Source organism: Arvicola amphibius, chromosome 6 (assembly GCF_903992535.2).
Source record: "Arvicola amphibius chromosome 6, mArvAmp1.2, whole genome shotgun sequence".
NCBI lineage: Eukaryota > Metazoa > Chordata > Mammalia > Rodentia > Cricetidae > Arvicola > Arvicola amphibius.
Window position 1 is genome coordinate 151,368,435 of NC_052052.2, and position 60,765 is coordinate 151,429,199.

Genomic DNA, 60,765 nt, shown 5'->3' on the forward strand with positions numbered 1-60,765 from the left:
GCTGAGCTGTGCCCCAGCCCAGGCAGTGATGGTTAAACTGGTGCTGGGATGTAGCAGTTGGTCAACTGCTGACCGAGCACAAACAAGGCCCTGGGTTCGATTGCCAGTCTCATATAAACCAGGTGTGGTGGCACAAGCCTGTAATGCAAGCATTTGGGAAGCAGAGGCAGGAAGATCGGAAGGCCAAGACACAGTGAATATGAGGCCAGGTTGGACTTGATACCTTCTCTCAATAAATAAAGCAAAATGAAACAAAATAAGATACAACAAACTGGGTCATGCATGTAAATGTCTTTAATCACAGCACTCAGGAGGCTGAGACGGGAGGATTATGAGTTCAAGACCAGCCTGAGCCATGTACATTCTAGACTAGCCTGAAGTTGTTAGTGAGAGCCTATCTCAAATTAGCTTAATTAAGCATGGATACGCTGAGGATGTAGTTGAGTGGCAAAGAGCCACTTTGCACGTACAAGACCATGGATCCATTCCCAATACAACAAACGGTTGGAGAGCTAAATTTAGGGGTTAGTCAGTGCGTAAGTAGTAGATGGGAAAAAAGGACAGGGAAAATTTCAGAACAGCACATGCCGAGGTCTCTAGGCAAGAAAGTGCTTGTCTCCAGAGGAAGCAGAATGCACTTCCAGATAAAGAGAGGCTCATGGGAGTCAAGTCCCTCAGGATGTAATAGCCAAGACCAAAGCGGTCATGGCCAAGTTTAGATTCCAGGAATCCTTGTAAAAGTCTAAAGGAGTGGGCTGGAGAGATGGCTCAGCGGTTAAGAGCACTGACTGCTCTTCCAGAGGTCCTGAGTTCAATTCCCAGCAACCACATGGTGGCTCACAGCCGTCTGTAATGAGGTCTGGCGCCCTCTTCTGGCCTACAAGAAATGTTGTATACATAATAAATAAATAAATCTTTAAAAAAAAAAAGTCTAAAGGAGTGGCATAAGAACTGGCACCCAAAGCTCTCCTCTGACCTTTACACATGTGCCATGGAACACACATGCCATCACGCATGTACAGAATTAACTATAAACAAATTTTTAGAAGACGAAAGCAGGTTCAAGGCCAGCGTGAACTACAAAGTGAGTTCCAGGACAGCCAGAGCTGTACAAGAAACCTTGTCTTGGATAAACAAAAGATGAAGAAGAGGAGGAGGAGGATGAGAAGAAGAGGCAGTGAGCCACAGGAACTTTAAATTCAGGCGACAGGCACACTTGAAGAACGTGGTTCAGGCTGCATGACCAGAATCCTAAATGTCTCATGATGGATGTAACTGTCTTCTTGGCCAAGCAACCACCATCTCAGGGAGTTCAACTGACCTCCTTTGCAAAAGAATTGTCCCAGCTGGCCTTGATGACTATCACCTCCCCTCGTGTGGGGTGGTAGGTGTCACAAGACCTGAGTAACCAGCCACTCCCTACTCCTATTGTGTGCAACTCTGCTTTAATTGCACAAGGTCTAGAGTATAGGCAGAGTCAAGGGGTGGGGGTTCCATCTATGCAGCTAGAGGAAAGCCTTCAACCCTGCTGCGTAGACTTGCTGGTGTGGCCTTTTTGAGGAGAAGCACACACATCCTTGTAAGTAGCCCCTCACCAGTGCTCAATAAAGAAGCCCAGGAAACTCATTAATTCTCCAGAGTGAACTTTGGTGGAATTGTGCCTCAGTTTGTCTTTGGGGCCTGAGAAGAAAGGGGAGAGATTGTTTACGTCTCCCTCTGGAAAGAAATTTTAGAAACTTCACATCGCCTAGCATTGGTGGCACACGCCTTTAATCCCAGCACTCAAGAGGCAGAGGCAGAGGCAGGTGGATCCCTGTAAGTTCGAGGCCAGCCTGGTCTGCAGAGTGAGTTCCAGGTCAGCCAAGGATACAGAGAAACTCTGTCATGGAAAGAAAGAGAGAGAGAGGGGGGGGGGAGAGGAGAGAGAGAGAGATAAGGAGGAGGAAGGAAGGAAGGAAGGAAGGAAGGAAGACTTCATATCACAGAACAGCTCCAGAATGGACAGCTCTGCCCTCACCAACACTCTCCCTCTCTCCCTCCCTTCCTCCCCCATTTCCCCCCCTCCTGCCAGCCTTCCTTTTTCTCTGAGATGGTACCCCAGGCTGGCAGGTTAGACTCAGATTCATGAGCAGCTTCCTTTCTCAGCCTCCCAGGTACTCAGCTCTTGGGGAGCAATCGAGCCATGGTGCCTAGTTGCTTGGCTTTTATTTTCTTTTGGAGGTGCTGGGGCTCCATCTTAGGCCTCAGCTACATCTCAGTCCCCCAATTTTTTATATCTCTCTTTTCAATCTCCACCTTGTAATGGTTGACTCACTTCTACCAGATAGAATATGGCAGGAACAACTAAATTGCTTGAAATGGACAGGGCAAGGACTCAGATGCTAGTGCATCCGTTGTTCTTCTAAAGGACCTGAGTTTGGCCCAGCACCCACATGGTGGCTCACAGTCATCTGCAACTTCGGATCCCAAGTTCCAGATCTGACACTTGACATCCCTAGGCACATATGATACACACACAAACATGTGGACAAAACACTCATAGATTAAAAAAATAAAATAATTACATCTAAATAACTGTTTTAAATGGCCAGAGTGTGATTCCCAAAGCATGTCAGAGCAGATACTGCATCAGCCACCTTCCCTCTTGGACTTGGACTCAGTGTAGGCGGAGTCAACAGAGTGTAGTGGGGACCCTCAGCTGGTCCGATAGAAAAGCTCTCAAGCAGAAAATTGGAGATCTCTACCACTAACCAAGATTCTTACCAGGCAGTGGTAGTACATGCTTTTAATCCCAGCACTCCAAAGGCAGAGACAGGCAGATCTCCATGAGATGGAGGCCAGCCTGGTCTACAGAGTGAGTTCCAGGACAACCGGGGTTACACAGAGAAACCCTGTTTTAAGAGAGAGAGGGAGGGAGGGAAGGGGGGGAGAGATTTTTAGTATAGTTAGGCTCCTACTACTAGCCCATCTGTGAATTTTCTTGTAAAACCCAGTTTTAGCAAAGAGTACTGGGAAGTCCAGTTTGGCAAGAATACCCTGTCTGATCACCCTTGACATCTGCCTGTGCTCCACCCCCTACCTACTTGCTGCCCACCCTGACCCCAGGAGTCTGACCCACACAGTGCCCACCCCGACCCCAGGGGTCTGATCAACATGGAGTGTCTGCTTCAAGAATCATGCTAGGTCAGTTAGGCAGGAGCCCCCTGACCCCTGATGTTTGCTCTTGGTCACTTTCTGCCCACTGAGCCCACAGGTCCTTGGCTCTAAGACCTCACTTGTCCATGCTGCATTTAGAATTGCCCCATCTCTGTCCCCCACTAAAAGACCCAGAACAGTAGCCGCCCATGTCCCTATCACAATGATCCTAAGTAAGGTCTTCCTCATTAATCTGTACCAAACATATCTGCCTTGGGTTTTATTTGATTGATTGATTTGGCTAGGTTTTTGCCTGTTTATTAGGTGTTATTTCGCTTTGCTTTGAGACAGTCTCGTGCAGCCTAGGCTGGCCCTAGCTTCACACTTGGGAGACGGAAACAGGAGGGTCAGAAGTTCAAGGTCACCTTTCAGTACTGTACTCAAGGCCAACCTGGACTATGTGAGACCCTGTCTTCAAATAAAAGTGTCATGGGAAAACATGTTTCCTCTTCCTTTTCTTCTTTCCCCACCACACATGGCGCCGTGAGTTCCTCTGCTGCCTTCTCCGGACCAGTCTGCAGACACGCAGCCTGAGCTCCTCTGCGGCTGTCTCCCGACCAGTCTGCAGACATCCCAGTGACACCTTATGTTTCCCAGCTGCCCGAAGCTCCAGACAGGTCCTCCAGAGTCCATTGGAGGGGTTCACACCCTAGTACCTCTGCACCTGCTGCTTGGCTGCCTAGCCATGTCCTTCCTCTGTGATGCTTCTCTCTCTCTCTCTCTCTCTCTCTCTCTCTCTCTCTCTCCCTCTCTCTCTCCCTCTCTCTTTCCCTCTCCCTCTTCGCAGATGTCTCACCAGATACCTGTAATTCATCCTGAACTTTCCTCAGATGGTCCCTCTTAAGCCTCCTGACCATTCCTGACTACACATCCATGCCTGTGGCTCTCTCTCTAGAAACAGCCCCTCAGTTCTCTGCAGCTGCCCTGGTCCTCCTGTGCTTACAGTCCATGGGAGTCTTTGTGAATTCTCCTTGTCTGTTGCAGAGTGTGTGTCCCAAACCAGCCACATGTGGTGGCTCCTACCTGTAATCCCAGCACTCGGGAACTGAGAAAGGAGGATCAACAGCAGGCTAACCTGGATTACAGAGTTCCAGGCCAGGCTGGACTACACAGTGAGAACCCGTCTTTTAAAAAAAGGGAGGGTGGCTGGAGAGATGATAATACAGTTAAGAGCACTTGCTGGGAGCCGGGCGGCGGTGGCGCACGCCTTTAATCCCAGCACTCGGGAGGCAGAGGCAGGCGGATCTCTGTGAGTTCTACAGAGCTAGCTCCAGGACAGGCTCCAAAGCCACAGAGAAACCCTGTCTTGAAAAACAAAATAACAAAAAAAAAAAAAAAAAAAAGAGCACTTTCTGGGTTCAATTCCTAGCACCCGCATGACCATCAGACATCTGTAACTCTAGTTCCAGGGGATCCTATGCCCTCTTCTGGCTTCCCTGGCACCAGGTATGCATATGGTACAATATATAGGTGCAAGCAAAACACCCATACACGTAAATAAAGGTTTTTGCTTTGTGTTTCTTTTGTTTTTTGGGACAGTGTCTCACCATGTAACCCTGACCTAGTCCCATTTGGCCTGGGACTCACAGAGATCCTCCTGTCTCTTCCTCTTAAGTGCTGGGATTAAAGACATGTGCTACCACACCTGGATAAATCGTTAAAATAAATAAATTGATAGATAGGTAGACAGACAGACAGACAGACAGACAGACAGACAGACAGACAGACGGGAGGAAGCAGGATGGCTCAGCGGATAAAGGCACTGGCTGCCAAGCCTGATGACTGCATTCGATTCCCCGGAACCCACGTAAAAGTGAAAGGAGAGAACAGGCTCCACAGAGCTGTCTCGAACCCCCACAGACATACTGTTCCCAAATTCCCCCAATAATAATACATTTAATTTAACTTATAAAGGAATAGTCTACCTCTTGGGCTATTGTGGTTTACTTTAAATGCACATAAGCATAAATCCCAAGTATGAGAACCATCTGGGCTCTGCACTGGGGCTAATTAAGGCTCCCTGGGGAGCTGTAAATGTGGGCGCCTAGAGCTGCTTGGGAGAGCATGCCGTGAAGGAAGCCAACATAGAAAACAGAAGGGCAAAGAGATGGGTGTGCCTGGATTCAGCAATATCTGAAACCAAAAATAATTAGTCTCTCTCTCTCTCTCTCTCTCTCTCTCTCTCTCTCTCTCATACACACACACACACAAATAGGTTTGGCTGACTGGAAATCACTATGTATATAGCAGGCTGGTCTCAAACTTGTGGGAGATCCCCCATCGCCATTCTGAGTCCTAACTGCTGGGACTACAGCCGTTTACCACCACACCCAGCCTGGCAAGTAGACAAGGCTGACCTCAAATTTGCTGCAGCAATCTTCCTGCCTCTGCCTCTCAAATGCAGGGATCACAGGTGTGTGCCATTGTGTTGATTCCTTAAAGACTTTTCAAGTCCCTATTGGTCCCAAGAGCCTTGCCTACAAGTCTGGGTGATCGCTGGGTCTGACGTGGCTATGTCTGCACAGACCACGTTTTCTGAGCAAGTGCCAGCATTGATCTTGTGCCTCTTACATCATCACATTGAATCATCAGAAAAGCACCACACTTCACAGGAAGGAAAACAGGCTTGGAATGACTTCTCTGTTGTCCCCAAACCAGTTAGTTTTCAGATGCATCCTTAAACAACCACTTAATTGCTATCAGTGGCCGTCCTAGTCTGATCCTTGAACTGTGCTCCTGAAGCCTGTATGAGAAAACGGTATAAAGAAGAGGGCCAAGGGCTGGAGAGATGACTCGGTGGTTAGAGCATGTACTGCTCTTGCAGAGGACCTGAGTTTGACTCCTTAGCACCCATGTTGGATGGCTCATAATTGCCTGTAACTCCAGCTCCAAGGGAGCTAAGAACATCTGCAAACATAAACATGCACATATAAAAATAATAAAAATCAGTCTTGAGATAATAAAAGAGGCTGGAGGGAGTTAGAGAGAAGATGGCGTAGCAGTTAAGAACACACTTTGTTCTTGCAGAAGACCCAAGTTTAGTTCCCAGCACTCAGCTGCCTGGTCCCAGCTCCAGAGAATCTGACGCCCAGAAAACTATGTGGTCGCTTGCTTTCACAATGCACATTCCAACACACAGACATGTGTGAATATATATACTGTATGATATAAAATCAGTCTAAAGAAATTGGAAACTAGGATCAGTGTTACATGACTGTAAGCTCAGTATTCAAGAGGCAGAGGCAGGAGGACTGCTGCAAGCTCCAGGCCATCCAGAACTACACACAGCAAATTCTTGACTAGCCAGGCCCTCATACTGAGATGCTGTCCCAAAAGCAAACAACAAGAAGAGGCTAGAAAAAAAATGTGATAACAATCCATTAATTCTGAGAATTGGTTATATGTGTGGGTGAACATGTGTACTCATTTTCATGTATGTGGTATGGATGTTTTGCCTACATGTATGTCTGTGCACCACATATGTGCAGTGCCCTTGGAATCCAGAAGAGAATTGTTAGTCTGGTCCTGCTTCTCTTCAAGAGCAGCCAGCACTCTTAACCACTGAGCCATCCCCAGCCCCTGCTTTGTGTAGCCATTCTGTAATGTATCAGTTACTCACAGGGATATGGTTTGAGAACATTACTTACTTTTCATTATTGTGCAAACATCTTGAACATATTTACCCAGATCTAGATGGTACAGCTACGACACACCTGTGCTATGTGATAGAAATGTGGTACAGCCCAGGGCCCCAGGCTGCAGCCTTACAGTATATTACTGTACTGGACACTGTGTACAGTTCTAACACAATGGGGTCCGTGTATCCAGACATATCGGAGCACAGTAAAGCTACAGCTACAGCAAAGTGCTGGCTGCTGGAAGTTTCTCTCCACTGTAATCTTACAGGACCACCATCACATGTGTGGTCTGTGGTTGACTGAAACATCTTAATATAACATGTTACGATATTTTAAAGCTCTCTCAAAATAAACATTGTTTTAAAAGAAAGAATTGAAGCATAGAAGAAAGATGAGAGATATGGCCTGGGTCAGAGGGTGGGATCAGAACAAGGGCCAGGCTTGAGCTGGCCTGAGGCCTGGGCAGGGGTTGGGCTGGCTCAGTGGCAGCCCCTCCACACATAACTCGGTGTTTCCTGAGCCAGGCTGCTGGCCAAGAACAACATCATGGGCACCAGGCAGCCTCTGCCCTCTCCCTGGACAGTTCTAACCCGAGGCAGGTGGGGGTAGATGAGGTTTGGCCTCCAGAGAGCCCCCTTCCCCTGCTTGGCACTCCAGGAACACAGAGTCTGGCTTGGTATGTCATGGGTGCCTCATCAGTCTAGACTGAAAGGGAGGGAGAGAGATGTCTGCCAGCCCCCACATTCATTGTCCTCGTCCATGCACCTTCTAGTGAGTCCCTACCTGCTAGGAAATGCTGGGGGCTTAGACCCACACCTATAACTGAAGTACTTCGGAGGATGAGGTAGGAAAGTTGCTGAAAATTCAAGGCCAGCCTGATCTACATCGTGAAAGCCGGGGCTATGAAGACAGACTCTGTCACACAGACACACACACACAGACACACACACACAGACACACGTAACAAAAACAAGAGAATGAAGCCCTCTGCTCTCCCTCTTGTCTCCTTCCTTCCTTCCTTCCTTCCTTCCTTCCTTCATTCCTTCCTTCCTTCCTTCCTTCCTTCCTGTGATCTTATCTGTTTTGCTGCCTTACCCGTGGAATTTAAAAGAGTTCACGAAATCAGGGTGTGGTGGCACACCTCCCAGCACAAAAGGAAGGAAGGAAGAAGGGAGGGAGGGAAGTAGTAAGAAAAGGAACGAGTCCAGTGCACGTAGGAAGCAAGCGATATAGCAGGAGTTTGTGGACCCTGTGGAGCCGGACATGTCACACTGCCAACCTTTAATAAACCCTGAGCAGTTGAACGTGTGAATGAACGAATGATCCTAGGAAACTCGGGCTGTGAATGTTGGAAGTAGTTCAGACAAGAGACTTAGAGGCTATGTCTTGGGGGTGGGGGAGCTGGGAGAGCAATCTGAGGGCCTTCAGGATCTTGTGAGGCAGTGGGTTACAGGAACTACCTATGGAAGCTTCCAGTTCATCAGCACTGGGCTCAGGAGAAGCTGGGAAACAGCCCAGAAGTGGAATAAAATCTGTGCTGTAGGATTTAGCTCCTGCTGTCAGCTCACCATGGACCGATCCCCAAGACTGTATTCAATAAGGAGAGTCCTGGGAGGGCCAGGGGACGAGAGGACCTGGAGTTCTGAGGCCATCTCTCTACAAGGCAGGCCTTCAGGCTAGAAACCTTCCTCCTGGAGGCTGCTGAGGAGCTAGATTCTGGACCAGGGATCGCCATTAACTTTTTTTTTCTTTTTCTCCCCTACCACACGTGCCATGTATATATGTATGTATGTATGTATGTATGTATGTGTTTTTCTTGAAACAGGTTCTCACTTATTAGTTCCAGCTGTCCCGGAACTCACTAAATAGTCAAGGCTGGCCGCTCAAACCCTGCAATTCTCCTGCCCCAGCCTCTCCAGTGCTGGGATTACAAGCGTGAGTCATCACTTCCTGGTTAGGATAAACTGCTTTCAAAAACAACGGTAACAAGTGATATTCTGATTTATCTTTGGGAAAAGACAATTCTTTTTGTTAGAGGAAAGGAAGTAAAAACTAAAAAAACAAAATGTTGCTCAGTGCGCTAGTATGAGTTCAAGATTAGCCAGAACTATACAAGTAAGACTGTCTCAAACACACACAACACACACACACATAAACACACACACACACACACAGAGAGAGAGAGAGAGAGAGAGAGAGAGAGAGAGAGAGAGAGAGAGAGAGAGAGAGTCAGAGAGAGCAAACAGCCTTTAGTTACACAAAGAAATACGGCTGTATCTTCTTGGGAGTGGAAGTGAAGCGATAGGGTATCCCGAATAACAATACGAAAGGCTGGACTGGGAGCAGTGAGGTAGCTTCGGACGTGCCAAGCACCCACAAGTTTCTGGGTCTGATTCCCAGGATAAAATCAAATAAGATTAAAATCTGGAGGTGGAGAGATGGCACAGTGCAGTGGTTAAGAGCACTTGTTCATGCAGAATAGCCAGGTTCAATTCCCAGCACCCTATAGTGGGTTACAGCCGTTCCTAACTCCAGTTCTAGGGGACCCAACATGGTTTTCTGGCTTCCAAGGTGCCCCATGCATGTTGTGCACAGTCATACATGTGCACAGAATACCCACACACAAAATAATGAAATTACATTTAAAAATAAAATAAGATTAAAATTTAAAATAAGAAAGAAAAACAGGAGAATTAGCTCAGTGCCTTAGAGTGCTTACTGCTCTTCCCAGAGCTCACATTGGATGGTTCATAATGTCACACACACACACACACACACACGCACACACACACTCACACACCACTTGTAAATAGATTTTTTTTTTTTAAGGAAAGGCAGCTGCTGTTTCACAGGCAGATTCTCACCCCTGGGGGCTCTAACCAGGAGCTGAGCAGGTCACCTGAGTTGTGTTTTCTTCCAAAGAGCTTCAGAGAAGCAGAATCCTGGCCTTCAGGTGAGACATGGCCTGGCTGGCTAACTGGTCTAGCCACAGTCCACACACTTGGCAGATGCGCTGGAGATAGACAGACCTGGGCCAGGTGGGGATGATGCTCTCTGAAGACACCGACCGTGTGCCGGGCACTTGAGGTACAAAGGTGAGGGGTGCAGTTCCAGGTCTCATCTCCCAGGAGTGTAACATTTCCCAACTGCTTACACAAGCAGCCATTCAGCTACAACCTTGAGAGTGCGGTGAAGAAATACTGATTGGAAGAGACCATAGGTCACATAGGAACATGTGAATCCCCACTTTTGCGGGTATCTTAAGGGCCACACTATCATGTACTGATTTGCTCAAGAGAAAATGAAGACAGGGCCAGGAGTGATAGTACTGAAACTTGGGGCCCATTTATCTCCTCATCCTAAAAAAGGGACCTTGCTAAGTCCACTGGGCTGCTCCAGGGCACGAACTGAGACCAAGAGCTGGCAAAAGGTGAGTGGGGTCTGCACACGTGGCCAGACCACCACGCTGTGCCAAAACTATCACATGAAAGATGGGAGAAACTACTTGAAAATTCACTGGGGCCTGGCCTGATGGCTCTCACCGGTAATCTCCCACCCAAGTACAAACCAGGCCTGGCCCCATGCAGTTTCTGCAATCAGGTGAATTCAGGGTCCTCTGGCCGTAGGCACGCCTGCAATCCCAACAGTTTGGAAACAAAGTCAAGGGGATCATTGCAATATGGAGGGCAACCTGGTCTTCACAGAAGGGTGTCACACCAGATCCTATCAAAAAAGAAAAAGAAAAGAAAAAACAAATTTAACATTAAAGTTTAAGGGTCTGAGAAATAGTTCTCTGAGTAAAACACAGGCCACTCTTTCAGAGGGTCAAGTTTGAGTCTGTAACTCTCGTTCTGGTGCCTGCAGACAATTAGACATACATATAATGTAATATAAATATTAAAACTTTTTAAAATAAAAATTAAAACTTTTATAGTTAAAGTTTAAAATGAAAATTACAGATGCCACAGCAGTTAAGAGCAATGGCTGCTCTTCCAGAAAACTGGGGTTCAAGTCCCAGCAACCACATGGCTGCTCACAACTGTATGTAACTCCAATTCCAGGGGATCTGACACCCTCACACAGACATACATACAGACAAAATACCAATACACATAAAATAAATGAATAAATCACCTTTTAAAAAACAAGTCTAACATTTCTTTATTATGCTGGGACTTGAACCTAGAGCCTCACTCATGACAAATGCTCGACCACTGTAATTCCAGATCCTTCCTTTTTTTTTTTTTTTTTCCCAAACAGGGACTCCTTCGTAGCCTAGGCAGTCATCCTGCATTAACCTTCTGAGCAGTTGAGGTTACCAGACTGACCCTATATGTATTTATTTGTTATCATCATTATTATTATTATCATATTCATTCATTCATTTACTTAGAACCAGGGTTCCTCTTTGTAGCCCTGACTCCTCACTGTGTAGACCAGGCTGGCCTCGAACTCAAAGATCTGCCTCCCTCTGACTCCGGAGTGCTGGGATTAAAGGTGCGCGCCACCACTGCTAGGCTGGGATACTTATTTTAAATACTCTCTGAAAGTTGCTTAGGCAATGAACTAGAGGGCAGTTCTATCTGATGTACGTCGACTGAACGGAAAGCAAGAGGAGCCTGGTGAGCTCCACATTGATGAAAAGCAAAGGATGGAGCAGGTAACACTTTAGACCTTGGAGGTTGGGCCAGGGAGCAAAAGATGCCGAATGAGAAAGGCTGAGCCTGGGCATCCAGTCCCACCGGGAGCTCCTGGACTAGGGTGCTGGGCTGACTTTCGCACGGTCTCGCCTCTCAGGATAGAACTGGTCCAGGAGGGGCGGAGCCCTGGGTGGGCGGGGCAGGCGGTGGGCAGCCCCCCGCCACGCTGCAGTTGCCTGGACATTCCTGGCTCTTCGGGCCGGGGCGGAGGAGCTCCCGGCAGAGCGTGCCAGCCCCGCCGGGATCGTGATCCGTGGGAGCAGGAACCAGGCGGTGGAGGAGCCAGGTGAGCCGGACCCCCTGCACAACGAGCCGTCTGGCTCTGGGTGAGCCCGGTCCCACACTGAGCTCCGGGACGTCAAGGGGAGAGCAGCCACAGAGCTCCGGAGCTGCTCCCTCCAGCCCCGGGGACCTTGGCGCCCGCGCGGCGGGAGTGAGATTGGGTGGAGGGGGCGGTAAATCAGTAACCCGCAGCGCACACAGGGCCTTTTGTCCCCCTCCGTTCAAAGAGCACCCTGGTCACCGTTCTAGTTACTTATTGCCCACCGGGGCGAGGGCGATGGGCCAGCTGTCTATGCAACTCTGCACGAGGACAGATGACTTGCACCTCTGTCCAAGAGTGACGGGGTGGGGGCACTAAAGTAAGAGCACTGTCGCCCTTGGGTAACCGGCAGTGTGCTGGACATAACGATGAGGAAACCAGCTCTGGGAGAGAAGCGGTCACTTGCCCAGAGCTCCCCGTCCTGTGAGTGCGGGAGGGTGGAGAGCTCAGAGCTGTCTGTTGACAGTCTCTGGTCCCAAGTGTTGGCGACCGTCAGTGACCAGACCAAGGACTCCGTGGTTCTGAGTTCAGGACAGCTGGAAGTGGGAATAAAGTATCCCCGACTTGCCCATCCCTTGGGGGCGCTAGAGAGACCCTCTCTGCATCTCAGGGTGTGGTAGGACTCTTAGCAGAGGGCACGACCACAACTGAGGAGAGGGGACAGGTCAAGGTTCTAAGATGATAGCTAAGCCGGTGGGGAAGAAGAATGGAAGTCACAAAGGTACAGGCAAGAAAGCAAACGTGCTGGACTTTAGAATCTCTAAAGGAACTGAGAACAGACATGGGGACTAACAAGATTGACACCGGCCTTTAAAGAGGCCTAGAAAAGCTACCTTGCGTGTGGGCTTTAACCGGTACCAGCCAGGCTGAGGCAGGAGGCTCACAGTGTGAAGACCTGCTTGGTTTACAGAGTGCCAAAGCCAGCCTGCCTGATGGCCTTGGTGAGCTTGTCTCAAAATATAAATAAATAAATAAATAAAGTAAGTAAGTAAGAAAAAATAAAATGATGGCTTGCAGTTAACCCTTTAGAGCTTGTAAACTGGGTCTTAGAGTGATTGGCAAAAAAAAAAAAAAAAAGGCGGGAGGTGGTGTTACACGCCTTTAATCCCAGCTCCTGGGAGGCAGAGGCAAGTAGATCTCAGTGAGTTTGAAGCCAGCCTGGTCTACAGAGTGAGTTCCAGAACAGCCAGGACTGTTACACTGAGAAACTCTGTCTCGAAAAGCAAGCAAGCAAGCAAGCAAACAAACAAACAAACAAAAAAACCTGCTGGAAGGTAGAAGGCGAAGAACTGAGATTCGTCAAGATTCCAAGCAAGAAATGACCAGAACCTGGGCTAAGTAAGGGCAGGGGAAATGAGATACATTGAAGAATGGCTGAGGAGATCAAATGGATTGACCATAGGGGGCAGTAGGTTGAGGAGAGAGGGTTTAATGGGCAGAGTTCCCAGTTTGGGAAAATAGGGGACGTAACTTTTAAGAATAGTGCTGTTTTCTTCGACCTTACATATACTAAAGTTTCACTGATGCAAATTCACAAAGCAGCTATCTATGGTGACACACACTTTTTGCTGTTGTTGTTTGTTTGTTTGTTTTTTCAAGACAGGGTTTCTCTGTAGTTTTGGGGCCCGTCCTGGAACTCACTCTGTAGGCCAGGTGGACCTCACAGAGATCTGCCTGCCTCTGCCTCCCGAGTGCTGGGATTAAAGGCATGAGCCACCACTGCCCCAATTGACTCACACCTTTAATCCCAGCACTTGGGAGACAAAAGCTGGCAGATCCTTGGGTTTAAGTCCAGCCTGGTCTACAGAGTGAGCTCCAGGACAGGCCAGGTTACACAGAGAAACCCTGTCTTGAAAAACCAAACCAAAGCAAACAAGAAACCAAATTCGCCAGGCATTCCATACTTAAAAAGCAGGCTCTGGAGTTAGGTCTGTAGCTCAGTGGTGGAGCACTGACCCAACATGAGCAAGGTCCTAGAGAAAAAGAATACTGATCCACAGGCATCAGTCCCGCCCAGGACTGGTTCCCTGCTCGAGTTAAGGCTTAGCTCTGGGTCTTCCTTTAGGGAAACAGGGATCCTGCACTTGGACAAAGGTTACTAGGTGCAGTGAGTGCGTAAATTATACTTAACAGCAACCATTCGGGAGCAGAGAATGATTGGCTAAGGTTGGACAGAGGGGGCCAGGTGAGCAGTCAGTGTGGGGTCGGGGAGCACACCTCACCAACACCCTGTGTGTGCCATCCCTCCAAGCATTGTCTCTTTTAGCCCAGAAGCAATCCTATTATGATAACGATCCAGAAAGGGACAAAGATAGGTCTTGGCAAGACTCGGGATTTGAGTTTGCCACTACCAGACATGTAAAATCTGTGTTATTTGCAAAACCAGCTAAACATGAAGCTCATTGTAGTGTTTGCTTAGCATGCAAGGAGGTCTTGGGTTTAATTCCCCAGCTCTGCAAAAAACAATAAGCAAAACCAAATAAGCTCCTACATTGTCGAAGACAAAGCTGGGAGGGTACAAAGCAACTGAAGTGTCCTCGGGATGCATTTCTGGCTCAGAGCGAGGAAGAATGTCCTTAATTTGGACAGTGCCTTGCCAGAGGCGAGCACCCAGCCGCTGGAAGGATCCCAGGCTGGACATGGAAATGTCAGTAAAGCTAAGAGTGGGGTCCTGTCAGACAGCGTCCAGATGCTGAAGGCTGGCCTTGTGTTAGATTCCACTTCTCTTCTTTAACTCTTCAGCAATGAATTCATCTATTCAGCAAAAAATAAATGATGTGTACTGAGAGCGAGCAAAAGATATGTCACCATCCTTGCTTCCTTCCAAGAAAAGAATCCTAAAGCTGTTCTTTCTGTGAAGGCATGCCAGGGTCTCAGTAGGACCCAAGGCAAGCAGGAAGTCCACACCCCCCTGCAGAACCTCCTGTGGGGAGGCCTTGGGCTCTGGTAACAGCGGGCTGGTTTCAGCCTTGGCCTTACTACTGTCTGGCTGGGGTTTGGATGAGCCTATTGACTTTCTCCCTCCGTTTCAGGAAGGTGGTCAGCGGGAAGTCTGGCCTGGGTCCTGAGAACAGCTTGAAGGAAATGCTGCTCTCGGCCCTACTGAGCATCCTTCTGGGGACACCAGCCTTGTTCCTCGAGGCCTCTGAGGAAATGGAGCTGGGTATGGCCTCTAAGGTGGGAGAGGGTGGCAGGGAAGGGGCTTCTGGCTGAGCCAAGCTGGAGAGGATCCTGGCTCCGGCCCCAAGAAAGTGGCAGCAAAGCAGGGCTCGAACGTTGAGATTCACTGTCTGGTTCCCAGCAAGCACCCTCCTATCTGTATGTCTACAAGAGAGGATTAGCCTTGCAGGGCACAGAGCCTGGGCTCGGCTGCAGAGCCAGTGGTGAGCCCCTTGGCTGTATGTATATATGTGTGTGGTTCTATGCACTGGGCGTGTTGGTTGGGAGGTCCAAGAAGCATGTGTGATGTGTGTACCGAGTATAGTGTGCCACAGAAGTGTGGCATGTGTCCTTTATGGCACCTATAGCATGTACCTTGTGTGTATGTGTGTGTGTATTTGGGGCAGTAGCATGTCTAACATGTGTGCCAAGTGTGTGTGTGACAACTCCTAGAAAATGTGTGGCATTGTCCCTATGCAGAGCATTTGTAGCATGTAGTTATGTGTGTGGGAGCAGCATGTGTCTGTCACAAGATGTTCCACATGCGTAGAAGCATGTTCTCTGTGTGCCAGGTGAGAGCTTGCCTCAGATGGAGCTATGACTATCACTGACTTCTGCCATCTGCCCTCAGAGCCCTGCCTAGCCCCGACCCTGGAGCAGCAAGAGCAGGTGTTGACTGTGGCCCTGGGGCAGTCCGTGAGGCAGTGCTGTGGGCGTACTGAGCGCGGTGGTCACTGGTACAAGGAGGGCAGTCGCCTAGCATCTGCTGGACGAGTACGGGGCTGGAGGGGTCGCCTGGAGATTGCCAGCTTCTTCCCTGAGGACGCTGGCCAATACCTCTGCCTGGCACGTGGTTCTATGACTGTCTTACACAATCTTACCTTGATTGTGGTTGGTAAGAGATTCTGACGGGGAGTTTAGGGGTGACTTGGGTGAGAAACTCTTTTCTCTTGAACTTCAGATGCCTTCCTTTGTCCCCCGAATAGACTCCTTAACCTCCATCAATAATGATGGGGATCCCAAGACCCTCAGCGGCTCCTCAAGTGGGCATGTTTACCCCCAGCAAGGTTGGTATGCCTTCTCGTGGATTCCCCCACTACACATCTGGTCACTGAGAAGAGACCTATATGGGAGCCAAGGTCACCTTAGTAATTAGGAGTCCTAATTACTCTTCGCCCTATAGCACCCTACTGGACACACCCCCAACGCATGGAGAAGAAACTGCATGCAGTACCTGCCGGGAACACAGTCAAATTTCGTTGTCCAGCTGCAGGCAACCCCATGCCCACTATCCACTGGCTCAAGGATGGACAGGCCTTCCACGGGGAGAATCGCATCGGAGGCATTCGGGTGAGTCTTGGCATCCAAGTCCATCTGCTCCCCCATTTTCATTTTTCCCGTATAGCCCCTCCCATAGATCAGTATATCTAATGAGGAAGGTAATCACAGAGCCCCAGGCAATGGGCAGCTCTGGCTCAAGTTCCCAGTCTGCCACTCCCAAATTTTGCCCTTTTGTCCCCTCAGCCTCAGCAACAGGTGACTCCTTTTGTGTTCTGGTGGAGTTCTCACTTACGACAACAATGTTTATAGAGAGGGGCACCGAAGATTCATTTTTTTTTATTATGTGTGAATAAATACCATATGCATTGATGCCCACAAAGTCTAGAAGAGGGCACCAGACCGCTGGGAGCTAGAATTATATGGGCAGTTGTGAGCTGTCTGGAGTGGGTGCTAGGCAACAAACCAGGGACCTCCAGAAGAGCAGCAAATGCTCCTAACCACTGAGCATCCCTCCAGCCTTGATGATGCTGGTTTTGCTTTTGGTTTTGTTTGTTTTTGTTTTTATTTTGTATTTTTGAGACAGGGTCTCTCTGTAGCCCTGCCTGCCTTGGAACTCACTAGTAGACCAGGATGGCCTCGAATTCACAAAGCTCTGCCTTACCTCTGCCTTCCAGGTGCTGAGACTAAAGGCGTGCGCCACCTCACTGGGGTGATACCGTTGTTTTTGAAATAGGGTTTTACCTTAGAGTTCAAGCTAGTCTCCAAGTGCAGCCTCCGGATTGGTGTCTCCTTCTGTAAAGTCGGAAGAAGCATAGACTGGTAGGCGTCACAGGCGTCAGCACCTCACTTTGAGGCTGAGCTCCACGCTGTAAAGAGGAACCGGAGACTCAGAGTGGGCAAAGACTAGCACAGTGGTTCTCAACCTATGGGTCACAACCCATTCGGGGGTCGCATATCAGATATCCTGTGTATCATATATTTATATTACAGTTCATAACAGTAGCAAAGTTGCAGTTATGGAGTAGCAATGAAAATGATTTTATGGTCGGGGGTCACCACAACATGAGGCACTGTATGAAGAGGTTGTAGCATTAGGAACGTTGGTTCTAGCACAAGGAAGCACTCCCAGGTAGGGTGCAGCTAAAACTCAAGTCTCAAACTAGGGCTCAGACAATGTTTTTTGTTTGTTTGTTTGTTTGAGACAGGGTCTCATTGTGTAGCTTTAACTGGCTTGGAATCCACTTTGTAGACCAGACTGGCCTTGCCTTCGCCTTCCAAGTGCTGGGATTAAAGGCGTGAACCACCATGCCTGGCCTTTAAATACTTTTTTTTTTCTTTTTAGGATTTATTTATTTTATTTGTATGAATGTTTTGCCTGCATGTCTATATGTATATTTTGTATATGTCAGTGTCTGCAGAGGCTAGAAGAGAGTGTCAGATCCCTGGGACTGGAGCTACAGATGGTTGGGAGCCACCATGTGGGTGCTGGGAATTGAATCTGGGACCTCTGGATAAGAGCAGCCGGTGCTCTAAATTACTGCACAATCCTTCCAGCCCCTTTCCGATACTTCATACAGCCTTGTTCTCTGTCTAGGGAACTCTGACCTTGGTCAGATCCTCTCAGGGCCTAGGGAGATTGAGAAGAGCCCCATAGGCAGATCCTCTCCTCCCTCTACCCTGGTTTTCCCGAGTTTCGTGGTCCCCTATGGACACTTCCTCTACTTCCAGCTGCGCCACCAACACTGGAGCCTGGTGATGGAAAGTGTGGTGCCCTCAGACCGTGGCACATACACGTGCCTCGTGGAGAACTCCCTGGGCAGCATTCGCTACAGCTATCTGTTGGATGTGCTGGGTGAGTGGATGGGCTGAGTGGCAGGACAAACAGTTTCACTTACCTTGAGCTCCAGCCTGCCCTCAGGGTGGGTATCTTGTCTTGGAGACAAGGTAGAATCAGTCTTAGAGGAGTCAAATAGCTCCAAGGATCCGAAGGGAGTAAAGTGGACCGAAGGAGCAGTAAGAAGGGCATCCAGGCAAATGGCACAGGCTGAACTCAGTTCTTAAGAAAGCAGTGCATTAGTGGGCAGGTGTATGCCATAGGGCAGCATTTATGGGGGTGGGGCACAGGCTGTGGAAGTTTTAAATGTGAGTCTGAGAAGCTGTCCTGGGGCTGTAGAGCCTTAAAAAGTCAAAGGAGGGCAAACAGATGAACAAGGTCTGCGCTGTATGTCTAGAAGGTCCTTCCCTTGAACTGCGAGGGTGGCTGGGGGCAGGTAAACTGGGTGATTTCGTGGGTGCCACTGGTCAGGGTTGACGGCCTGGCCTGGTCCCCAGAGCGGTCCCCGCACCGGCCCATCCTGCAGGCGGGGCTCCCAGCCAACACCACAGCTGTGGTTGGCAGCAATGTGGAGCTGCTGTGTAAGGTGTACAGTGACGCCCAGCCCCACATCCAGTGGCTGAAGCATATCGTTATCAACGGCAGCAGTTTTGGCGCCGACGGCTTCCCATACGTACAAGTCCTAAAGGTTCGGTTCCCGCTATTGCCTGGGCTCCACTCTTTTCCCGCTGGGGTGGGATGATTCCCCAGCCACACTCCCATCTACAATCTGACCCCAGACCCTCCTGTGACCCAGCGTGTCTGCTACTTCAGACAACAGACATCAATAGCTCAGAGGTAGAGGTCCTGTATCTGAGGAATGTGTCGGCGGAGGATGCGGGAGAGTATACCTGCCTGGCGGGCAACTCCATTGGCCTTTCCTACCAGTCAGCTTGGCTCACGGTGCTACCAGGTGAGCAGCCGGGGCGGGGAGAGGGTGGGGTGAGGGGCGTCGAGAGAGGCTGCAGGCATCCTCGGTTCGTTGTGGGCTATGGCCTGTTGGGTAGGCATTTTCCTTGGCCTGTGGGGGGTACAGTATTTGTTTGAGGCACAGTACGTGTTAGACAAATGCTTTCTTGTTGAATTCAGTAGAGATATGTATTTGATTTTACATGACTGTCTGCGTGATCCTCAGGGATTCTAAGACTTTATATAACCGCGACTTTTCCAGTGCAGTGTGTCCCTATGTGTGTCGGTAGCTAAGGGGACCTAAGATGTGGCGGGGAGGACTGACCAATCCAAACACTGACCGCTCAGTTTCTCTATGTACTTCTGACGGCGAGAACAGAGGAGGACGTCACGTGGACAGCAGCGGCGTCTGAGGCCAGATACACAGACATCATCCTCTATGTGTCAGGCTCACTGGCTCTGGCTGTGCTCTTGCTGCTGACGGGGGTCTATCACCGACAAGCGTTCCACGGCCACCACTCCCGCCAGCCTGCCACTGTACAAAAGCTGTCCCGTTTCCCTTTGGCACGCCAGGTACTGTGTCTGTCCCCCAGCCCCCCCCCCCCCCCCCCCCCGCCCTGTATGGCTCTCGGCCTGACTCCAGCAGGCAGAACAAATCTCCTACTTTGCAGTTCTCTTTGGAGTCGGGGTCCTCTGGCAAATCAAGCCTGGCCCTGGTGAGAGGCGTCCGGTTGTCCTCCAGTGGCCCGCCCTTGCTCACGGGCCTTGTGAATCTAGACCTACCTCTAGACCCACTTTGGGAGTTCCCCCGGGACAGGTATACTAACCAGGGTAAAGATGGGGGTGCCAACGCAGGCGTGGTACCCACAGATCTGAGGCATGGGCCTTCTTGATCTCCAGGCTGGTGCTCGGAAAGCCCCTGGGCGAGGGCTGCTTTGGGCAAGTGGTTCGCGCAGAAGCATACGGCATGGACCCCTCTCAACCTGACCAAACCAGCACTGTGGCTGTGAAGATGCTGAAAGGTATCCGTGGCAACCTGGGCAGGGCATGCTTGGGACCAAACTCTACTGCTGGCCCTGGCAAGGGACTTCTGAGCCCCAGTCTCTCCTTGTGTCTCTATAGGGATGAATAACGGTCCATTAACTCTCAGGCTGAAGTTCATAGGATGTGTCTGGTACATGGGACTTAGTAAATTTTTGGTGCAGGCTAAGGAATTGGTTTTCTTGAGGCTGGGTCACACTCTAGCCCGGGCTGACCTGGAACTCACAGTGATCTTCCTGCCTTATTCTCCCGAGGACTGGAATGACACCTGGATTGCTCAGTAAATGTTAACCACTGTGTGATGATCCCATATGAGATCTGTGGTGGCTGAGGCTCTGGCTTCCTATCTCTTTGTCTTCTACCTCATCCTCATCAATCCCACTAAAATATCATAGTGCGCCATCCTCACATATCCCTCCCACTCCAAGTCTCTACCTTTAGTGTAGAACAGCCGTCTGTTGAAAAGTCCCAGTTTCAGGGCTGGAGAGATGCCTGAGCCGTTAAGAGTGCTTGCTGCTCTTGATGAGAACCTGGGTTCAATTCCCAGCACCCACATCAGGCAACTCAAAACCATCTGCGACTCCAGCTCCAGGGATTCTAACATCCTCTCTGACCTCTGAAGGCACCCCATACACGTGGCATACCCACACACATGAACAAAAGCAAATTTATTTATTTTATTAGAAGTTTGTTTTATTTTTATGTGTATGTATGTGTATATGTGTATACATCTTTTTTAAAATTTTGCACATTTTTATTGATATATATTGCGCTTTACATTTCTTTTTTTCTTTTTTTTTTTTTTTTTTTTGGTTTTTCCTGACAGGGTTTCTCTGTAGCTTTGGAGCCTGTCCTAGAGCTAGCTTTAGTAGACCAGGCTGGCCTCGAATTCACAGAGATCCTCCTGCCTCTGCCTCCCAAGTGCTGGGATTAAAGGTGTGCGCCACCACTGCCTGATGAGCTTTACATTTCTTAAATCTTAATAAAATAAAATAAAATAAAAAACCATAAGTGGCAGGTCCAAGCTGGGTCTAGGGGCACAATCTATAATTGTAGGCACTTGGGAGATTAAGCCAATAGGATGGCAAAGTCAAGGCCTGCCTAGGCTACAGACTGAGTTCAAGTCCTACCTGGACAACTTAGTGAAACCATTTCCCAAAATATGAAGAGATCTGGTTAAATGTCTTGCTTAATGTGTAGGGCCGATGTACCATCCCCAGTAATGACAGAGAGAGTAAACAACCCAGATCTCAAGCAATGCCCCAAAGTGTTCTGCATTCGCTTAGCATTTGTCCAGTGGAATCTCTTTTACTTTTATTTTTCAAAGTTTATAACTTTACAAAAATTTAAAAAAGAAGAAGAAACTAAAGTTTATGGCTTTTTAGACAAGATCATATTATATACAGTGCTGGCTGAGCTGCATAGACTAAGCTAGACTTAAACTCACATTGATCCCCATGCCTCTGCCTCCCAAGCACTGGGATTTAAGGCGATTATTGTTGTCTTATGTGTGTGAGTGTGGGCATGTGTGAGCACACACCATCCTGTGCAGGCAGCTGTCAGAGAACACCCGGTGGGGTCTGTTTCAGGGCCCGCACTCTGTTATCAGGCTTCTGCTCTAAGCCACCTTGTTAGCTCCTTCATGTTTTCCTTTGTATTTTATATATATATATATATATATATTTGGTGGCGGTGGTGGTTTTTTGAGACAGAGTTGCTTTGTGTACCCCTGGCTGTCCTGGAACTAGCTCTGTACCAGGTTGGCCTCGAGCTCACAGAGATCTGCCTGTCTCTGCCTCTGGAGTGCTGGATTAAAGGCGTGTGCCACCACTGCCGAGCTTATTCTTTTGTTTTGTTCTGTGTAAATCATATCACTCTTACTCAATCTCTTTCTGCTTAATATTATACCATTTGGGCCCAGTCATCTTGCTGGGCCCCCCATTAGAACCTGTTGCTGCTGTCCTCAGGCACTTTGCAAGAACAACCCCAACCACTGCATTGCTCCCTCTTTCCCTCCTTCCCTCCCTCCCTCCTTCCATCTGCACAGCTGGAGCCAGCTGGCACTTTCTGGGAGGCAGTGATTATGAAATAGGTTCCTTTATATTGATGTGTGGCCAGGATAAGAATCATGTCTTTGTCCCAAGGCTTCAGGTCAGTCCTGGGGGCCTAGTCCCTGGTCCTTAGTCCTGTCTTCTTAAGGGAAGTCATAGAAGTCTCTCCTTCCCAGATGATAACAAGACCTCAGGGTACTTCCTAGAGACTAGTTAGCACAACTTCGTTCCAGTTGGGAGCTTCTGCCTCTCCCATCCCCTGGACCTCCTCATGGAAAAGTCAGCCCATAAGATCTTTCATGTTTCATCTTTGCAACTTCTGTGAGATGTTCTGCTTCATATAAGACAAGCCTAAGGTTCAGAGAGGTTGAGAAACTTGTGAGGTATGTGTGTGCTAGGTGTGTGTGTGCGTGTGAGCAGGTGGAGGTGTGCAATCCCTACTGTCCTCCTCCATTACTTGTGAGGTATGTGTGTGCTAGGTGTGTGTGCGTGTGGACAGGTAGGGGTGTGCAGCCCCAGCTGTTCTCCTCCATTACTTGTGAGGTATGTGTGTGCTAGGTGTGTGTGTGGGCAGGTGGGGGTGTGCAGCCCCAGCTGTCCTCCATTACTTACTGCCTTTTGTTTCTGAGACAGTCTCTCTCTCACTGAACCTGGAGCTTACTGTTTCAGCTGCACTAGCTGGCCCTCTCACTGTCCTAGAGCTCGATACATATGTCAGGCTGGTCTCAAACTCATGGGAGATTAAAGGTGTGAGCTACCATACCTGTGGAATTATTGTTTTGAAGCACTTGCTTTTTTCCTCGAGAATTCCATACGTGAGTACTGCATTTACATCATTTTCACCCCACTCTATCCTCCTTCCAAATCCTCCATGGTTCCTACTCCCTTGCAAATTCATCGACTCTTCTTTAAATACACACATGCACACACACACACACATATACATGCACACGCCTGCACGCGCATACACATGCTTATTGTTTTGAGGGCTTTTTGTCTCATGTAGCCCAGGCTAGCCTCCTATTCATCAAGTACTAGGATAAGAAGTGGGCTCTACCATGCCTAGTCTTATGTAGCGGTGAGGACCAACACCAGGCTTCACACTAGGCAAGCACTCTATAAGCTGAACTACACCCCTAATTCTAAGAGGCTTCTCTTTTTTTGTTTTGCTTTGTGTTGTTTTGTTTGTCGAGACAGGGTTTCTCTGTAGCTTTGGAGCCTGTCCTGGAACTCTCTCTGTAGAACAGGTTGGCCTCAAATTCATAGAGATCTGCCTGCCTCTGTCTCCCAAGTGCTGGGATTAGAGGTGTGTGCCACCACCACCTGGGTAAAAGGCTTCTTTTAAGGCCCACAGCCCAGCAGGATTTCAGCCTGGATCCACCCAAGCCCTGGTCCAGTGTTCCTTGCCTGCCCCACCCTATGCTGCTCTATGGAGCAGAAGGGCAGCTTCCTCACCCCAGCTGTTGGCTTTGCAGACAATGCCTCCGACAAGGATCTGGCAGACCTGGTATCCGAGATGGAGGTGATGAAGCTAATCGGCAGACACAAGAATATCATCAACCTGCTAGGTGTCTGCACTCAGGAAGGTAGGGCAGGAGCTGGGATACAGACGGGCAGTTGGGATGCAAAGGCACAGTCTTGCCAGCCTTCCCATCCCCTGGCCCATGCCTACCCCCTGTAGGGCCCCTGTATGTGATTGTGGAATGTGCCGCCAAGGGAAACCTTCGGGAATTCCTCCGTGCCCGGCGCCCCCCAGGCCCTGACCTCAGCCCTGATGGGCCTCGGAGCAGTGATGGGCCGCTCTCCTTCCCGGCCCTGGTCTCCTGTGCCTACCAGGTGGCCCGAGGCATGCAGTATCTGGAGTCTCGGAAGGTGTGGACAAGAGACAGTTCTAGCGTGCTCTGGACCACTCTAACTCCCCCATCTCCACAACTTCCATGCTGGTGGCCCTGGATGTCCCCAGCTGCTCCTTGTTCCCTGTTCACTGCTCTGTCCTTTATATGTGGCTCTGTACAGATGCAGCTAACTCTGCATGTCCCCACTTGTAACACTGCATGTCCCCATTCTCTCTTCACCTAGTCTCTAACCCAGGGGCGAGGCAAATGAAGCCATGGTGCAGGTGTGAGCTTCTTCCTTTTCCTTTTTCTGGTGCTGGGATTCAGCCCAGGCCTTTGCCCATTCCATTTCTCGTCTTTTCGGGGGTGAGTGACCCTAGCCCCTGGACTTACTGTGAAATGATGACCACGGCTCCCAGACATGTGTCTTGATATACCGAAGTCCCCTGCCCTCTTCTTAGTGCATCCACCGGGACCTGGCTGCCCGAAATGTACTGGTGACTGAGGACGATGTGATGAAGATCGCTGACTTCGGGCTGGCCCGTGGCGTCCACCATATTGACTACTATAAGAAAACCAGCAATGTGAGGGGCAGGGCACAGATACATGGGAATGAGGTGGGGGCTGGGCCTGGTATGGAAGGTATAGGCCCTGTGCAACTAAACACTATTATCCCCACCTTCTTCCTCTAGGGCCGCCTGCCAGTCAAGTGGATGGCTCCTGAGGCCTTGTTTGATCGTGTATACACACACCAGAGTGATGTGTGAGTCCCAGAACCGGGGTCTTAGATATCAGCTATCGTCATCCCGCCCTCTAAAAAGCCAAGGCGCTTGCCAAAGTTGTAAGATCCTAGGAGTCCCCCTGATTAGGCCTGGGACTTGTATAGCTCCAGACTCCAAAAGAAATGAGTGCCCCTCCCTGTCTCCAAGGGTCGATCATGACTACAGAGGCCTCTACCACAGCCTTAAGGAGGAAGGGTACTGGGCCCTGCTGAGCCCCACTTCTACCTCTAGGTGGTCATTTGGGATCCTGCTGTGGGAAATCTTCACCCTTGGGGGCTCCCCATACCCTGGCATCCCAGTGGAAGAACTGTTCTCACTGCTGCGAGAGGGGCACAGGATGGACCGGCCCCCGAACTGCCCCCCAGAGTTGTAAGGATGCCCTCCCCTGCCCAACCTTACAGACCTCATCCTCTGCCCTGGCTTTGGCCCTGGTCATGAGGCAGCAACTCACTCACTGTCTCTCTTCTTTCTCTCCATGGCTTGTGTTCTCCTGAGTCTGCTCTCTAGTGAATTGCTCTGCTTATCCCTCCCAGGCCCCTGAGGCCGAGCCCCAGGGAGCCCACAGTCCCGGCTCTGCCCTAGACATAAGTTCTTTGACTCAACCCCAGGTACGGGTTAATGAGGGAGTGTTGGCATGCGGCGCCCTCCCAGAGGCCGACTTTTAAGCAACTGGTGGAAGCGCTAGACAAGGTCCTGCTGGCTGTCTCTGAAGAGGTACTGCCCACTCCTGTCCTGTGCCCTCTCTCCATCGCTCCCATGGCCTGGTGACATAAACACCAAGCATCCGTCCCAGAGGCTGGAGGCTGACCAGCTTTGCTCTTTGCAGTACCTTGACCTCCGCCTGACCTTTGGACCCTACTCTCCCTCCAATGGGGATGCCAGCAGCACCTGCTCCTCCAGTGACTCTGTTTTCAGCCACGACCCCTTGCCACTCGAGCCAAGCCCCTTTCCTCTCCTGGGAGTGCAGACGTGAGCAGGGTCCCCATGTTGTATGGGCGGGTAGGTCAGTGGCAATGGGCCTCCTGTTGGCAGCACCAGGCTTCTGACTCGAGGCTACTGCTGCCCCAGATCCTCTGGCCCTGCTTTGGGGAGGCCCATTCCTGGTCCTAAGGTTCATAGTTCAGGCCCTCTGCTCTAGCTTTATGTTCCCAACCCAGAATTCAGCTCTAGTCTCAGGGTCCTGGCCCTTCTCTTCAGAGAAGCTAACTGTTAGGGCTTCATGCTCTGGGCCTTGGCACTTAGCTTCCATCTCAGGGGCTTGCTAGGCCTGACTACAAAGCCTTTGTCCCAAACCTTTCTGATTGCCCAGACTACCTAGAGGTTAGAGGCCTCTGACCTCCTTGACCCCAGCCCCAAGCCTCACCTCCCATCACTGTCCTAGCATCTTGGTGAAAAGAGCACCAGCTCTGGTGTCCCTGAGAGACTAGAAGCCTGTGGAAAACACAGATGACATTTTTATAAATTATTTTTTGAAATAAATCTGTGTGCCTGGTGTCTCCCCTGAGGGGCAGGGCGTAGGGTGGGAAGACTCCCTGTGCTGGGAGCTCTGTCTGGGTGACAGAGACTGAGGGATGTGTGCTAGGCCTTCAGTTGGCTTCCACCCCCAGCTGTGCTATGGCAGACCCAGAGGTGGGTACGCACCCACACTTCCAGAACCATCCTTGTGTGTGCCATGGTGTGAGAGTTCATGGGCAGATGAGCCCATACTGCACCATCTGTAAGGCAGGCCCTTGTACCCTCAACATGGGCCTGGATGCCTGTTTGGCCCACAGCTGTCCTCAAGGGAGCTGGTGCCCCCTCCCCCATCTGCTCAGCATTAAGCAAACTGACCGTTAACGTGGCATGAAAACAAGCCTCCAGCCGCTGCCTGCTCCCACGATCTGGATCTGCCAGCTCAGACTCAGGGCTTGCGGGGGCTGTGCCCGCCCTGCCTTACCCTGGCCTGTCTCCCAGGCAGCAGCTGCTTGCTGCCTGACTGAGCTGCAGCTGTCCCAAATGCAGGATCCTCCCTGGAGACAGTTACAGCCCTAATCTAGCCCCGCCCTCCCTCAGAGGGCCTGGCTTCCCAGAGCTCTGAGCCTGGAAACTTACTGGACTCCATCCTGGCAGTTTCAGCTGCTCCCTAGCCCTGAACCTTAGGGTGGGCCATGGAGAGGCCAGAAGTGGTCCCAGCCTAGCACTTGGCGCTCTGCTACCTGGCTCCCATGAGCTCCCTGGGAGTGATGGCTGAAAATGTGTTTACGCTTCTGGGGGCTAGTATAAGACTTTGAGCATGGAGCTGAAGAGATGGCCTATCATCTAAGAGTACTTGTTGCTCTTCCTGAGAACCCAAGTGTTGACTTCCAGCACCCACAACAACCATTTGTACTCTACTTCTGAGGTAGCCAGTACCCTCTTCTGACTTCCATGGGCATTAGGCACACACACACACACACACACACACAAACACACACACAGGCAAAGAAAGATTTAAGGATAGCTTGTTCACTAAGAGCCGCACAGGAAGACAGCCATAGTTCATGAAGGGAATAGCTTTTTCCTCATTGTTCTGGGCTACGTCCATACCCTTTTGGACTCACTATATACCAAACTGTACCTCATCCAGAACACCCTATCCTAGAGGGGACATCAAACAAAAAGCCCACGGCTTCTCCATGGTCACTCCTTTCCCTCAGAAGCCATATTCCTTAGTGGGATGCAGAGAGCGTCAGACTTGGAGCGAAGGTTCAGATTCTGCTATTTGTAGCATCCCACTGAGGTACCCAGGCCAGCACTGTCACTGCTCCGGTGACCACTTTTCTTCCGCAAGATGAGGGCCATTGACCCTGTCCTGCCTTTGAAAACAGGCATTCCCTTCAGGGGAAGGAAACATAGATGATATCCTTAAGCTTGGGGAAGGCTGGTCTAGACTCCACACAAGTCATGCCATAATCTTACTGGGAACTGGGGTTCTTGCATGGCCTCCAGCCCCATTCCCAGCCAAGGTCTCCTGCCCCTCTTCTGTTCTCTAGTCTGAAAGTAGCTCCCGAGGCAGCTGCCCAAAGCAGCTCCTAGCTTTTATTCTCCCTTGACCTCAGATTTTCTGTGTAAGCACCATGCACCATAATCAGTGTTGCCAAGGTCTCAAATTTTCCAACCGAGACCCGATTCCAAACTCAGAATCCCATTAGAGATTACTGGTCAGAGCCGAGTCCATCCCCAGTCCAGGCAGTCGCTTTCTGAGGCAGATTCCTGGGATTTACCTGGGTGAAGAAAAGATTGGAATCAGGTGTAAGGACTGAGAGGCGGAGATCAAAAGCCCCATAGGCCACAGCTCCACTCTTGGCCACTGCCAGTCTGGAGCCACCCACTTGTCTCCCAAGCACAGCTCTACCACATATAGATCATGCTTCCTCTTCATGGTGGTGAAACCAAAGGATGTGTCTGGTGCAGTATTACACATCTCAGAGGGGCATCAGGTGGGGATGTCACACGCCTTTAGTCCTAGCAGTTGGGAGACAGAGGCAGGCAAATCTCAAGTTCAAAGCCAGCCTGTTCCTGAACAACCAGGGCTACATGGAGAAACCCTGTCTCAAAACAAAACAAAACAAAACAAAACAAAACAAAATGACACACAGACACACTCTTGCGCACATGTGCACATTCGTGCAAACTGGAGGGGCTGGAGAGATTGCTTGGCAGTTAAGATCACCCACAGCTCTTGCAGAGGACCTGATTACAGTTTCCAGCATCCCCTAATCCCAGTTTACAATCATCTTTAACTCTAGTTCTAGGGTCTCTGGTACCCTCTTCTGGCCTCTGCTGGTCCCTGCATGCAGGTGTGTACACCCACTCACAGAACATAAAAATAAGATAAATCTCTTTTCAAAATTAGGAGTTTGAAATCAGGGCTACATATGGGGTTCCACAAAAGAGCTGGACTGACACCTAAGGTTCTCAGCAGGCCCTGTGAATGTTGGAGCCCAGAACCAGGCTGCTCTGAGTCTTAGGAGCAGCTGCCTGGTGATTCCTGGGGTCCAGGAGTGGATAGACATACTGAAACCGCCTCAGATATGAAATGGTAAGAAGTGACTCAGGAGGATTAGCTGGAGTGAGAAGCCAAACAGGGATAAAAAGACAGACTGTGTCGCAAAAAAATAAAGTCAGGAACACAGGATTCACACCTGTAACGCAAGCACTCGGGAGATCACCTCAAATCTGAAGCCAGCTTGGGATACAGAGTGAGTTATAGGCCAGCCTGAGCTATAAGACCTAGCCTTCAAAAAGAAAGAGGACAAAGCAGGCTAGACATGATGGCACACGCCTGTCCCCAACAACAGGGAGGCAGAGGTAGGCAAACTTCTGTGAGTTTGGGCTCAGCCTGGTCTACATCATGAGACCCAAGCAGGCCGAGGTTAGAGTAAGGCCTTGTAGCAAAACCAAAAACAAAACAAGAAACAAAGAAAAAGGACTTGGATCTGATTACCAGTGCTGTAAAAACAAAACAGAAAATGGGGTTTCATAAAACAGCTGGACTGATAGCCCGGTTCTCAGCAGGCCCCACGAATACTGGAGCCCAGAACCAGGTTGCTTGGAGTGACAGGAGCAGCTGCTGCCTGGTAATTTCTGGGGTCCATGAGGGACCAGACTGACTGCCTGTGCCCCTCCCTACCGCCAGTGTCCCTGGCAAGCACACGGTTGCTGGGTTGGTTCACATTCCTGATGTCCCATGTCAGGAGACAGATGCTGCTAATTCCCCTGTGCAAGCCTTGCTGCTCCTTCAAGCCTGCCCTCCCTCCCCAGCCAGCTCTGGGCAGCATGGCAACAGCTGGGGCCCAGCCCCTTTAGTCTGTCCCTGTTCTGAGCAGCTTCCAAGCCTGTGAACAGCACTGGGGTTCTCTCCAGAAGGCCACTGGAGACTGCTGAGGGGGACAGGCAGACAACACTCTGATCTGGGAGCCCACGGACAAGAAGCTGATAGCAATGAATGAGCACCTGGGAAGAAGGTGCCTGGGTGGGGGGGGTAGGTACCATGACGAGCCACCCTCTCTGAACCTCTTTCCCTGCCTGTTATGCTGGGATGAAGGATGACACCTGCCAAACAGTGCATGTGTGTTGAGTAAACAGCAGCTGTTATTGCATGGCAATTAAGACAGGGCCTCCAGGGCAGGGTGCTGTGCTGGGCGGAGGGGGCACAGGACCGGGGGAAGCACTCGTTCATTTCCTTCTCGGGGTGGCCCTTCCAGGAAAACATTCTCACCGGCAGCATTTCGCTGAGGGGGGACACTGAGGCTCAGAAAGAGGAAGTAATTGGTCCATATCACATGGGGAAAATAGGAAAGTGGGACCTCAGACAAGATGGTCTGTGCCCGTGGAGCTCACTCCCATGCCCTGCATAGCCCAATATGTCCTAGTGTTCAGTGGCTCTGGAAGGCCCAGAACAGGGAGCTCTGTTAGCCCAGGGAGGATAGAGAGACGCTATGCTGAAGCTCACCAGTGCCCCAGCTCTGTTTTGATGGTAACCTTATGACCCAGTGCCTCCCACGTCACAGCCTTCCCATGGGCTTTTCCTTTCAAGGGATGCTTTTTTCCCCCATCCTTCACTTGGCCAAGCCCCAGTGACTCTCAAGAGATCACATGGGGGCTGGGACTGTAGTTGTCAGTAGATGATTGTCTAGCTTAGCACACATGAATCCTGGGTTCAACCTGCAGCACTGCATAAACCAGGGAGTGCTGTTTACCTGTAGCACCCCTGGCCTCCATAGACACATGCAGAGGTGTACACATGGACACACATGCAAACACACACACACATACACACACACACACACACACACACACACACACAAAGACATGACACAAGCCTTGGGATGGCATGGAGAGCTTGCTCAACCTACACAGGATCCTGTGTCTGACCACCAGCACACCAAGACTTCAATAACAAGCCCCTTCCTCCCATCCTCTCTCTCCCCAGAAAACACTGTTCCCATTGTCTGAGCCTCTTGGCACCCCTGTCCCATGCCTGCATGGCCCTTGATCCAGCTAAGCAGTTAACCTTTCTTGTTTCTACCCCTAAATCCCAACCCAGGGCATGCATGGCAGGACTGGGGCCCAGAGAAGTGCTGTAAGGAACAAAGGCATGCCTATTTCTAAGCATCATCGTGTGGATGGGCAAGCCTGTAAATACTCAGTTTCCCATCGCCCTACTGAGACCCTAACTGGGAGCCTCTCCTTCACCTGCTGTGGGATTTGGCCTAATCTGGGAGTATGTGTGCAAGACAGCTGCAGCTCTCCCCCAGCCCCCAGAGGAAATATCCTTTTTATTCTCTTACTATGGAAATTTGACCTTCATTGGCACCTGGGCTCCACGGCTGGAGTCTGTCCCCAAGAAGAAGCAACCGAGGATGGGGCATGAAATCGTCAACAGCTGAACTCGGCCAGCTTCCTCCACATCCTTCCCAGGCCCAGCAACGTTCACATTCCATATTCCAGGTCCCCTGGTGCCAGGCCACACTGTTCTCGGACTGGTACTTCAGGACCAGCCTGATGTGACCCTACTGACCTCTCCACCTGACCCTGAGCTGTGGCATGAGCTCTATAGTTCTGGTATGTCCGAGTCACCCTTGTACACTTCAGGGTTCAAAAAGCATAGCCTTCCTGACCTCACAGCCCAGTCCAGGATTCCACATCTGCACACAACTGCAAATACTGCTGGCTACTCCACCTAGAGTAGGAGTCTCATGGGACCCACTTCTGTGATCCCAAGCCCAGTGGAGAGCAGACCATCCCGAGGCTTTTCAAATGACCTTACAAGAGACTCTTGTCAGGGAGATTCTTTGGGCAGGCCCTACCTGTCAACAACAAAGGCCCCTGGGAAACCAAAGGTCCCAGTCTTCCCTCATGGAGGCAGGAGAGGAGGACCAGCTGTAGGAGTGGGACAATGATACCTGTATTGAACAGCAAGGCTTTAGAGCCTTCACAACAGGGCCTGGAAGCCAGGGGTGCTGGTGCATGCCTGGGAGCTGAGGACTTAAGACTTGGAGGGAGGAACGTCAGAAGCGCAGGGCCAGCCACAGCTACAACAAGCTGTGCCTAGCCCTAGCCTGGGCCAAGACTAGTCTTGAAGTCCTGATCCTCTTTCTTCTGCCTCCTCAGTGCAGGAATCTTGGGCCTGACCACCACCCCTGAAAGTATCAGTTTCTAGACAGGGTCTCACTGACCCCAGCCATTCCCCTGCTTCAGTCTCCCAAGTGCGGAATTTGCTTTGTAGACTAGGCTGTCCTGGAACCCACAGAAATCTACCTCCAGAACAGTTGGAATCACAAGCCTGCATTATCGTTTGATTATTATCATTTTCATGACCTCAAATACATGATCGAAGAGCCATGTGTTGAACAGCATAGGCTCTGGCTAGAGCCACAGTTCTCAACCTGTCGGTTGCATCCCTTTGGGATCACATATGAGATATTCTGCATATCAGATACGTATATGACAATTCATAGCAGTCGCAAAATTACAGTTACGAAGTAGCAACAAAATAATTTGTGGTTGGGGTCACCACAACATGAGGAACTGTATTAAAGAGTCACAGTGTTAGGAAGGTTGAGAACCACTGCTGTGGAGCCTTCAAAAAAAGGGCTCCTCTGGTGTGGTGATGTACACCTTCAATCCTAGCTCTCAGGAGGACAGCGTAGCTGTATCTCTGTGAGTCCGAAGCCAGACTGGTCTGCGAAGAGAGCTCCAGGCCAGAGGCCAGCAAGACTACAAAGAGAAAGCAAAAGGCGGGCTGCTCTAAGTGTCCTGATGCAGGATGCAGTTTAATGAGGTCCTTGGACTCAATTTATTTACATCATAAAAGAAAGAAAGGAAGGCCTGGCAGTGGTGGCGCACGCCTTTAATCCCAGCACTCGGGAGGCAGAGGCAGGCGGATCTCTGAGTTCGAGGCCAGCCTGGTCTACAAGAGCTAGTTCCAGGACAGGCTCTAGAAACTACAGGGAAACCCTGTCTGAAAAACCAAAAAAAAAAAAATACAGATAGGAAACAACCTTAGCCTTATGCCTTAGAGGGGAAAGTCAAGAGGCTGGGGACGCAGTTCAGGGGGTGGAGTGCTTGCCTAGTGCACAAACAAAACCATGTGAACGCCATGCTGGTGTTTGGTGTTGGACTTGCTTTTGGGACCACCAGCCCCCAAATAATGACTTGGAGACTTATTATTAATTATGAAAGCTTGACTTTTAGCTTTGGCTTGTCCTACTAGCTCTTATAACTTAAATTAACTTATTCCTGTTAATCTACATTCTTCCACATGGCTTTTTGCCTCTCTTCCATTCTGTAAGTCCGTCTCCCTATGCATCTAGATGGTATTTCCCTTGTGTGCCTAGATTCAGTCCCAATTGCTCTCTCTGCCTGGAAGTCCTGCCTAACCTCTCCTACCTAGGTATTGACCATTCAGCTCTTTATTAAACCAATCAGGTGCCTTACACAGGCAAGGTAAGACATCAACACATCTTTACAATTTGCTCAAATATTCCCAACAGGTGTTTCCAGGCATCCTTTAACGTGGGGAAAATAAGTAGGTAGTGATAGCAGTTGCTTCCTCCTAGGAGGGAAATGACTGGCCTAACGTAGGGAATCTTCCATGTCTCTGTTCCTTCCTGCCTTCTGTTTTGTTTTAAGACTGGGTTTTAGCTATAGTACTGAAAACAGCCTGTTATTGGCAAAAGAACAGACAGGAGGACCAATGGAACCAAATAGAAGACCCGGATATCGATCCACACATCTTCAAACACCTGATATTTGATAAAGAAGCAAAAAATATCAAATGGAAAAAAAGAAAGCATATTTAACAAGAGGTGCTGGCATAACTGGATATCAACATGTAGAAAAATGAAAATAGACCCATATCTATCACCATGCTCAAAACTCAAGTCCAAATGGATCAAAGACTTCAACATAAAGCCAGCCACACTGAACCTTATAGAAGAGAAAGTGGGAAATACACTTGAACACATTGGCACAGGGAACCACTTCCTAAATAGAACCCCAGCAGCACAGACACTGAAACAATAAATGGGACCCCCCTGAAACTGAAAAGCTTCTGTAAAGCAAAGGACACGGTCAACAAGACAAAACAACAGCCTACAGAATGGGAAAAGATCTTTACTAACCACACATCAAACAGAGGTCTGATCTCCAAAATATACAAAGAACTCAAGAAATTGGACACCAAAAGAACACATAATCCAATAAAAAATGGGGTACAGACCTAAACAGAGAACTCTCAACAGAGGAATCTAAAATGACTAAAAGACACTTAAGTCATACAGCCTTAGTTCAACATCCTTAGTCATCAGAGAAATACAAATCAAAACAACTCTGAGATTTCATCTTACACCTGTAAGAATGGACAAGATCAAAAACACTAATGACAACCTATGCTGGAGAGGTTGTGGGGAAAAGGGAACACTTCTACATTGCTGGTGGGAATGCAATCTGGTACAACCCCTTTGGATGTCAGTATGGCGATTTCTCAGAAAATTAGGAAACAACCTTCCTCAAGACCCAGCAATACCACTTTTGGGTACATATCCAAAGGATGCTCAATTGTGCCACAAGGACATGTGCTCAACTATGTTCATAGCAGCTTTGTTTGTCATAGCCAGAACCTGGAAACAACCTAAATGCCCCTTGATCGAAGAATGGATAAGAAAAGTGTGATATATTTACACAATGGAGTACTACACAGCAGAAAAAAATAATTAAATCTTGAATTTTGCAGGAAAATGGATAGAGCTAGAAAACATTATTTTGAGTGAGGTAACCCAGACACAGAAAGACAATTATCACATGTACTCACTCATAGGTGGTTTTTAAACATAAAGCAAAGAAAATCAGCCTACAAACCACAATCCCAGAGAACTTAGACAACAATGCGGACACTAAGAGAGACTTACATAGATCTAATCTACATGGGAAGTAGAAAGTACAAAAAGACAAGATCTTCTGAGTAAACTGGGAGCATGGGGACCTGGGGGAGGATTGAAGGAGGGAGGGGAGAGGCAGGGAAGGGAGCAAAGAAAAATGTAGAGCTCAATAAATATCAATTAAGGGGCTGGAGAGATGGCTCAGAGGTTAAGAGCACTGCCTGCTCTTCCAGAGGTCCTGAGTTCAATTCCCAGCAACCACATGGTGGCTCACAACCATCTGTAATGAGATCTGGTGCTCTCTTCTGGTCTGGTGGCATACATGCAGACAGAACACTGTATACATAATAAATAAATAAATAAATCTTTAAAAAAAAAAAAAAAGAAAAAGAAAAAAAAAATAAATATCAATTAAAAAAAAGACTGGGTTTTATTGTCTCTCCCTAGCCCGAACCTCAGAGATCCACCTGCCTCTGCCTTCCAAGTGTTGGATTAAAGGAGTGCAAGATCATGCTTGGTCTGCCTCTCCTTCACTATTGGTATCTGATTTGTGTAAGGCCTAGTTACAAAAGCTCCAAGTATTCTAGGGCTGGGGATAGAACTCAGTGATATGCTAGACTACATCCCCAGCTTGTGTCATGAAACTCCCTGTGAAGCAGAGGCTGAACCTGGTTTGGAATCCTTCTGCCTCCCAAGGGGTGAGGGTGAGAGGTGAAGTTGAGGAGTGAGGGTGAGGGGTGAGAGTGAGGATTTTTGGGGAGGTGCTGAGGAGGGGAGTAGACAGGGTGTGATGGTTTAAATGAGAACGATCCCTGTAGGCTCATATGTTTGCATGCTTGATCCTGAGTTAATGGAACTGTTTAGGAAGGGTTAGGAGGTGTGGCCTTGTTGAAGGTATGTCACTGTGGGGGTGGGCCTGTCTCTCTGTCTCTCTCTCTCTCTGTCTCTGTGTCTCTGTCTGTCTCTCTCTCTCTCTCTCTCTCTCTCTCTCTCTCTCTCTCTCTCTCTCTCTCTCTCACCTGCTACCTGAAGATAAGCTCCCAGCTACTGCTGTAACACGATACCTCTCTGCCTGTCTGCTTCCCAGCATACTGACTGTGGACTAGCCCTCTGAAACTAAACCAGCCTCCAGTTAAATGTTGTCTTCTTTTTTGTTTTGTTGTTGATGTTGTTTGAGACAGGGTTTCTCCATGTAGCCTTGGCTATCATGGTACTTGCTCTGTAGACCAGGCTGGACTGGAACTCAGAGATCTATTTGCCTCTGCCTCCTGAGTGCTAGGATTAAAGACAGACACCACCACCGCCTGGCTGTTTGTTGTTTGAGACAATTCTCTTTATATAGCCCTGGTTGGCCTGGAACTCATTGTGTAAACATGGCTGGTCTCAAAACTTACAGAAATCTGCCTGCCTCTGCCTCCTGAGCATTGGAATTAAAAGTGTGTGCCACTATACCTATCTCAATTATTTTGTTTTTGTTTTACCAAACAAGGTTTCTCTGTGTAGCCCTGGCTGTCCTGGGACAGTAACTAAGACACAGGGTCTGCCGCCCAGGTGGCCTTAAACTCCCTATGTTGTAATTGGAAGAGCTTGCTGCTCTTCCAAAGGACTGAGTTTGGTTCCAAGCACTCACATCAGCTACCTGTAACTTTAGCTTCAAGGAATCCAACACCCTCCTCTGACCTTCTTGGGCACTCACCTGCACATGCATGAACACAGATATACAGACACACACACAGAGACACACAAATTAAAAATAAAATCCTCAGGGGGCTAGAGAGATGGTTTAGCAATTAAAAGTATTTGTTGCTCTTCTTGAGATCCGAGGTTTGGTTCCCAGTACACACATGGAAGCTCACAGCCATCTGTAAATCTTGTTTTGAGGATCTAATGCCGTCTTCTGACCTCCATGAGCACCAAGCATAGATGTGGTACACATGCATACATGCAGTCAAAACAAAAATAAACAAATCTTTAAATTTCTAAATAAAACAAATAAATCTTTTGTTTTGGTTTTTTGGTTTTGTTTGTTTTCTGAGACAAGGTTTCTCTGTTTAATAGTCTTGGATTTCCTGGAACTTGCTTCATAGACCAGGCTGGCCTAAAACTCACAGAGATCACCTACCCTCTACTTCCAGAGTCCTGGGATTAAAGGCATGCACCACCACTGCCCATCTTTCTGTTTTTTTCTACCACTCTAAGCTCTGTTCCCTTCTGCACAGGCAGGTCTCAGCACCTGCCACACTCTTCCCCAGGGTCTTCCGGCTGGCTCTCAGGACAAAGGTCCCTTCCTAAAGGCAGGCTTCATCCGACCACGGGCTGAAGTCCTCTTCTCTTTGTCTCCATTTAGTCCTCTGTTTATTTGTTCTGTCTTTACTAGTCAGGTGACCTCTGAGAAGCTGGAGTTTGCCTGGTCCGCAAACACTGGGAGGTTGGGGTACGACTGTGGCAGAGCTTGTGTTTCGGGGGGGGGGGGTTCTGAAAGCTATCCCCAGCACCAAGCCAGGGATGCACACTTGTAACCTCAGCACTTGGGATTTGGGAACAGGAGGCTCGACAGTTCAGGATGATCTGCTCTACTCAGCAAACTCATTGCCCACCTAGACCACAAGAGACCCTGTCTTAAGAGACAGAAACAGCTGTGAGCCTCGTGGTAAAATATAAAATAATAAAAATGGGTTCATTTAAGATGTTAGAGTTAGCTAATAAGAAGCCTGAGCTAATAGGCCAAACAGTGTGGTAATTAATATAGTTTCTGTGCGATTATTCTGGCCTGGGCAGACAGGAACAAAAAAATAGTCTCTGTTTACAAATGGCGCCTCATGGACATGAATACATAAATAAAGTGTAACGAAAAGCTTAATAATTATTACAAACATTAAGATACTGTCTAAAAACACCGAAAAAGGAAGAGGTGGGGGTTGGGTATGGTCGTTTATGCCTATATTCCCAGAAGTTAGGAGGCCGAGACTAGATGGTAACCGTGAGTCGGAGGGAGCCTGGATTACAGAATGAGTTCCAGGTGCAATCCTACCTCAAAACCAAACAAAAAGAAAGGGAAGAACAAAAGCCCAGTCACTGGTGCCTCTGGAAGGGGATGGCCTCAGTGCGCATCCTGGAGAGTGAAGGGCTAAGCAGACAGAGGAAGGAGAACCAGATGCTTCTGGGCACCAAGGGAAGGTAACTGCTCCCTGCCCCACCGGAGTGAAAATAGACAGGCCTGTCCCTTGTCTCCCAGGAGCTCCCAACTAAACAAAAATCAAGAAAACACTGACTCTGGTTACATAGGAAGCCCTGAAGGTCAGCGGCTGGACAGTCCTGCTAGGACAGGAAAGGATCCCCTCGGGGAGGAGCTGCGGGAGGACAGTGTCCAGTGAGGAGAACATTCCAACCAGAGGGGACAGGCGCCACGAAGGCCTCGAGCAAGGCAGGCAGGCACCAGGGACATCTGAGGGGCTCCTGGCGACTAGTGGACAGATACATGCAGAGTGAAGGAGAACTTGGTGTCAGATGAAGCTGACTGTGAAGAGCCTCAGAGGTTCCAGATTCACATCAGGCCAGTTAGGAGACCAGAGAGCCAGCATCACAGGGATATGGAGGACCAGGTAAGGTGGTTATAGTGTTGGTTAGAGACACAACTGGGAACTGGAGCACAACTTCCTCTGGGGACAAAACAAGGAGTCAGCGAGTGTTCCTAGAGCCACGACTCACTCCTATCCCCTGACCTGAGACCTCAGGTCATTTGCCTCCCGGTATTCCAAGGTTCCAGCGAGGACCAGCAGTCTCCAGGTCAAGCATAAAGAATTTGCCAAAAGGGAGCTTTTATTCCCAGCACTTGCCGAGCGGTGGTGGCGCCTGACCGCATGCCTTTAATCCCAGCACTCTTAAGGCAGAGGAAGGAAGCTCTCTGTGAGTGTAAGGCCAGCCTGATCTACAGAGTGAGTTCCAGGCCATCAAGGGCTACAGAGACCCTGTCTCAACGTAAAAGAAGAAAAAGCAGAAGTAAGAAAGAGAAGAAAGAAGAAAGGAGGAGGAGGATGAAGAGGGTGGGGTGGAGGGGTGTAGGAGAGACTGAGCTTTCATAAATGGGGTTATGGGTGCATAGCTGCAGCACTGGCTCAGCACCCACAGGTATGAAGAAAACAGATGCCAGACCAACATGCCTTGCTATGCCCTCAAAAAACAAAAGCCAGCTCCACGCTAGTTCCATCGTCCTGCGTTCTGCACCCTGACTATCCCTAGCCTCTTTTCTACTCATTTTCTGGCCCTTTCCTTATCCACTCTTTTTCTTCTCCTCTCTGGTCTATGAAGGCAATAAATCAGAGCAGAGTCAGGGTGACATATTAGGATATTGGTGCCACCTCCTGGTGGTCACAGGGACTGCAGCATCTTGTTTTGGCCTGGTTCAGTGGAGGTTTGTGTTGGGAACCTAGGAAGCAATGAATTCTCCAGCTTGTGGTCATCATGATATTCTTTTTTTTTTTTTTTTTTACTTTTTTAAAATTATTTATTTATTTATTATATATACAATATTCTGTGTGTCTGCCTGCAGGCAGGAAGAGGGCATCATATCTCATTTCAGATGGTTGTGAACCACCATGTGGTTGCTGGGAATTGAACTCAGAACCTTTGGAAGAGCAGGCAATGCTCTTAACCACTGAGCTATCTCTCCAGCCCTCATCATGATATTCTTGGAGGACAGTTTTCAGTCTTTTATTTTTTTAGGTTTATTTATTTTATTTCGTGTGTATGAATGTATATCTGCATGTGTGTCTCCACACTGCAGAACTCAAATGAAACCATCAAATCACCCAGTCCCAGATGGTTGTGAGCCCACGCATAGGTGCTGGGAATGGAACCCTGGTCCTCTGCAAGAGCAGCAAGTGCTCTTAACAAGTGCCCTCTCTCCAGCTTCCCCTGGAGGACAGTTGCTAATCCATGCTCAGAGGAGCTGCTAATTGCTCCTATCCAAAGCCCTCCACTGACTGCAGGATTGGGTCTAGGCTCCCTAACACAATCCAGGCCTGCAGTGTGTGGCTTCCTTTCCGTGGATTTCAGTCCATCCCTCCTCAGTCCCAGTCCCCTGACAGGCCCTCCCACATGAGTGCCTCCAGTCCAGCACAGGGTTGTTGCCTCTTTCTAGAACACTCTCTTCCTCCCTATTGATTCTCCAAACATGCTCCTCTTCCAGCCCTTCAGTTCCCCGTCCTCAGAGACTTTCCTGTACCTCTGCAATAGCCGCGGATTGGGGGAGGTGTCTCAGACAGTGGAGGCTGAGGTGTCTGCACAGAGACTGCAGCCGAAACTAGAGCTGTGCCGACAGATCTCAGGGGCCTTGGTGATGGTTTGGGTCTCTGCTGAAGCATGGGAGGTTTCTAGCAGCAAACATCATGATCACATGTATTTGGAAAGATTTCCTCAAAGCTGCCCGGAACAAAAGGTGAAGTAGGTTTAGGTAGAGCCGGACTCTAGAGTCCAAAAGCCTTTCCTGGGTGGGAACTTCGCTGTGTAATTCCCTCGCTAAGTCACATGGGGGTGACAGTGCATCATGAAAACCACTCCCCTCTGCCTTTCAACCAAAATAAAAGCTAAGAAGGAGTTAGAGCTGGCCTTGGAGGGAAAGGTATTTAACCTGACGGCCTGGATTCAATCTCTGGAACACACATGGTGGGAAGACAGAAGAGACTCCTAAAAGCTGTCCTCTGACCTCCACGTGCACACTGGGGCATGTGTGTCATTCCACACACACCAGCCCTCCCCCGCGTTAAATGCGTGTTTTGTTTTTAAAGCTGAGTGGTGATGCCCTTAGGGGACTCAGATCTACTGAGAATCCTTACCACATCCCAGTGAGGGACAGTCCATTCAACTCCCAAAGGACTGGCGGAAATGACGGTTCGGAGACGTCAGATGGCCTGCCCAAGATTATCCAACCAGAGTTTGAACCTGTTCAGTGTATCTCCCAATCTGGCGGGGTTGCTTCCGGTCCTGAGCTAAGAGACCTGTTCCAGCCTCTGCTGACCATCTGGGGAATGTGCTGCTTAGCCGAGCTGGCCCAGCAGAGTTCTGCCTCAGCAATGAAATGCTAGAGAAGATGGATCGCTTTAGTGTTGTTTGCAAAAGGGGTGGAGTGATGGACGGTTTGTGCCTCTGCTGTAGAAAAGTGGGTCTGAGGGATGAAACCTTCCTTTCTCCCATACATGTTATATAGAATATAGTGTGTATATACTCAGGCAGTGCAGTGTATATATATATTCTAGACTCTAGAGACTGCATTCCCAGACTCTTCCAGCTTCAAAAAACAAAAACCAGATGGGTGGTGCTGCACATCTTTAATCCCAGCACTCCAGAGGCAGAGACAGGAAGATCTCTGTGAGTTCGAGGCCAGCCTGGTCTACAACGTGAGCTCCAGAACTGCCAAACAGGAAAACTCTGTCTCGAAAAACCAAAAGTAATGCTGTAAATAAATAAATAACCAGAGGCAACTAACTAAACACTTTCAGTCAAATCTTATGCTGACTTTACTTGTTTACGCTTTTATTTTTGGGTGTTAGGGACCAACCCAGAACCTTGTGCATGCTAGACAAGGGTCTGCAATCCTAGCCTCAAGCATTCCTTTTGAGACAGGGTTTTGCTACCCTGTTTGGCCTAGAATTCACTATGTAGAACAGGTTCACCTTAAAACTCAGACATGTGACTGCCTCTGCCTCCCAGAGGCCACCACACCCAGCTCAGCTGCTAAGCATTCTTTATCGTGTAACTACTGTAGTGGTTATGAGAGGCCAAAATACTCAAGCAGCTAACACGCATCCTAACTACGTACTCAGATATATGGTTATAAATAGAAACATAGCTTTAACTGTAGGTGCTGAGGATGAAACCCAGAACCCAGAGCTTCCTTGGCAAATGCTATACTACTGAACCCTACCCCACCCCCTACCGGTCCCCAAGGCTTATTTATGAAATAAATAAGAACCTGTACCGGTAAAATATCTAGGGCAGAGTTTGGAACTCTGGGGCAAGTCTGGGAGAGAGAGATTGGGCTCAGGCCTTGCTGGGGTTTAGGAGATGCAAGGGAAGATAGGCGAGACTCCTCCCTGGAGGAAAAGGACACGCTGGGATGTGACAGAGAACACTTCTGGTTGATGGGAGGTCAGGGTGGGAAAAGAAAAGGCAAGCCCATCTTATGGAAACCTTATTTACAAGGGGCTCAGAGGATTCTGGGATGCCCTGGAAACCCCACTGATTCCAAAGTAGATGTGAAATAAAGATTTTCAACTGCCAACAGATTCACTATCGAAGATCTGAGGCCAGATTACAGCTGGGGCTGGGACAAAGGTCGTCTTGCGGAAAGAGCAGGAGAGAAGATAAGAGGCTGGGCCTGGAGATACCTGCTTTTCTCCTAAAGGGGGTGAGGCAGGAAGAGAAGATTGGGAAAAGAAGGAAGGTAAGAGCTGGTACTCTAGCAGAACTAGACGCACAAAAACTCAAGGAAGCACAAGAGCGGGTGGGTGGGAGAGACCTGGAGCCCACGAGAATGCTTGGACGGTCAGTCCAATCTCGCCCCTCCTGTCTGAGCGCTGATGTCGGGGAGTTGCAAATCCTGATGGATGGGCACTGAGCGACAGCTGGATCTGGGGTATACTTGATAGGACGAGACTTGGCAGTCTTTTCTCGCCACGCCCAGGTTGCAAAGCTCGCCTTTCTCCAAGCCTCCTCGTTACAAGCAGGGCTTTGGCCGAGGCGGCCACCGATTGGTCCGTGGCAGCCACGTGACAAAGGTGACCCTGAGCCGCCCTCCCGGGAATTGCAGTCCCACGTGCGGCTGGCCGAGGCGGCCGCGTGGTGTTGCCCGCAGCGTTATCGCGGGTTTGCAGGGCAAGCAACTGGGAAGCGGAGACCCAGACTCCCACGGTCCTGTCCCGCGGGCTGGATGAGAAAGTGCCCCCAAACCTAGTGCCAGGACATCGTGTCCTTTGGCTAAGTCTCACGCTTCTCACATGTTTCTCAGCAAGTCTGGCCTCTTCAGTGATCCAAGGCTGTTTTAATCTGGATGTGGTACTCCAGATCTGTAATACCACCGTTGAAAGGATCGGAGCTCAAGTTCAGCATTGACTACACAATATGGAGACTTAAAAAAGAGAGAAGGAAGAGGGAACAAGGATGGAGGGAAGGAGGAAAAGAAGTAATATTTTAGGTTTGGGGCATTAGTTCAACTGCTAAAGGCTTGATGAGCGAGCGAAGACCCAGGTGCGAGCTGTAGACCTCCCTCCCCCCCACAAAAAATAGCACCGCATGGTAGTGATCTTTTGTTATACAACCCGGGGAGGTGGAGACCGGAGGATCCCTGGAGCTCACTGGCTTACCAACAAGCCCAGCCGCTGTTGATCCCCAAGTCCCAGGTGAATGCTCCTGAGGAGCGATGTGGGAGGTTAACCTCTTGCCCACACTTGCGCCTACACACATCATCATCATCAAAATATTCTTAATAGTAGTGTTTTAGGTCTGGGGGTGTGGCTTAGCAGCCTACTGATTATAAATCCTAGTACCATAAAAAGTAAATAAATACCATTTTAGAAACTTGGAAGCAAGCACAACTAGTTGAAATGAGTTGCCATCAAGTGACCCAGAGTAGATCTTTAGCTTGGTTGACCCTCACATCCCCTTTCTATAAAAAAGGACTCTCTGGATGGAGCTGGCAAGATGGCTCAGGGATAATGGCACTTGCTGCCAATCTTGTGGAGACTGGGTTCAGTCTCCCTGGGTCTGTACAACAGAAAGAGGAATCAACTCCTAAAAGTTGTCTTCTGACCTTCACAAGAAACCATGGCACAAGCCTGTCCACAACCCACCCATAATAACATTCATACACAAAATAAATTCATACATGCCTTTAAAAGCCAAGGGGACTGGAGCGACAGCTCAGAGGTTAAGAGTGTGTGTTGCTCCAACACAAGGATCAGAGTTTAGATCTCAGCACCCATGTCCGTTGGCTCCCAAGACCTGTGACCCCAGCTCCAAAGGATCTAATGACTCTTCTGGCATCCACAGGTATTGGCACACATACATGAATGAACATGAATAGTAAAGATCTTAGCAGGGTAGTTGGTGGCGCACACCTTTAATCCCAGCACTGGGAGGCAGAAGCAGGCAGATTTCTGTGAGTTTGAAGCCAGCCTAGTCTACAGAGTGAGTTCCAGGACAGCCAGGGTTGTTACACAGAGAAACCCTGTCTCGAAAAGCCAAAATAAATAAGCAAATATCTTTTTAAAAACTATCCAAAGTGGGCGGTGGTAGCGCACACCTTTGATCCCACCACTCGGGCAGCAGAGGCAGGTGGATCTCTGTGAGTTTGAGGCTGGCTGGCCTAAAAAGTGAGTTCCAGGACAGCAGAGATACACAGAGAAACCCTGTTTCAAAAAACAAAACAAAAACAAAAACAAACAAAAAAACTACACAAGAAAACAGGATTCTTACCTTGTGTTGGAGATTCTGTGTGTGTGTGTGTGTGTGTGTGTGTGGTGTGTGTATGTTTATGTATGTGTGTGGTGTATGTGAGTGTGTGTGGTGTATGCGTATGTGTGCACGTGTGTGTGTTACAGTTTCTGAACCTTGTTTCATTAACTTCCTAAGACTATTTTTTTGCGGGGATGGAGAGTGGGGGAGAAGGGCAGGGACTCTTTCTGTAACCTTAGTTGGCCTTGTAACTAGATATAATCAAATTGACCAGATAAGAGGGACACAGCTTCCAGACAGGGACAGCCTACTGGCTGATTGGACAATCTGATTAGACCTGGTTACTAGTCCTCTGACTCACTGTCTCCAGTGCTGCTGTTTAACCCTAACTGTGTCTGTGCTTGGGTATTCACCAGTTTCTCCGTGCATGCATGGGGAGGCCAGAGGTTGATGCCAGGTGTCTTCTATCACTTGCCACCTTTTTTTTTTTTTTTTTTTTTTTTTTGGTTTTTCGAGACAGGGTTTCTCTGCAGCTTTTTTAGAGCCTGTCCTGGAACTAACTCTTGTAGACCACGCTGGCCTCGAACTCACAGAGATCCGCCCGCCTCTGCCTCCCGAGTGCTGGGATTAAAGGCGTGCGCCACCACCGCCCGGCTTGCTACCTTATTTTTTGAGCCAGTGTTTCTCAGTGAACTTGGAACTTGTTGTTTTGGAAGGTTGATTGGTCATCGAACACCAGAATGACTTGTCTCTGTCCCCAGTTGGTGGGATTGACAGCAAGAGCTCTAAACTGCTGTCCTCTCTCCAGCTCTCCATTGTTTCTGTAGATGTTCTTGGTTGTTTGAGACACTGTCTCTATGTATCCCTGGCTGTCCTGGAACTCACTCTGTAGATCAGGCTGGCCTCAAACTCAGGAATCTGCCTACCTCTGTCTCCCAGTGCTGGGATTAAAGGTGTGCTCCACTAACCACCTGGCTTGAATATTTAATTTTCATTGGCATGTATCAACGAAGTTACAGCCACAGTGGCAGTTTAATTTAGGGTGATCTAGCACCTTAGGACCCTGGGTCAAACACAACTGGACCGAGAAATGTCCCGTTGTGGGTAAACAAGATGGCTTCACAGGTAAAGGTATTTGCTGCCAAACCTGAGTCCTAATGTCTTAGTCACTGTTGTATTATTGGGAAGAGATACCATGACAAAGGCAATTCTTTTTTTTGTTTTGTTTTGGTTTTTTTTTTTGTTTTGTTTTTTGATTTTTTTCGAGACAGGGTTTCTCTGTAGCTTTTGGAGCCTCTCCTGGAACTAGCTCTTGTAGACCAGGCTGGCCTCGAACTCAAAGAGATCCGCCTGCTTCTGCCTCCCAAGTGCTGGGATTAAAGGTGTGTACTGCCACCACCAGGCACCAAAGCAATTCGGCACCAAGGCAATTCTTATTTTTTAAAAAAGTATTTAGCCAGGTGGTGGTGGTTGGACAGGTCACACTTGAGTCTCCCCTGTGAGAAAATTACAGGAGATGGAGATTATTCCCCCAGTCAGGGGACCTTTCATGGATCAGCAGTGACTGATGCACATCCAGGGCCCACACAGCTCTCCCAGAGCCTGTCAGAACCAGAGATTGGACTCCAGGGGCAGCCACGACAGGTCAGAGCATGGCCATGTTCCCCCTGAACCTGAGTGGAGCTGAGCCTGTGCAGGTTAGCCCTAAAACCGCTGGGGATGTAGAAGCATCCAGTGATGCCTTAGCAACAAAGGCAAATAAAAGACCAGATGACATGAAAAATGGCTGGACTATGGAGGGCCAAAGGAGGCAGATCCATCTCTGTACCTGGTGAATGATTTTTCCTGGGGAGATGTGCCCAGACGTGGTTGCAAGAACAAACAAAAAAAAAACAACTTCAAGGAAGTCTAGCTTACTAAACCAGTACATCTACTGAGATTATTTGCAGGAGTTCGGGTAAAAGGTTATGAGACAAGCCTGGCTGTCCTGGAAGGCAGCTGTCCCTGTGGAGCTCCGGCAGAACCCGCAGGCAGCTGCTTGGAGACTGCCCTCTTCCTGGCAGTTGCTAAGGGCTTCTAGCACCTTGGGCAAAGGGCTTCTGAAATTTTACAATTTAGCAGCTTTCTGAGCCTGGAGAGCTTTGTTAGCTTCCTAGGTCTTTCACCTAGTCATCTAAAGACAGTTTCTGTCTGGGGAGTGGTCAGGCAGAGCGGGGTGGATCTCTGAGATGGAGGTCAGCCTAGCCTACAGAGTGAGTTCCAGGACAAAACCAACCAACCAAACAAACAAACAAACAAAACAAAGCAAAAAGCAGCAAACAGATTCTCAAGATGTAACCACGGCTGGGATTGCAAAGGCTTGTGCTGCCATGCCCGGAAGCTATCTTTAGGCACTGTCTCACAGGTGCTGAGCATCACACTTTTTTTTTTCTCTTGCTTGCTTGTTTGTTTGTTTTCTGAGACAGGGTTTCTCTGTATAGCCCTGACTGCCCTGGAATTCACTCTCTGGACCAGGCTGGCCTCAAACTCAGAACTCAGAGATCTGTTTGCCTCTGCTCCCAAGGGCTGGGATTAAAGGCGAGCACCACTACCACCCGGCCAAGCATCAATCACTCTTTTGACAAAGAGTTGATACAAGTAGGGGATATTTTTCAAGATGTAATTGACGTTATTGTTCATGGTGTATTGGTCTTTTAGTATGCTCTTAACCTGTCGGATATCAGATGGCACTTGCTTGGAATGAATAAGTATGAGCCCTTAAAGATCTTACTCCCTCTTTATATAAAGATCTAATTGTATAACACTAACCCTTGAGCAGCTTACAAATTTTAAAATGCATCTAGAAAAGAACATTAAAATAACTGTTAAAGGAAGGTTTTTTATTTTGTTTTATTTTGTTTTGTTTTGATTTTTCAAGACAGGGTTTCTCCATGTAGCCCTCGCTGTCCTGGAACTCACTCTGTAGACCAGGCTGGCCTCAAACTCACAGATCCACCTGTCTCTGCCTCCCGAGTGCTAGGATTAAAGGCATGAGCCACTACCACCCGGCAATAAATAATTTTTTTAAAAAAAGGAGTTTAAATGAAGTCAGTATGCCTAGTGGGAAAGGGTGCACTTAGGATACGTAAAGGGTCAGCTGTGAGTTACGTTCCTATGGGGAGGCCATAAAACCTGGGTCCCCATACACCATGAAGATTGTTACCATTGCTATTGGTTGTATGTCTACTATGATGGCTGTTCTTGGTTATCAACTTGACAATATCAGGAATTAACTAAGACCCAAAAATGGAGTGGCACACTTACGAGTGACTTTTGCTTAATAAGAAGTGGGGAGAGCCACTTAGAATCCAGATCTTTGAGGCAGGAGGACACAACTTTAATACAGGTCTTTTGATCTTGGAAAATCCGCCTCTAATCCAGGCCATGCCTCTGCTGGAGGCCTATACAAGGACACCAAAGAAGGAAGCTTTTGCTCTTTGCCTGCTTCGTCTTGCCTGGCTAGCACGTCCATTCCTTCCCTGGTGTTTGAGCATACTACTGCAGGATCCCAGCATATCCTGAAGAGCACCTGAGACATCCAGCCTCGTGGACTGAACAACTCCTGGATTCTTGGACCTTCCATTCAGAGGCAGTTGGACCACAATCTGTAAGTCATTCTGATAAATCACCCTCCCGTCTTAGATATAATGGATTATTTTTCAGCCATAAATGGAAGAAAGTAAACACCCTCTCCAAGGTTCAGGAAATGTCACAGAAGAAGACGTAGAAAGAATGTGAGAGTCAGATGTGGGGCATTGTGGCACAGATCTTTAATCCCAGCACTGGGGAGGCAATGGCAGGTAGATCTCTGAGTGAGAGGCCAGCCTGGTTTACAGAGAGTTCCAGAACAGCAAGGACTTCACAAAGAAACCCTGTTTTTTTTTTGGGGGGGGGGGGAGGGTGTTTTTTGTCTATTTTTTGAGTGGATTGGTTTTTTGAGACAGGATTTCTCTGTGTAGCCCTGGCTGTCCTGGAACTCACAGAGATCTGCCTGTCTCTGCCTCAAGCCCTGGGACTAAAGGCATATGCCACCACTGCCTGACGAGAAACCCTATTTTGAAAAAAATAAATCAGAGGAAGGGGTGTTGTGCAACTGTATCCTCCTGGGGAGAAGAGGAAGGCCCATAAGACTCAGGATATAAAGCAAACTTACAAAGCTCAGAAAGTTCCTGAAAGTTACAAGATTTGCAAAGACACAGTTCCAGGTTATAAAATCAGTAACTGTGGCTAAGAGCAGTTCAATCTCTGAGCTTATAAATTGTGTAGGAAGCTTCATCCATGTTGTTTTCAACATGATGCAGCTGCCTTTGAGTTATTCATGCTCTTGTAATCTCTCACCCATACTCCCGTAAGTAATAAACTTGTTGACTCATTAGGTTAGATTTGGGTGGGATTGTTTCTTTGGTTGCGCTGTCATTGGTACTCTCTGGAGTGAATACTTGTTTGCTAATGTCTACATAGGCGAAGCTCACACAACTTCTAGACAACTTTGTCAACTTTGTCTCAAAATAAAAAGTAAAAAAAAGAGAGAGAGAGAGAGCTGTGGACATAGCTCAGTGGTAAAGTGTTTGGCTACATTTGGGAGGCTCTAAATTTAACCCCTGACACTCTAGAACCAGCCCTTCCTTTCTGTTCCCACCCTTTGCCTGAGGCTCATTGATATAACACAGTAGCCAGGCCTCTGACTCCATCAGTATCCAATCTCAGCACTTTCCAGTTCTGATTACGGAGATGCTCTGGAACTTCAGGCTTCTGCAGCTTTCTCTAGGGTGGGGTACCAACTCTATATCTACCAACTGACCCTGCACTCTCTCTCCCTCCCTCCCTCCCTCCCTCCCTCCCTCCCTCTCTTCCTTCCTTCCCTCCTTCCTTCCCTCCTTCTTTCCTTTCTTTCTTTTTCTGAGACAGAGTTTCTCTGTGTAGTTTTGGAGCCTGTCCTGGAACTTGCTTTGTAGACCAGGCTGGCCTCGAACTCACAGAGATCTGCCTGCCAGTCCCTCCCAAGTGCTGGGATTAAAGGTGTGCACCACCAAGGCCCCGGCCTGTCACTGCCTCTCTTACCCCTACAGTGACTTCCGGTTTGAAACCCTCCTCCCTCTATGATGATTGTCCCAGGACCAACACAGTGCTGACGTCATCCCCACTCTTTCCCCTGGCCCTTTTCCATATTTTCGCATTTTCTGTGTCTCCAACCACAAGCATATAAACTTCCTCTACTCTCAAAGCTTCTCCAAAGCGGATATGGAAAAAAAAAAGACACTGGCCTTAGGAAAGAAGCACTCTTTTTAATTTTTAAAAATTATTTTATTATTTTATGTGTATGTCTATACATCATGGGCATGCTTAATGCCCAAGAAGGCCAGAAGAAGGCATTGGGTCCCTTAGAACCCCAGTTACAGGCAGTTTCCAGCAGCCATGTAGGTTCTGAGACTTGGACCTGGGTAGTCTGGAAGAATGGCCAATGCTTTTAGCCTATAAATTAAGTCTCTATAATTTGTTTTGTGTTTGTCTGAGACAGGAACTCCTTGTAAAACTCCTGCTGCTGATCTTGAACTCCTGACGATCTTCCTGCTCAGCCTCACAAGTACCAGGATTACACGAGTGCTCCCTCCCTTACAGAAAAAAAAACTGCATATTTTTGTGAGCATGGGAAGATATTGGTATTAAACATAAAGGCTTCACACATGTTAGGCAACTGTTCTTTATTGTTGTTGCTAATTATTATTATCAATAATAATAATTTTTAGTTTGAGAAAGAAACTAAGTTGCCCAGGCTGGCCTTGAATTTATAATCTTCTTACTCAGCCTCCAGCGTGACTGAGATTACAGAATTACAACAGCAGCCTGGGGAAAGAAGGATTCTTGTCAGAAGTTTTAATCCAAATCTGCCCCCATTTCCGACTCAGCATCCACTTTCCAGGAAGAGGAGGGAAGGTGAGGAGGGTGGATGACAGGGAATCCGGCCGACTTCAGAAAACGGGCCTGCTCCGGGTAGCTGGCTAGGTTTGACGGCACACACCTGCCATCATCCCACCCCTAAGGTTTAGGCAGGGAAGATTGCCATCCGTTGGAGACTCACCCGAACTGTACACAGCGAGATCCTGCCACAAAGGGACAGGTGTGGTGGCTCATCTACCAGAGCTAGGAGGCAGAGGTGGTGGATCAGATCACTGCGTTCCAGGTCAGTCAGGGATACATAACTGTCTCAAGAAAGAAAAAAAAATGTCAAATTCTAGTTGGATGTATTTGTAGCTGTCATGAGGTGGAGGCAGAAGGGTCATGAGTTTAAAGTCAGGGAATTCGAGGCTAACCTGGTCTAATGAGACTCAGTATGGGAATAAATAAGAGGACTGTGTAGTTGGATGGCATGGTGTATATGTTTATAATCCCACCTCTTGGGAGGCAGAGGCAGGAAGATTGACATGTGTTCAAAGCCAGGCTGGGCTACACAGTGGGGCCCTGTCGTAACACCCTTATATAGAGAGTAGATAGGCATGGTAGCATATGTGTATTGCCAGCACTCCGGAGACCACCGAGGCTGAGGCAGGGGCATAGATACCTGAATGTGTAAACAACTTTCACAATTCAACAATAAGAAGACAAATCTATCCCTCTCACCCCCTTTTTAAAATTTTGGGACAGGGTCTCACTAAATAATCCTGATTGGTGTAGAACTCATTCTGTGGGATAGCCTGTCCTAAATTCACAGTGGTCTACCTGCCTCTGCCCCTGAGGATTTGGATTAAAGGTGTGAGCCAGTCGCCCCTCCCCCTGCTTTTTTTTTTTTTTTTTTTTTTTTTGAGACAGTGTTTCTCTGTGTTGCTCTGACTGTCCTGGAACTTGTTCTGTAGACCAGGCCTGGAACTCAGATCTATCTGTCTCTGCCTCCCACATGCTGGGATAAAAGGAGTGAGCCACCACCTCCCAGCAAATTTCCTAAAACCAAAACCAAAAATCTAAATAGATTTCTTCAAAGGGGAAATATGAAATGTAAAAAGGCAGTAAGATATTGGACATGGTGGCCCAATGCTTGCAACAGTCAAGCCTGTGACCACAGAATTCAGAACGCAGCAGCAGGAGAATCAGGAGTTCCAGGAGGTCAGCCTGGGCTACAGGAGACCCTATCTAAAAAACAAAAGAGTCAATAAGCATTGAAAAGATGCTCAGCATCATTTCTCACCAAATAAATGCAAGTTTAAACCATAAGGCCATGCCGCCTGACACCAAAAAAGGCGGTTGAGCTCGGGATCCTCGTCCACAGTCCTGGGAGACTGATTGGCCAGGCATCCCTGGTTAAACAGCTTTTCACGGGGAGACTGATTGGCTAGGCATCCCTGGTTAAACAGAGCTTTTCACAGGGCCTAGCAGTTCTCGTCTTAGGTGCAGACTCACGAGACCGGAAGTGGATCCTACATGGGGAGTAAGATCCAGTTCCGTGGTCTAAGAGTGTGGGCTGTGCAAGCAGAAGACCCAAGTTTGATTCCCAGTGCTGGATGTAGGCAGCTCACAACTGCATGTAATTCTAGTTCCTAGGAGATCTGATACCTTTTGTTGGTCTCCAGGGGCACTGCACTCAAGTGCACAGCCCTCCACTGAGACACACATATTAAAAAAAGTTATGTATTATGGCTGATTTTGTTTAATATATTTAGCCAACTGATATACTTCATGATACTTAAAATTTTTTGTGTTACCAGGCAACAGTGGCTTACACTTTTAGTTCCAGCACTTGGGAGGCAGAGGCAAGTGGATCTCTGTGAGTTCGAGGCCAGTCTGGTCTACAAGAGCTAGTTCCAGGACAGGCACCAAAGCTACATCAAGGAATCCTGTCTTGAACCCCCCCGCCCAAAATTTTATGTGTGTGTGTGTGTGTGTGTGTGTGTGTGTGTGTCAAGTTTAGAAAAAAAAAGCTGGACAGTGGTGGCACATGTCTTTTAATCACAGCACTCAGAAGGCAGAGGCAGTCAGATCTCGAGTTCAGTTCCAGCCTGGTCTACAAAGTGAATTCTAGGATAGTCAAGGCTACACAGAGAAACCCTATCTTGAAAAAAAACAAACAAAAGCCCAAAAGCAAAAAGTATGTACACAAATGTTCATAAAAACGTTTATTAAGGTCCTAAAGTTAAAGCAAGGTAAATGTCCACCCATGGGAAAACAAATTGAAGTGTAGTTATGCAATGAAATATTAGTCATAAAAAAAGAGAAATGAATACACAGCATGCATGGACCTTGAAAATACGTCAAGCATCACCAGGCTTAATCACTCACGTTTGCAATCTCAGCACCTGGGAGGCCAAGGCAGGACAAACTGGGCTATATGGTGGTTAGGTGGAACCTAGTGAGATTTTGCCTGGAGGGAGCAGGAAGGAAAAGGATGAAGAACAGGAAAAAGGAAACAAAAAGGCAAATTAAAGAAGATATATATATATATATGTATATATATATATATATATATATCCCTCCAGGCGATGGTAGTGCATACCTTTAATCCCAGCTCTTGGATAGCAGAAACAGGTAGATCTCTGAGTTCAACTCCAGCCTGGTCTACAGAGTGAGTTCCAGGACAGTCAGGGCTACACAGAAACACCTTGCCTTCAAAACCCTAAAACCAACTTCCCCCCACACAAAAGGCTTATATTCATATTTTTGTGACTTTATTTCATTTTTGTTGTTGTTTGGTTATTTTTGTTTGTTGAGACAGGGTCTCTCTATGTAGTCCTGGCTGTCCTGGAGCTTGCTACATAAACTAGGCTGGCCTCAAACTCAGAGAGAGAGAGAGAGAGAGAGAGAGAGAGAGAGAGAGAGAGAGAGAGAGAGAGAGAGAGAGAGAGAGAGAGAGAGAGAGAGCCTCTTCCCTCTGCCTCTCTAGTGCTGGAATTAAAGGCATGCACCAACTTGTTCAACCTAGATTTTTATCTTCAGATAGGATCTCATTAGATAGTCTAGGCTGGTCTTAAACTTTTCCGGCAATCCTTCTGCCTAGCTTCCTGTGTTCCTGTGTTAGAACCAGGAGCCTCCACTCCTTGTTTTGTCTATCTTCATTGTGTGTGAGTGTGTGTGTTCAGACGACAATATTGGAACTCACCAAGTAGGCTATAACTGGGGTCAGTAAGTCCCCGAAACCTTCTAGTCTCTGCCTTCCCAGTACTCAAGAGCACATGGCATACTCAGCTTTTTTTTTTTTAAACATGTTTCCTGGAAATTGAACTTAACATTCTTATGCTTTCAAGGGAAGCAATTTACTGACTGGGTTATCTTCCTAGTTTATAAATCTCTCTCTCTCTCTCTCTCTCTCTCTCTCTCTCTCTCTGGATGTGTGTTTACGCATATGTGTATATATGTGTATGTATGTATGTGTGTGTTTTTCTATGCATATGTGTTTGTGTGTGGTATGTGTGTGTGCGCATAGTGTGTATGTGTGTATGTCTCTCTGTGTGTGGTGTGTTTATATGTCTGTGTATATTTGTATGTATGTATGTGTGTGTATATGTGTGTGAGTGTGGTGTGTTTATGTGTACGTGTGTGTATGTATGTGTTTGTATGTGTGTATATCTCTCTGTTTGGTGTGTTTGTATGTATGTGTGTGTATTTGTATTGGTGTATGTATTTGTATATGTGTTTGTATATTTGTGTGCCATGTGAAGGTCAAAGGCTAATGTCAGGTGTCTTCTTCAATTTCTTTAATTAGAATATATATATATATATATATATATATATATATATATATATATATTGCCAGCCATGGTGGTACACACTTAATTCTGGCATGTGAGAGACAGAGGCAGGCCAATGTCTGTGAGTTCAAAACAAGCCTGGTCTCATGGACAGAAAGACCCCCTTACTCAAAGAGCCCATATATATATATATATATATATATATATATATATATATGACAATAAACCAAATCGATCAGCCAAAGGCTTGGGGAGAGACTGAGGAAAAGCAGGAAGGAGTCTAGTAAATGCTGAAAAACAGAGCAGCATCTGAGCTGCTCAGAAAAACCAGAGAAGCACGGAAGGCCAGTGCAGGGGACCCCGAGGAAGTCTGGCACATGATGGGCTGGGTGGCTACTCAAGGACACAAACCTGGGGTCGAGGCGCCTTCACCTCTGATTATGCAGTCCTAAAATAGTCAGGTTCAAGTGCAGATCACCATGATCCCAGGGGATTTAACGTTCCTCTCCTTTCACATTTGTGTGGGTTCCAGGATAGAGCTCAGGCCATCAGGTTCGCAGCAAACACTTTACCTGTCAACTCATTTCCATTTTATTTTATTGGCTTATTATTTTTGAGACAGGGTCTGACTGTGGAGTCCTGGCTAACTCATCATGTAGACCAGGCTGGTCTCCTCATTCCTGAGGTTAAAGACATGCACCACCACACCCAGCTCCTCCATCTCTTTCTTATTTATTTATTTATTTTTGGGTTTTTTTTTTTTTTTTTTTTTTTTTTTTTTTTTTTTTTTTTGAGACAGGGTTGCTCTGAGTAACCCTGGTTTTTCTGGAACTCACTCTGGGGACCAGGTTAATCTTGAACCCAGAGACCGCCTGCCTCTGCCTCCTGTGTGCTGGGATTAAAGCCCTGTGCCATCATACCCAGCTCTTCTCACGTTCAGAGAAAGGTATCTCACTGAACCTGGAGATTGTGACTTTGCCAGACTCTCCTATCTCTGCTTTCCTAGAACTGGAATCACAGGTAAACTGTGCTTTGCTGAGTTGTTTTTATGTGGGTGCTGGGGCTTGAACTCAGGCCCTCATGGTGGCACAGTTACTTTCCCCAGACCTCTACAATGTTTTCATTTCTGTGTATTGTCCCAAACAGACAAATCTACAGAGACAAAGACTTGCTTAGCAGATTCCAAGTGCTGGAGGAAGGAAAGGGGTGGGGTCTGGATGTCCGTTGCATGAGCTTTTCTTTTTTTCCTTTTTTTTGAAATTATAAGATTACATCATTTCTCTATTACCATTCCTCCCTCTAAACCCTACCATAAACCTTCCTTTGCTCTGTTTCGAATCATCTCTTTTTAAATTAATTATTGGAGCCGACGTGGTGGTGCAAGCTTTGATCCTAGCATTCCAGAAGCAGAGGCAGGGGGATGTCTGTGAGTTTGAGGCCATTCTGGTCTACAGAGTGAGTTCTAGGATAGCCAGGGTGGTTACACAGAGAAACCCTGTCTCAGAAAACCAAAAATAAAATAAACAAAATAAAATAAATTGTTGTTGCATACACATATGCATATATATGTATGTATGTATAATTTCTGACTATAATTTGTTGAGTCTCTATAATGCATGCTTTCAGGGCTGACCAATTAATATTGGATAATAAATTGGGGTGCTCTTCCCTGGGGAAGACTCCTTTTCCTGCTCTCAGCACTCCTTAGTTGCCTGTAGTCTTTTTGTACACTGTTGAAGCCTCATGGGCTTTCTCCTTCTGTTTTTTTTTTTTTTTTGGTGTGTGTGTGTTGTTGTTTGTTTGTTTTGTTTGAGACAGGGTAGCTGTGTAGCCATGGTTGTCCTGGAGCTTGCTCTGTAGACCAGGCTGACCTCAAACGCAGAGATCTGCCTGCTTCTGCCTGCTGAGTGCTGGGATTAAAGACGTGTGTTACCAGCTCCTGCCTATGTTTTTAAAATAATTTATTTATTTTTATTTTATTTGCATTGATGTTTTGTCTGCATGTATGTCTGTGTGAGGGTGCTAGATCCCCTGGAAGTGGAGTTACAGACAGTTGTAAGCTGCATGTGGTTGCTGGGACTTGAACCCAGGTCCTCTGGAAGAGCAGCCAGTGCTCTTAACCACTGAGTCATCTCTCCAGCTGGAGATGGGCTTGTTTTTTTAAGAGTGTTGAGAATACACTGAAAACCACTGGCTCAACATTTTTATTATCTATTTGATTTTCTGTGTATATGTGTGCCTGTCTGTACATGTGTGTCACGGTGTACACGCGGAAGCCAGAAGACAACTTGTAAGAGTTGGCTCTCCTTTGACCTTGTGGGTCCCAGGGGTCAAACTCAGGTTGTAAGATTTGGTAGCAAGTGTTGTTATCCTCTGAGCCACTGAACTGTATATGTATTTAGAGAGGTGAATTCACAACATATTACTTATATCTCAATGAAAGGATAAGCTCAATGGTTAAGGGCACTGTCTGCTCTTCCAGAGGACCTGAGTTCAATTCCCAGCACCCACGTGGCAGCTTATAACTGTCTGTAATCTAGAAAGAAAAAGAATCTTTTCTTTGCTGGGTTGGACTTTGGGCCTTACAGACCAGGAGAGAACTCTACCACTGGGGTATAGTTCCAGCCTTGTCCTGTCTCTTTAGGAAGCCTACCTCTACTGCCCTTCTGCAAGGTCACTGTTCTTGCTCGGCCTAATCCTGGGTTGCCTAAAGTCTTCACCCAGTGTATGTAAAGATTGTTCTGAGCATGGTTAATACTAATAGAACAAATTTCCAGAGCTTTGACTTCCACATGGTCCCCTGGGCTCTCTTTCTGATGCCTTCTTACTTATAAGAGAACAGATACAGGTCATCCACGGGGAGGGAAGAGCTCTGGGGAAAGTGTGATAGAGGCTGGAATCCCATCCTGCAAATACATAGGCTCTGACCTCTGTGGTCCTAGACAAGAACCAGGAGGGTGATGGTTGGTACAGAGAGGCATGCTAATGGGTCTTCTTGGGTTGTTGAAAAGTGCCCTGTCACTTACCTACATCATCCAGTCACTCCGAATCTTTAAAGGGGTCCTGGGTCAGTGAGGCGTAGCTTAGCTGCTCAGCCCTTGCTTATCAGGAGCAAAGTGGGTCTCAACCAGTGGGTCCCATTCCCCTTGGGGTCAAATGACCCTTCCACAGGGATCCCCTAAGGCCCATCAGAAAGCATAGATATTTACATTGCAATTCATAATAGTAGCAAAATTGCAGTTAGGAAGTAGCAACAAAATCAGCTATGTGATTGGTGTCACCATGACATGAGGAAGTGTATTAAAGGGTCACAGCGTCAGGAAAGTTGAGAGCACTGCCCTAGATCTAGTCTCAGGTGCCTCTACCACCACCACGGAAAGGAAGATCATCCACTGGTCTCACCTCTGTACTTCTTGTTTTTTGTTGAAGACAGGGTCTCCAATAGCCCAGGCTGGCCTCAAACTGATTATCTCAGCCCGACTAGCTCAGGCTGGCCTTGAACTCCTGAGTCTCCTGCCTCTATCTCTCAGCCAATAGGATTACAGGCATGTGCTGCCATTTCTGGTCTTCTTGTATTTTCACCTTTTTTCATTTACTCTACAACCTACTGCCTACATGAAGCAGGTTCCTCTTGGTTTACCAAACCTTCACCCAGAGTCTCATCACCTTCATCTTTCCTGGTCTTCTTAGTAGAAACAGCGCCATTCCACCACTTCCAGGGTTGGCTATAGGCCCGCTGTACCTCCATCTGCTCTGTCTGTCAAACGCGATCTCCTGCTGTGGAAGGGAGGTGATGGCTGGGTGAGCTGTAAAAGTCAACTCTTACACATACTGAAGGCACACCATTTCCTGGCTTTTGGCTGCTGGTATTTGCCTGTGCTGGTCCCCCAGGCCATTCAAGCCTGGCATCCTCCCATCTTCCTCTCCATCCATTGGAGTCAGGGTTGAGATGCACCCAACAAAATCAGATGTCCAGCGAGGAAGCAGGATGGGTGGGGGAATGTACTGAGTGGAAAGCTATAGTATAGCTGTTCTACTAAGGGCCTAGCACCAGGCATATTCTGCCTTCTTGTACAGTTTGTGGGTGTTTGTTTTGCTTTGTTTATTGTTTCTGACTCAGCATCTTACATTGCCAAGGTTGTCTTTGAACCCCCAGGATGATGTTAAACTCCGAGTCGTCCTGTTTCCAACATCAAGTGCTGACGTTACTGGCGTGTGCCGCAGAGCACAGCCTCCTTCCGTTCGTTGTCACCTTTTTGTTGTTGTTCCTTTATTTATATATAGCTACAGTCGACCATAGAAAACCTTCAAAACAGGTAAGATGCAGGCTGGGGGTGAGGGAGAGCTAAGGCAGGAGTCAGGAATTGTATTCTGGTGACATTCTTTGCATCCCACTGCTTTAAGCTTGGTCACTAGAGGCCAGGAAATTGTGTGCCCTATACCTTGTCCGACTCTCCAACTGGCCGAGGCCAGATTGAGAAGCAATAGCGCTGCAAAGGATCATGTTTTAGGGGGGTGGGCAGGAATTGCTTGTCTTTAGGACAGCTTCAGGAATACGTCTATGAGAAGGCATTTTGTTTTGTTTTGTTTTGCTTTTTGAAACAAGGCTTCTTTGGGTAGCCCTGGTTGTCCTGGAACTCATTCTGTAGACCAGGCTGGCCTACAGAATCCACCTGCTTATGCTCCTTGAGGGCTAGGATTAAAGGCAAGTGCCACTACTGGTCAGCTTAAAGCATCTTCTACACTGATATGACCATTTGTTTGCCTGTCAGAGAGGGAAAGGCAGAGGGACCAGCACAAGTAGTCACATAAGGAAATGTGGACTATCTTGGCACCAGGCCACTTGGGTAAGGGATGATGTAGAGACATCCATACACAGGATTTTGCAAAGTAATATTTGAGAGGAAGAAAACTTAACAGTGGCAGCTGGAGTCTTTGGTGTTAGAGCTATAGATATGGAACAGTTTAGTGACAGACACCTTGCATTTGGGACAGGAAGACAATTCTTCAACAGAGCTGTCTGACTTCTGATGTGGCCAGGCAGGCTGGCCTCAATCTTTTCTTTCCTTTTTGTTTTTTGAGACAGGGTTTCTCTGTGTAGCCTTGGCTGTCCTGGAACTAGCTCTGTAGACCAGGTTTACCTCGAACTCACAGAGATCCACCTGCCTCTGCTTCTCAAGTGCTGGGATTAAAGGCGTGCCCACCACCGCCCGGCTTCTGGTCTTGATCTTAAGTGTAATTTAGCTTTGGAGAGAGAGCCCTTGTGTGGAAACACACAGGAAACAACTCAGGGATTCACCAGAAGGGATGGCCACAGTGACCACTACCTGCATTTGGGATGACTTATCAGAGGCCTCATGTCTCTGCCATGCCCTGACTGAGAACTGAGTATGAACTGGACAGGGGTTGGACGTTTGGCTGTGTGCATGTCAAGCTTCATGGCTGCAAGACGGAAATGACAAGAGCGTCCACCCCAGGGGATTAAACGAGACAGTGTCTTGGTTGAGAAATAGCTACTATGTTTGTGGAATACATCAGTGAGCTCATACCAGAGGCAGGATCCTTTCTGGGGTTGGGTTGTCTTTTTGGAGCATTCAGATAATAGCAGATTGTTTTTACTCTACAGGCAAAATCATGCCCTTATCCTTCCATGATACCCTAGCTCCTCCCAAGGCCTTCGGGTTAGGCCTGTGAACTTTCGTTATCTTCATTTCAGCCTCGTCTCACACCTCCAGCTTCCTGGCCCATGCTCCAGATGGTGGTCATGCTCAGCTGCCATCAGTTCCCCAGTCTGGTGTTTCTCTGGGTTCCTCTGTTGGAGTCTCTGTTGTACTCTCCCTCCCTGACTTCAGTGTTCCCCCTGAAGTTCTCTCTAGATCTCCTGCTGCTCTTCTTTCTTCACAAGGCTCTGACCATCCTCAACAAGTATTTGCTGAGTCAATGAATCAAAAGGGCTGCCTGGCCGAGAGTCCCAGCAGGTACCTCGCATCTGGGTAGGACATGATAAAATGACCCAGGATTACAGTACAGAGGAGGAAATGGAGGCTAAGGTGATCTATCTGACATTCAAATCCCTGCACATCTGTGTGTCTGACATGCCTGGCTTCTCACACATCTGTTGGGCGTGCAGGCTAGAACAAAGATGGTGGCCCACCACACTGGTGAGAGTTGTGGTTCTGAGACCTTGCACAACGGGCTTGACCTCCTAGTCCTTAATTCTTCATAGGCTGGTAAGAGTTAAAGGGACAGGTGTGTGTGGAGCGCTTAGTGGTGTCTAATGCATAATACACATTGAGCAAGCATCTAGTCTCATCTGTTTCTAGATGAGACACACGGGACCAGAATAGGTTCTTGAGTTGTGATCAGCCGGAGAAGAGCTAGGTGTACACCCCAGACCAGAACCCATCTTATAGGAAAGCAGTCTTGTTTGAGAATTCAGTACCCTTGGGAGAATCTAGGCCCCCAGAAGATACTTAGCTCAGCTCCATTAAACATGCTGGTTGGGTCACTTGGTAGACATTTTTATTCTAAGAGGCAGAGAGGGCCCTTAGGTGTTACCCAGGGAAGTCTGATTTTCCCTGAGGTTCCAGTCTTATCCATGCCAGTAATTAGGTCATCCTGAATGTAGGGGATGGTAGGAAGTCAGGAAGAGGGGTTCCTGCAGGGCAGTAGTGCGCAAGATCTGCTAATCTCTCCATACCTCAGTACTTTTATTTAACCAGCCCCCTCCCCCCTCAGGCCAACAGGCTTGCTAGTACAACATCTCATATTTTGCTTCCCCAGAGTCTAGTACGTTGCCTAGAATGCAGGAAATGGTTGCCGAAGGAAGCAATAAATTACATTTCAGCATTCATCAAGGGCTGTCTGTAATTCTTAAGGATGAACTGCCACCCTGTCATGGAATCATCCAAGTT

The 60,765-nt window shown here is 48.1% G+C and overlaps 1 protein-coding gene and 2 long non-coding RNA genes across 3 annotated transcripts; 2 read left to right on the plus strand and 1 right to left on the minus strand.

The window, feature by feature from the left end:
* Positions 1–9,860: 9,860 nt before the first annotated feature.
* Positions 9,861–24,764, minus strand: LOC119816378. Its single transcript, XR_005285755.1, has 3 exons — positions 24,398–24,764; positions 17,037–17,161; positions 9,861–10,556 (listed from the first exon to the last, which is right to left on the minus strand). It is a non-coding gene; the product is annotated as an uncharacterized LOC119816378 (long non-coding RNA).
* On the plus strand, positions 11,686–25,974 carry Fgfr4 (fibroblast growth factor receptor 4). The gene is made up of 18 exons (XM_038332962.1): positions 11,686–11,819; positions 14,888–15,018; positions 15,646–15,909; positions 16,001–16,081; positions 16,198–16,364; positions 18,024–18,147; positions 18,627–18,817; positions 18,943–19,081; positions 19,457–19,650; positions 19,749–19,894; positions 19,978–20,099; positions 23,645–23,755; positions 23,851–24,041; positions 24,466–24,588; positions 24,697–24,767; positions 25,018–25,155; positions 25,395–25,500; positions 25,613–25,974. Exons 2-18 carry the CDS (start codon positions 14,940–14,942, stop codon positions 25,757–25,759), a joined length of 2,394 nt encoding a protein of 797 aa, XP_038188890.1. The 5' UTR covers positions 11,686–11,819; positions 14,888–14,939; the 3' UTR covers positions 25,760–25,974.
* A 16,056-nt stretch (positions 25,975–42,030) lies between these two features.
* On the plus strand, positions 42,031–49,862 carry LOC119816175. The gene is made up of 3 exons (XR_005285693.1): positions 42,031–42,129; positions 47,559–47,784; positions 49,696–49,862. It is a non-coding gene; the product is annotated as an uncharacterized LOC119816175 (long non-coding RNA).
* Positions 49,863–60,765: the final 10,903 nt, after the last annotated feature.

Coding starts and splice junctions, on each gene's coding strand:
- Fgfr4 (XM_038332962.1), top strand. CDS start 14,940: ATGCTGCTCTCGGCCCTACTGAGCATCCTTCTGGGGACACCAGCCTTG. Junction 15,019..15,645: donor CTCTGAGGAAATGGAGCTGG/GTATGGCCTCTA, acceptor ATCTGCCCTCAG/AGCCCTGCCTAGCCCCGACC. Junction 24,589..24,696: donor ACTATAAGAAAACCAGCAAT/GTGAGGGGCAGG, acceptor TTCTTCCTCTAG/GGCCGCCTGCCAGTCAAGTG.